Source organism: Pagrus major, chromosome 21 (assembly GCF_040436345.1).
Source record: "Pagrus major chromosome 21, Pma_NU_1.0".
In the NCBI taxonomy this organism is placed as follows: domain Eukaryota; kingdom Metazoa; phylum Chordata; class Actinopteri; order Spariformes; family Sparidae; genus Pagrus; species Pagrus major.
Genome location: NC_133235.1, coordinates 2612495 through 2670534, shown reverse-complemented (window position 1 = coordinate 2670534; position 58040 = coordinate 2612495). Strand labels below are relative to the sequence as shown.

At 41.5% G+C, this 58040-nt stretch overlaps 2 protein-coding genes across 5 annotated transcripts; both read right to left on the bottom strand.

Moving 5' to 3' along the window:
* Positions 1 to 1677: 1677 nt before the first annotated feature.
* On the bottom strand, positions 1678 to 21709 carry LOC141016358 (major facilitator superfamily domain-containing protein 12-like). Its single transcript, XM_073490661.1, has 11 exons — positions 20987 to 21709; positions 19881 to 20000; positions 15253 to 15463; positions 14992 to 15121; positions 6625 to 6816; positions 6436 to 6528; positions 6255 to 6347; positions 4881 to 5051; positions 4699 to 4793; positions 3688 to 3818; positions 1678 to 3575 (listed from the first exon to the last, which is right to left on the bottom strand). Exons 1-11 carry the CDS (start codon positions 21132 to 21134, stop codon positions 3532 to 3534), a joined length of 1428 nt encoding a protein of 475 aa, XP_073346762.1. The 5' UTR covers positions 21135 to 21709; the 3' UTR covers positions 1678 to 3531.
* Positions 21710 to 23079: 1370 nt separating this feature from the next.
* Positions 23080 to 52750, bottom strand: LOC141016359 (casein kinase I-like). Of its 4 annotated transcripts, XM_073490665.1 has the most exons (12): positions 52565 to 52750; positions 44954 to 46077; positions 44523 to 44592; positions 38789 to 38937; positions 38463 to 38697; positions 35545 to 35630; positions 35319 to 35403; positions 35006 to 35154; positions 34035 to 34115; positions 29628 to 29729; positions 28309 to 28415; positions 23080 to 24298 (listed from the first exon to the last, which is right to left on the bottom strand). In XM_073490665.1, the coding sequence occupies exons 2-12, from the start codon at positions 45227 to 45229 to the stop codon at positions 24244 to 24246; spliced, it is 1395 nt and encodes a 464-aa protein (XP_073346766.1). In that variant the 5' UTR covers positions 45230 to 46077; positions 52565 to 52750; the 3' UTR covers positions 23080 to 24243. The 4 variants fall into 4 exon arrangements, with proteins under 4 accessions (XP_073346766.1, XP_073346763.1, XP_073346764.1 ...); XM_073490662.1 differs by lacking the exon at positions 29628 to 29729 and having other exon boundaries at positions 52565 to 52746; XM_073490663.1 differs by lacking the exon at positions 29628 to 29729 and having other exon boundaries at positions 52569 to 52746.
* Between the last annotated feature and the right edge of the window lie 5290 nt (positions 52751 to 58040).

Genomic DNA, 58040 nt, shown 5'->3' with positions numbered 1-58040 from the left:
TTCATGGGGACATTAAATTAAGAAAGTGAGAAAAGGTCCTAAATCCACCTCTTTATCCAGATCCACACCAGATGTCAGTGGGGTCTCTTCTGGGCCAGAACAGACAGACATGGGTGAAAACATCACCTCCTTGGTGGAGATAATACATGTTATATTGGTTAAAAAAGGCCAATGAGGATGAGAAACTGATTATATTTGTACATCCATATTACCATAATTTCAAGATGGATTGCATCATTGCCTGACTGTTCCACAGTGGTGAATTATCCCAGACGAGAGTCAGAGTTCATCCAGAAATGAACAAAGAGAATAATAGTGGACAGTGGAAAACAGCGGTTGAACAACTGATGTGGGTTGAGTTAAAGGCCACAGGATCATCCTGTCTGTGTTTGGTTAACTTGTCACTTTTGCAGGTTGAAGTCTCACAGTTATCTTACAGTTAGATTAATGTTAACTTAGCATCTATGGTTGGACCTACTAACTGACCTATCCGGGTGTGTTTTCAGGTGCCTGATAAAGTTTCGTCGATCCAGCATGCTTTTTTTAAAAATTCCGCATACGTTGCATTTTGTGAGTCTGTTGTGTGAAGTCTTTATATGACCAACAGCACAGAAGCTGCCGGCGTGCTCTCCATGCTGTTCTGAGCTGCTGCAGCAAACATCATCTGTGGCCACACATGTGAGACAGGAGGGAGACACAGAGGGAATAACCAACTAAGATTGTTCATGACTCCCAGATCAGGGGTCCGAGTCAAGTCTCAAGTCTCTGTGTGGCGACTGAAGTGTGACTCGAGTCCATGTTGCAGACAGGAGTCCCCATCTCTGGTGTTGGATCATGGCAAGTTATTGCTGAGCTCATGACTCGGACACAAACAGACAAGATAATGTGTTAAAGTTGTGTTCACGTTCATTTTAGCTTCCTCCCTCACCCTCTGACCGTCTCCTGGATGTTATACCGACAGGTGACAAGTGAAACACATCTCACTGTGAGTAAACTTGTGGATTTTTCTGGTTTGAACATTGTTGGAAACAGATGTGACATATTATCTCTGAAGTTTTGAAGTGGTACCTCTTCTGTTTTTTATGAGAAGAAACAAAGAAAGACAAACAAACACAATTTTTCTTCATTTTGAAAGTGAAATCCTGACCTTGAAAACTGCACTGGACATACACAATCTCACCACAAGGTCCATTAGCAGCTGTTCTGGAGCTGTCATAATCACATCTGTGTCAACACTAGTTGGCGCTGCTCTTATGGAAATCTAACTTTGTATTGTTTTTCTGAACCCTTTGAAGACTTCTCACTCATGTTTGCATGAAATCATTTTTCAAAACTTTTTTTTTTTTCATGGTTCATTTAAATGTCATTCCACAGGGTTGTGCAACAAAAAGCAAAGCAAGCTGTAGTCCCTTCACGCTACACATAAAAAAGCTAATTAACGTCGGAGTGTTGAGGATGAGTTCAGGAGTCTCGCTGCTCTGTAGTCTGGTGGTACAGCAGCAGGTACTACTTTATCTGTTGTCAGATGGCAGCAGGGTGAACAGACTGTGGCTGGGTGGTGTTGTCTTTTATTCTGTGGGCTCTGTGAAGATGTGACAATATGATTATGATCATGTGTGTCACTGTTCCATACAGCTCAGTAAATGACTAACAGCTCTGAAGTCAAACACGGACACATTTGTAGTTGCACCTCATGAAACTGAGTTTAATGAGTGTCTCTTTATAAAACATCGCCAACACACACAGAATCATAGGAGTCACCATGGCAACAAGAACATAAAATGAAGTAAAAACATAAAGTGAGCAGAGAGAGCTGTACTGTCCCACAGCTCCCAGTGAAACGTCAGCACCTGCTCTGATAACCAGTATGATTCCCTTCTATCAGTATTCACACATTATAGCATTGATCCCTTTTAAGTTACTTTATATCAAATACAATGTTGCTATTCAAGTTTATATTGATTATAAAAATATTTGTTATATCATATTCCGTTTGGTCTGTGATTACAAAGAAGTGAAAAATGATTCAAATAGAAAAATCTCAATTATTGTTCCATGACTTACAAAACCCAAAGAAGAGTGCTTTATCTAAATGACCCACAATTATGAGGCACTAACAAAAGTTATCCCTTATGTCCACAGGTTGTAAATAATGTGATGTCCTCTGAAGGGCGTGATGTCAAATGACACAGCGATCAACAGTGAGTGCTGTGAAGAGCTCAGCTGAATGCCCCGAACATTCAAGTTAAGTTCACATGACTTGTTTAAGAGCGTCGCAGCAAGGCCTCCATTTGTTCACTTCCCTTTACTTCCTGTCCAGTCTGGACTCGAGTCAGTTTTTTAAACGTAGTGCTGTGTCAGTGACGGGTTCTATGGAGGAGTGTTAGGGAGTTATCTTTTCATGAAGCGTTCTGCTTCGATACTCAGGAGAGATTTCTGGAATTTAGTCGTCACATCAGCGGAACGAACAAGAAGATGTTGCTGAGTAAAAACACAACACGACCTGTCACCACATTCAAAATGGTCAGTGATTCTTCTTTGCTGTTTCTGAGCTTCATTCTTTGAACACACCTCATTCTGTATCTGCTGCCCTCCAGCATCCTTTTTATGTCTGGCTCTGATGTCCAAACATCCACATTTCCCTTTTAGAGCGATGACGTGTCTCTAACATGTCAGTCTGTTCCCAGTATTTCCTCTCACGCAGAGAGTTTAACTATTGTGACCTGGACCTGTCGTCTCATCATTTTCCAAAGTTCTGCACAATTGTCACTGACGTTCCTTTAGCTGCTTCATTACACTTGTGCAGTATGTAGTAAATGGCCACCTGTTGAATTCATACTCCAATTAGATAGGGGGCAGCAAATAATCAGTACTCAGGCTTGGATTTTATGTTTCTCTTGTTATGTGAAGGATGAAATGATCTAACTGTTCTTTTTCTTGTTGTTGTGGTTGTTTGTGATATTAATATTGTAAATTGTAATATTAAAGTGAAGAAAACTGAAGAAGCCTCTTGGATGAGAGGTGAAATGTCTTCAACAAACTGAAACAAGTCCAGTTGTCTACGATACAGCACTTAGAATAAAAAGTGTTCAAAATGAAAAGGTTTTGAGGTGGCCGGACTAATGGTTCAGTGAGTGAAGCAGCTGTAAATAGGAGACATTATACTCTCTGCTCCCATTATACTGTCTGAACATGTTGAATCACTCATCACTTCACTATGACATTAACAAACATAAACCTAATTTTATCATTTGTTTGGAAAATGATGTGAAAACAGGATCCAGGTCGATAAATGTCTGAACTGTCAGTTAAAAATGTCCCCTTTTGGTTCCTTTGGTTTCCCTGGAATCTGCTGAACTTTATCAGAAGTGCTAAACAGTGAGTCAGGAGATCCCCAGTGCTTTTCCCTGAAAGACTAAAAATTATTTTTAAAGAGAAGCGAAAGTGAAAGCTCTTCCTGTCCGGCTGAGATGCTCAACTCCCTCCTCTCCTCTCGTTGTTCTGGCTGTAGGGAAGGTGGGGGAGGGGCTGTTAGTTGATCCTGGCTTCATCCTCAGGGTTGACTTGCAGACCACCTGCACACACACACACACACACACACACACACACACACACATAGTAATGACATAAAGGAGCAGCTATAATGAGTGAGACAACAAGCTACATTAGTATAGTTGTCTGACTTACGTGGTCTGATCCTGATTGGCCAGATGAGGATGGAGCAGAGCGCCAATGTTGCGACGACTGCCACGCCTCCCGTTACTATGACCATGATGTAATGATAGAACCACACACAGGCCGGACAGCACAGCACCGTGCTGAGAGAGAGACAGAGAGACAACACAACATGTACACAGTACTGACCACTGAGCTGCTGAGTGCTGCTGTGCTCCACTCAGATTTCTGATCCTCTCACTGCAGACCTTGTTCAACACAGTGTGAGACAACAACAAATCCAGCTCTGACATTTAGTCCATGCTACGAGTCAAGTTCTCAAAATGCTGGATCCTACATTTTTCGTTAGACACATCATCAGCCACACAGAAGACATCATACCACTGATTTTATTGTATGTATTGAATGTGTTTTTGTTGTTTGAGTGGCATCAGCTGGTCCACACTGAAATATCTCAACAACTACTGAATGATGATATTGATATTTGGTTCATGTGAGGAAGGATTCTGATAACTTTAGTGATCCTGTGACTTGCCCTCCAGCACCATTAGTTACACTATAATCTAGTCCAAGAGACCTGAGTCAGTCAGAAGTGAAGAGGCCTCATGGACGGGAGGTGAAACATCTCCAACAAAGTCCACTCGCCTCTGTATAGCACTTAGATAAAGCTAGAGCCACAACGATTAGTCGATTAATCAATTAGTTGATTTGAGAGTATTAAGCATTTAGATAATTGATTACATGTTTCCCCCTGGTGGGATAGGTCTGCAGCATAAGTTACCATGGTGATGTAGCCAGGTTAACAGAGCCACGTTCTTGACACGGAAAGCTCTGATTTTAGACTCAACAAACCTTGCTGACCCACTAATCTCACTTCATAAGTACACCCCTCTGGACCAGTCCAATGTTCTGGACAAGTAAAATCAGTGGAATGTCCCTTTAAGTTAGGTAAACATGCATACACACTGTGTGTATATCAATAGACTGAGTAGTAAGTGTGTGTGTGTGTGTGTTTGTACTCACTGGCAGGGATGCAGAGCCTGAATGATCATCACAGCCACTCCGTTAGCCAGCTTATCAGTGAAGCTCATGGCTCCGTACACAAACGCTCCACTTTGCTGCAGAGACACAGATGAAGAAGAAGAAATGTGATATAGAAGAACACCATCACACACACACACACACACACACAGTGGCCGTCTTACTGTCTGGTCAGCGATGAGCTCGGCGGTCATGGAGAGTGATATGACCAGGATTGTGGCGGACCCCGCCCCCAGCAGCACAGCGGCCCCGTACACCCGCTGACCCATCATTTCATCCAGCAGCACCCAATAGGAGAAGGCCATGATCAGCAGCAGGCCCACAAAGTAGGTGAGCTGGACCAATCAGAGGAGAGACACAGTGTATGACAGGTGAGCTGCTGGTTCACACCAAACAAAGACAGATTGTAAAATCTGAAGTTATCTCTGTTTATGCTCAGTTTCCATGAGGGCTGTTATGATGAGTTAACGAGAGGATTACAGTTGTCTTGGTTCGGTAAAAGAGAGACACTTGAATTCACACAGTGTGCAGCTGCATTTTTCTGTTTAGTACGGAAAATAGATGTAAGAATATTTTCGTCTTGGCGTTTTGTGAGTTTATTTTATTAATGTATTACACTAAAAACTAAGCGCTTATGCCATATATCTGCCAGCTGAAACTACAGGAGCTGTCAGACCATCACCTCTTAAGCTACAATGTGGTAATAGGGGACAGGACAGGCCGGGGCTAGCTGCTTAGCATGCTAACTTCAGTAGACATCTCTGTAACACACAGAACATAAAAAGCAGGACAAGCTGTAAACTCAAGCTTAAAGATGGATCGTTACAAAGTTCAAACCTGGAACCTTTAAGTTTTGTCATTTTTATGGTTCTTTACAGTTAAATCTGCAGGTTAACCTGTTGAACTGTTGGTGTTAGCACATTTCGTGGCTAACGTGGCTGCTGTCTATTGCTGGAACAGTGTTGGAGTATTTAGTATGAAGGGACAGTCAAGAGAAATTGTGTGAACATTAAGCCTCGTTTGAAGTGGACAGATTCAAGCGGTAGCAGGTTAGATGTGGAAACATTTTCATGTTTCTCTTTGTGGAACTTCATATTACAACACAAGCTGAGCTGGCAGTGTTGTTAACATGACATCAAACCTCCTTCTGCTCTGTGATCCTCAGTATGTGTGTCTGTATGTCAGTATGTAAATGTTTTGATAGAAAAGCCCCTCAGAGAAGGAATCACATCACATTTACTAATAAACCCACATTATCAGGCAGGCTGTTCTCCAAAACACTCACAGGCCTGGACCTCATCTTTATTCATATTTGAAGCCAATAAACACGTTCATTTTCAAAATGTCTTTTCTTTCTTAACATATACCTACCTTACCTTTATTGCCAACAGAGTGAAAAGAGGTAGAATCATGTTTGACTGAGTGTCCCTGTTTTTTTGTCATACTGATGACCTAAAATATTTATCTTTATAACTTTTATTTATTTTTTGCAGTGATGGTATTATGTCAGTCCCTATGAGCTGTGAGGTTTTACTTACACATTTTCCAATAAGTTTAGTGAGAGGCTTCATGATGAAGGAGGACAGGAAGCCACTCAGGTACATCACTAATGGGATTGTTGCGATGAACTTCTGTTGGAGGGAGAACGACACTGAATGAAGAAACACTGCTGACAGAATATGACTGAGAACTGATATAAATATGAAACAGAACAGTTACCTTGGGCAGACCCAGAGTGTTGATGAGATACATTGAGATGTAGGTTTGAGACAGATTGACTATCAACCTGGTGGACATGTAGAGTAAGGCCACCTGCAGAGATCAACAGTAACACACACACCTGTCAGCCAGTAGCTTCAGGTGAGGTCAGAGTCAGATCTGGTGTTTGACGTGTTGCCGTCCTCCTACCTGGTAAAAAGACGGCTGCTGCAGCCAACATTTCCACTGCAACAGAGATGAGACCGTCCTTGGGCGAGGCAGCAGGGGCCTCCGCTCCCCCTCCTGCTCCTCCTCTCCTCCTTCAGGCCTGGACTCTGTGGTTCCCAGGTGGAAGAAGACGCAGAAGATAGCACCAATGCCGAGCACAATCAACGCCAGATTCTGTGATCAGACACAACAGGTCAGGGTTAATAAACTGCAAGATGGGAGTCACATGGGTGCGGCGAACAAGATGGCGGCTGGTTAGAGGCCCTCCACCTTCTGACATGTAAATTTGTAAATTATTATTAGTTAGTGGCTCACAGTCCTTTAAGTTTTGAAGCCGTTTGATTGAGTAAAGAGCCTAAGTCCTTTTGGGGGAGTAAATGACTGAATTACAGATGTCAGCGCCAAACTATTTCAAGAGCACGGGCCACGTGTCCACCCGGAGCACTCCTCCACATGACGCTAATGACAATGGCGACCCGCCACCCCGTCTCGAAAGTCTGTTCGCAGAAATTATTCAAAGGAATGCCACACTACAGTCTGTAGCAACAGACAGTTCTACTGTCAAGGAGACAACGACTGAGCTGAAAACATGAGAGACTCGGGGAGGCCGAAACACGTTCCAACTCGTCCGTCTGGACGAGACCTCGGAGCGGCTAGATGCGGCTGAAGGCAGGAGAGGTAAACAGATGGAAGTAATGTAGGAACGCATTCAAACCCTCGAAAACCATAGCAAACGAAACAACGTGAGAATCATTGGCCTGAAAGAGACTTTTGGCACCAATGGGACACTGTTAAACTGTGTTCAGAAGATTTTGACCGAGGGGCTCGGAGTCCGTGTTGATCCTGAGTTTGAGATTGAAAGAGTGCACCGGGCGCCCGCACCAATGCTGGACCCAGACCGGCCTCCAAGACCAGTGCTTATACGTTTCCTGAGACAGTCAGTGAGGGACAAGGTGATTACCGCGGCGAAAGAAAAGCGTGGGGTTGAGTGGGAAGGATGTCGACTTTCTGTGTTCCCTGACATGACCAAGGAGCTGGCAGAGAGGAGGGAGGCTTTCACCGTGGTGAAGTGCAAGCTCTGGGAGTTCAACGTGAAGTATACATTGGCCTATCCGGCCACACTGAGGTTGAAGTGGAAAGGGAAGTGGAAAGGGAAAAATGAGAGTTTTGCCAAAGCGAAGGATGCAGACAAACTCATCAGCGACAACGATCATGAGGATGGTGCGGATTGAATGTGAGATAAAAGATAAACGGACACTTATCTGGACCTGAATGAGCCACGGGAATGTTGTGCGGACTGTCGGGGGAGATGGGCCTGAAGGAGCTACCGTCGAGGGAGGAGAGCAGCGGTAACCCATAGACCAGATAAGGTTTTACTTTAAGTTTAGGTTTGATATGGCAGCAGAAGAGGGACTGTCAGGCAGCTTGCGGGCTGGTTTTTGGTTTGGTATAATTTGTTTTTTCCTCATGTGTTCAGTATGTTGGAAATGTTCTTTTTCCACACTTTGTATTTGTGTTTATGTTTATGTTTATGTTTTGATGGGGCGCATGGCATTAGCAAATCATAACTCAGGAAGGGGCAGACATCATAGGCAGATATATTTTATTGTTAATAGTATAACATGGATACAATGATACATGCAGGTAAATATGACAGGGAAGTGTATTAAATATGTGTCCTGGAATATTAATGGGAGTGGAAACCCAGTTAAATGGCGTAAGAAATTGGCATATTTGAAAACCAATCAGGCAGATATAATTTTCATACAGGAACCTCACCTAAATGAGGGAGAGGAGGTCAGATTTAAAACAGGATGGACAGGACATATTTTTCACAGTTCACTGTCGAGTGCACGTAATGGTGTAATGATTCTGGTTAAAAGGAATATACAGTTTGTGTTATTGAAAGAGGTTAAAGATGCAGAAGGGCGAATAGTATGTGTACAAGCATTAATAGAGGGAGTGAAGGTTATATTATGTAACATCTATGCGCCCAACAAAGGGGATCCACATTTTTTCCATGGTATAAATAAGGTCTTGGGAGACATGGATGGGCATATAATATTAGCAGGAGATTTTAATGAAGTGATGGAGCCCATCCTGGATAAAAGCAGGTCTAAGGGTCCATTGAGGACCAACGATAGAGAGGCAATTCATATGCTAAATGAAGATATGGGACTAACAGATATATGGAGGCTTACTAACCCCCATTGGAATATACCTTTTTTTCTCACTATCACAAATCTCATTCCAGAATTGACTTGTTCTTAATTGCAAATTCCCTGATAAAAAGTGTAGTTAGTTGTGACATAAGATCTATTGCCATATCTGATCATGCAGCAGTGGAGTTATGATTAAAGGTGGAGTTGGAAACAGGTGGGAGGCCTAGATGGAGAATGAACACCTCATTACTACAGGACAAACATTTCAAGACATCGTTGGGTGAGGATTTAAAATCGTTTTTCGAAATTAATATTGGAAGGCACAAAAGAAATTAAAACAGTTTGGGAAGTGTCTAAAGCCTATATAAAGGGAAAGTTGATAGCATATGCTTCTCAAAAGAAAAGAGACAGCCTTAACAAAATCAAAGATTTGGAGAAGGAAATTAAATTAAAGGAAAATCAATTATCTGAGCATTATTCAGAGTCACAATATCAGGAACTTTGTAAGCTGAAATTCCAGCTGCACAAAATTTATAATAAAAAAGTAGCATATGCTCTGTTTAGATTAAAAACTAACTTTTATGAGGGTGGGGAGAAAACTGGGAAAATATTAGTTAGACAAGTAAAACAGAGGGACTTTTCGAATACCATCCCAGCCATTAAACAGGGGGATACCCTAGTTACCTCAAAGATATAATTAAGGTATTTCAACAATTCTATGAGAAACTGTATACATCGACAGCGTTTAGCAGTATCGATCAAAAGGAGCGAGAAATGTTCTTCTCTAACATTGACATGTCTAAATTACTCTTTGACAATGCAGAGAAACTAGAGTCTCCGATAACTGAGTGTGAAATAAGGAAGGCAGTCTCATTAATGAAAACCGGGAAATCACCGGGTTATAATGGATTCCCTGCGAAATACCCTGCGAATCCTAAGAAGGATAGGGATATTACAGATCCATCTAATTTTAGACCTATCAGCTTGCTCGATCTGGATTGTAAAATTTTAACAAAAGGTGCTGGCCCTACGCTTACAACAAGTCCTGCCCAACATTATACATCCTAACCAGGCGGGTTTTATGAAAAATAGATCCTCTACAGATAGTATGAGAAAATTGTTACATTTAATGTGTTTGAGCCAGTCAAAAGATGCGCCGATAGCTGCAATTTCCTTAGATGCCGAAAAGGCCTTTGACAGGGTGGAGTGGGGATTCTTCCCCACCCTGACGCATCTCGGGTTTGGTCCATGCTTCTCCAGGTGGGTTAAGATATTATATAAGGAGCCAAAAGCTGCAGTGATAACTAATGGGATAATATCACCATTTTTTGGCCTCTCCAGAGGGACCCGTCAGGGCTGTTCTCCAAGTCCCTTACTGTTTATAATTTTCTTGGAATCGTTAGCGGTCAGTATTAGGATGAATAATAACATTAAGGGAGTTGAGGTTGGAGGACAGGAACACAAACTATTGCTTTATGCAGATGATATTTTGGCTGTGGTGAGTGAACCACTTACCTCATTACCACATTTGATGGACACCATTCAATTGTATTCTAAATTTTCAGGCTACACAATTCATTGGAATAAGTCTGAGGCTATGCCTCTATCCAAATCATGCTTTTCACACATGGTGGAAAAAATTATATTTAAATGGGTCCTTAAAGGTTTGAAGTATTTAGGAATTAGACTCAGCCAAGATCTGGATGAACTGCCCCTACTGAATTTTAACCCAGTTTTAGGAAAAATTAAAGCTAATGTAGAGAAATGGGAAATAAATCAGGCTTACTCTGTGGGGAAAGGTAAATGTTATGAAAATGAGTGTTGCCCCTCAATTTAACTATTTGGTTATGACGCTGCCAAGTGCTATTCCGCCTGACATTTTTAAGAGGTATGACAATATAATCAAACATTTTCTTTGGGAAGGGAAAAAAGCAAGAATTAAATTGAGTAGATTATGTGCCCCTAAGGAGAAAGGGGGAATGGGGTTACCAGATCCAAGATTGTACTATTTAGGCATTTGAAATGTCCAAAATTAGCCAAATATTGGGAAGAGACAGGGGACACAGTAGACTGGATGGATATTGAGAACAAATTGTGTTCACCATTTAATCCGACTGAGAGACTGTCTCAGTGAGTCAACACAACAAAACTAATTCTTGTTCACTCTGGGGAAGTATGGTCCAAAGTACATAAAGTAAATAAGTTATCACATTATGTACCAAAGTATGCATCCTTGTGGAACAATCCTGCCATCTGTATTGGAAAAACACCGGTCTGTTGTAATCAGTGGCATTCATGTGGCATACACACTATAGGAGACTTGTAAAAAGATGATGTGTTCAGCTGGCTCGTTTCAGCGATACCTCTGAACCCTGAATTATGTTTAGTAGGGGACAAATCCCGAATACCTAACATTTCAAAAGGACCTTTTCTGTTATTATGGTCGGTTTGATCACTGCATCGAGAATCATTTTGAGACATTGGAAAACAGTTAAACGTCCAAATATGAAAGAGTGGGTGGACGCAATGGTTGAGACTGCATCTTATGAGTCCATGATCAACAGATTAATAGGTAAACTGGAGGATGGGACCACCTCCTGGGACTGCTTTTGGACACACATAAAAACTGAGGAAGACCGTGGTTTGAACTCAGCAAGGACTAAGATCGCTCAGTGACAGACTATTTTATTTTTCATGCCATGAAACTGTGAACTAGATTCTGGCTTACATGTGGCCAGCATGTCTGTATTTTTATTTTTATTTGGGTGTTTTGTCATTTGATTTTCATATGCCATGTCTTGTGATGTCCGTGCCATGATCGGAGGGGGTTTGGGGGGTTTGTGGATGACATGTACTATCGATCTCTTTTTGTTTTTGTTTTGTTTTGTGTGTTGTATTTTGTCTTATAACTTGAAAATTCCAATAAAAATTTTAATTACAAAAAAAAATAAACTGCAAGATGGCAGCCTGTTTTTCTGTTCCTCCACTTCCCCCGAACTGTGTGAATGTGAGGTGGGTTTAAATTACAGTTGGGTAGATAACGCTCTGGATTTGAATATCTGTTATCTGTGTTGTCATGCTTCAGTAACATGATTAAAAGGGTTCAGGTTATAGTTACGTCATATTTGGGTACGTTACATGCACAATAATGCCTCCATTGCAAATATTGTGAGAAACAGTTGCATCATAATCCTGAACAATCCTAAATATTACTTTGACTATCCAGAGGAGGAGGAGTCTGGAGTTTTGCTTTAAAGCAGCCACAAGGAACTTGTGGCGACAAAAGTGGGACAAGCAGAAGAGTACAAAAGTTCACCAAAAAGTAAAATCCAGTCATCATCTCCTCCCTCCATGATGATATAAAGTCAGGTTAGGTCTCATAGTCCACAAAACATTTCTGGAGCTTCACAGTAAAACAGAGTTGCAGCATTCTGCTAAACAACTGAAGCAGCTGGAGACTTGATTTAAAACATCAGATGTCTCCATACAGCTCGTCTGCTGTGATCACAGTCTGCAGGAGAGAAGAGATCACTACCTGATCTGAGGAGATGTTATTTACACAGTCCAGGTTGGGCTGCATGCTAACACTCAGCAGCTACAGTGAAGACTTCAGCTTAAAAAATTGTGTTCATAGCGTCTTGAGTGAAACATGACTGAATTTTTATGTTTTGGTTGAACCCTCTTCCTTCAGACTGTGAGGCTCCTGAATGAATAAGGTTGGATGAGTCAGAATCCAACCCAGTGCCAGACATTAAGAATAACTATAATAACTATGTAGAGATACCCAGTCTTCTCACTGGTGGTCTTGTTTGCTTATGTAGGTCATATAGAGGCCTCAGTATTAAATTCAGTTTCATAAGAAGTTCACAGTTCTTTGTCATATGCTGAGAGTGGTTGAAACATGAATCTATTCCAACACCAACTCTGCTCTAATCACATGTACAGGTACATTCTCTCTTTCATTAAATGTGTACTAGCTAAATAAATGTAGACACAATTGTAAGGGCCAGGAATCAACACACAACAGGAGGGTGTGGTCTGTGGTTTTGAGGAAGTCTGTGAGCTCTTTGTCCCCGGTGATAGGAAACAGACACATTTAGTCTTGATTGTAAAACAAATTTCCAAGTCGACCAATAAGGTACAACTTAGTTCTGAGTGTGAAGGTAATGCCTCTTCAGTCTAAATCCAATGAGCGGTGCATTCAAGGCCATTTCAAGCATCCATGTTGTTCAACTAAATTACAGAGACAAAAGTGAAACAAGTGCACATGGGTGTGACTGTGAAGCTTGGCCAGTGTTCAATCAGGAAGACTGTCTGCATTCTTACTGTATTTATTCACAGGTTTTCCCCTCTAACTTTTCTTTTTCCTTCTTCCTTTTCATTCAGCTTACTGAGGGCGTTCACTCCATAACTTCAATCAGAACCAATCAGATTTCACCAGGACCTCTGTGATCAAGAAGTCTGCCGTACGACCAGACTACAGAGCAGCTTCTCTCCTGTTAATTTATTCATTCGTCTGTACAGTTTTTGTTTGTATGTATGTAACAGAATTGACATTATACAATCTTCAATCAATTCATCTTGAATCTTGAATCTTCAGTTCCTGTCTCTGCTGCAGTCAGTTCAGTGTGAGATCAATGCGACTCATTCACCTTCACTTTCATCTGAACCAGTGTCCGTGAGTCGTCTCAGCTCACTCCTGCTCCACGTCATATTCATCCACATGTTCATTTATCGCTCTTCAGCCCTTCACCAGCACCACGGTGTCTGGACTCCACTGACAGGATATTCCTGTAGGACTCGTGGAGTGACCGTCCAAGTAAAGTGATGATGTCTAGGAGACTCCTTGTGTCTTCAGCACAGAATTTAATTACTCTTTATTTTAGTTACAGAAATACTCATTTTTTGCAACAAGAAGTAGACTCAGGAGTCAGAAATGAGAGCTCAACTTCATTCTATTATGAGAACTAAAGTCACACAGCTGCACCTCTCCTCCCACCTCAGGACAAGCAGCTTGTTTTAGAGCCATTGAAATACAAAGCAGTGTCGTCAAAATTAGAGATTTTTTTGATATATATAATTCTGAATATTTGAAACTGCTTCAATACTCATTTTCCACAGTATTGATACACCAGAACCAGCTGTGATTTCTCAATCTGTCTTCTCTCCGTGTCCACACAGGCTCGCTTCCTAAATTAACTTAAGTAAATTCATGTAGATGCTGTTGTGCTTAACCTACAGTACACAAGCCTCGTTACATTTATCTTTTAATAAAAATCTAACATTGTATGCCCTGTGGTATCGAATATCAGTAGAGTATAAGTATTGTATCGAAGTTAGAAATTCCAGTATCGTGATAACACTACTAAATAACAGAGTGGTGTAGTCTGTAGTCCTAAAGCCTGAAATCAGTTAGCATGTTAGCACTTCCTGTTCCCTCGTCTCAAAGTCAGTGAGTCTGTTGAATGTGTTTTCAGTTTAATGTGTGAAATAAGGTGTGTGGTTACCACAGGCTAAACATATTTACACGTTTTGTTCTCCAACATAAAATCCATCATTAAATGTCTCAGTTTAATTATAAAGCTCTTCTGTGTGTTAAAAACGGTTAGCGGTTGCTAACAAGTGTCTACATGAGACTACAGAGGTTGTCGGGGACATTAAACGTCATCACAGCGAACACGGAGACTCATCTACTCACTAGTCCGTCCTTACAGGCCAACTTTAGTTACACACTATTCTAACTCTGACTTTACAACTTGTACATTGATCAGTTTATAGAAAACCTGTATAGTAATTGTGTAGTAAGACTCTTAGTGGTGCTGACGTTTAAGTCATGTGACCGTGATGTCGTCTGTTTATAGCCTAACATTAGCTTTTTACTGCTACACATTTAATTTACGCTTCAAACATCACAAAGTGGAGTTCATCTGTGAAGATTATCTTAATTCACAGATTATCATAAACTTGTGTTTGACACACACATTATTTTCTGTGATAATCCAAAATCCAATTCAATAATGCCACAGAGGGAACCAGAGCGATGCTAACTTCAGGGGTAGTTACAAAAATAAGTCATCATTACACCACTCTATAGACACAAACAGAACAAAGAGGCTTTGCACTGGTAGGAAATTAGGGCCTGTTCTGGTATGTTACCTAGTGTCATGTGATTAGAACGGCTCCTCACCCTGAAGATTTGGACATCTGCTGGTCCGAGTGCATCACTGAGCGGGTCGTCATCCCCCCCGGCCTGGACATGGAACAGCAGGTAAGCCACTGCATACACTGTGATGTTGGCTATCACTGTGAACGCATACCTACACGCACACATACACACAGAAACTGCGTATTCATGATCTGATGAAAACCTTGACGTATGGTGTGTGTGTGTGTGTGTGTGTGTGTGTGTGTGTGTGTGTGTGTGTGTGTGTGTGTTTGTAAAACGTACCGGTACGCAGTGAGTTCAACTTTAGCATGCTCACAGGTGACCAGCTCTGGGATGAGAGACAGGTGTGAGATCTGAGTGGCTGCCCAGCCGAACTGAAAGACGATGATGAACGGGACAAAGTAGGTCAAACTGGCCCACTGAGGGGTGTCAGTACTGCAGCCCAGACACTGGTTGAAGATGAAGGCAAAGGACAGCAGCACGCTCACTGTACCTGGAGAAGAGACACACGCACAATGACTTTCAGGGTATTCAGTTTGGTTCATTTGGGGGAAGACAGGACCTTCTCTGGTGTTCAGTAGTAGTGTCAAAGCTTTGAGGTATGTTCTGCTGTTTATGCAGGAGTATGGGAGCTTAGTGTTCAGTATGGGAGCCAAGTGTTCAGTATGGGAGCCAAGTGTTCAGTATGGGAGCATAGTGTTCAGTATGGGAGCTTAGTGTTCAGTTTGGGAGCCAAGTGTTCACTATGGGAGCCTACTGTTCAGTATGGGAGCATACTGTTCAGTATGGGAGCTTAGTGTTCAGTATGGGAGCCAAGTGTTCAATATGGGAGCTTAGTGTTCAGTATGGGAGCATAGTGTTCAGTATGGGAGCTTAGTGTTCAGTATGGGAGCATAGTGTTCCGTATGGGAGCTTAGTGTTCAGTATGGGAGCTTTGTGTTCAGTATGGGAGCTTTGTGTTCAGTATGGGAGCATAGTGTTCAGTATGGGAGCCAAGTGTTCAGTATGGGAGCATAGTGTTCAGTATGGGAGCCAAGTGTTCAGTATGGGAGCATAGTGTTCCGTATGGGAGCATAGTGTTCAGTATGGGAGCCAAGTGTTCAGTATGGGAGCTTAGTGTTCAGTATGGGAGCTTAGTGTTCAGTATGGGAGCCAAGTGTTCAGTATGGGAGCCAAGTGTTCAGTATGGGAGCATAGTGTTCCGTATGGGAGCATAGTGTTCAGTATGGGAGCATAGTGTTCCGTATGGGAGCATAGTGTTCAGTATGGGAGCCAAGTGTTCAGTATGGGAGCATAGTGTTCCGTATGGGAGCATAGTGTTCAGTATGGGAGCCAAGTGTTCAGTATGGGAGCATAGTGTTCAGTATGGGAGCCAAGTGTTCAGTATGGGAGCTTAGTGTTCAGTATGGGAGCTTAGTGTTCAGTTTGGGAGCCAAGTGTTCACTATGGGAGCCTACTGTTCAGTATGGGAGCATACTGTTCAGTATGGGAGCTTAGTGTTCAGTATGGGAGCCAAGTGTTCAATATGGGAGCTTAGTGTTCAGTATGGGAGCATAGTGTTCAGTATGGGAGCTTAGTGTTCAGTATGGGAGCATAGTGTTCCGTATGGGAGCTTAGTGTTCAGTATGGGAGCTTTGTGTTCAGTATGGGAGCTTTGTGTTCAGTATGGGAGCATAGTGTTCAGTATGGGAGCCAAGTGTTCAGTATGGGAGCATAGTGTTCAGTATGGGAGCCAAGTGTTCAGTATGGGAGCATAGTGTTCCGTATGGGAGCATAGTGTTCAGTATGGGAGCCAAGTGTTCAGTATGGGAGCTTAGTGTTCAGTATGGGAGCTTAGTGTTCAGTATGGGAGCCAAGTGTTCAGTATGGGAGCCAAGTGTTCAGTATGGGAGCATAGTGTTCCGTATGGGAGCATAGTGTTCAGTATGGGAGCATAGTGTTCCGTATGGGAGCATAGTGTTCAGTATGGGAGCCAAGTGTTCAGTATGGGAGCATAGTGTTCCGTATGGGAGCATAGTGTTCAGTATGGGAGCCAAGTGTTCAGTATGGGAGCATAGTGTTCAGTATGGGAGCCAAGTGTTCAGTATGGGAGCTTAGTGTTCAGTATGGGAGCTTAGTGTTCAGTTTGGGAGCCAAGTGTTCACTATGGGAGCCTACTGTTCAGTATGGGAGCATACTGTTCAGTATGGGAGCTTAGTGTTCAGTACGGGAGCCAAGTGTTCAATATTGGAGCTTAGTGTTCAGTATGGGAGCCAAGTGTTCAATATGGGAGCTTAGTGTTCAGTATGGGAGCATAGTGTTCAGTATGGGAGCTTAGTGTTCAGTATGGGAGCATAGTGTTCCGTATGGGAGCTTAGTGTTCAGTATGGGAGCTTTGTGTTCAGTATGGGAGCTTTGTGTTCAGTATGGGAGCATAGTGTTCAGTATGGGAGCCAAGTGTTCAGTATGGGAGCATAGTGTTCAGTATGGGAGCCAAGTGTTCAGTATGGGAGCATAGTGTTCCGTATGGGAGCATAGTGTTCAGTATGGGAGCCAAGTGTTCAGTATGGGAGCTTTGTGTTCAGTATGGGAGCTTAGTGTTCAGTATGGGAGCTAAGTGTTCAGTATGGGAGCTTAGTGTTCAGTATGGGAGCCAAATGTTCAGTATGGGAGCCAAGTGTTCAGTATGGGAGCATAGTGTTCCGTATGGGAGCATAGTGTTCAGTATGGGAGCATAGTGTTCCGTATGGGAGCATAGTGTTCAGTATGGGAGCCAAGTGTTCAGTATGGGAGCATAGTGTTCCGTATGGGAGCATAGTGTTCAGTATGGGAGCCAAGTGCTCAGTATGGGAGCTTGTGTTCAGTATGGGAGCTTAGTGTTCAGTATGGGAGCTTAGTGTTCAGTATGGGAGCCAAGTGTTCAGTATGGGAGCCAAGTGTTCAGTATGGGAGCATAGTGTTCAGTATGGGAGCTTTGTGTTCAGTATGGGAGCTTAGTGTTCAGTATGGGAGCCAAGTGTTCAGTATGGGAGCTTAGTGTTCAGTATGGGAGCCAAGTGCTCAGTATGGGAGCATAGTGTTCAGTATGGGAGCATAATGTTCAGTATGGGAGCCAAGTGTTCAGTATGGGAGCCAAGTGCTCAGTATGGGAGCCAAGTGTTCAGTATGGGAGCCAAGTGTTCAGTATGGGAGCCAAGTGCTCAGTATGGGAGCCAAGTGTTCAGTATGGCAGCATAATGTTCAGTATGGGAGCTTAGTGTTCAGTATGGGAGCATAGTGTTCAGTATGGGAGCCAAGTGTTCAGTATGGGAGCATAGTGTTCAGTATGGGAGCCAAGTGTTCAGTATGGGAGCATAGTGTTCCGTATGGGAGCATAGTGTTCAGTATGGGAGCCAAGTGTTCAGTATGGGAGCTTTGTGTTCAGTATGGGAGCTTAGTGTTCAGTATGGGAGCTTAGTGTTCAGTATGGGAGCCAAATGTTCAGTATGGGAGCCAAGTGTTCAGTATGGGAGCATAGTGTTCCGTATGGGAGCATAGTGTTCAGTATGGGAGCATAGTGTTCCGTATGGGAGCATAGTGTTCAGTATGGGAGCCAAGTGTTCAGTATGGGAGCATAGTGTTCCGTATGGGAGCATAGTGTTCAGTATGGGAGCCAAGTGCTCAGTATGGGAGCTTGTGTTCAGTATGGGAGCTTAGTGTTCAGTATGGGAGCTTAGTGTTCAGTATGGGAGCCAAGTGTTCAGTATGGGAGCCAAGTGTTCAGTATGGGAGCATAGTGTTCAGTATGGGAGCTTTGTGTTCAGTATGGGAGCTTAGTGTTCAGTATGGGAGCCAAGTGTTCAGTATGGGAGCTTAGTGTTCAGTATGGGAGCCAAGTGCTCAGTATGGGAGCATAGTGTTCAGTATGGGAGCATAATGTTCAGTATGGGAGCCAAGTGTTCAGTATGGGAGCCAAGTGCTCAGTATGGGAGCCAAGTGTTCAGTATGGGAGCCAAGTGTTCAGTATGGGAGCCAAGTGCTCAGTATGGGAGCCAAGTGTTCAGTATGGCAGCATAATGTTCAGTATGGGAGCTTAGTGTTCAGTATGGGAGCATAGTGTTCAGTATGGGAGCTTTGTGTCAGTATGGGAGCTTAGTGTTCAGTATGGGAGCCAAGTGTTCAGTATGGGAGCTTAGTGTTCAGTATGGGAGCCAAGTGCTCAGTATGGGAGCATAGTGTTCAGTATGGGAGCATAATGTTCAGTATGGGAGCCAAGTGTTCAGTATGGGAGCCAAGTGCTCAGTATGGGAGCCAAGTGTTCAGTATGGGAGCCAAGTGCTCAGTATGGGAGCCAAGTGTTCAGTATGGGAGCATAATGTTCAGTATGGGAGCTTAGTGTTCAGTATGGGAGCTTAGTGTTCAGCATGGGAGCATAGTGTTCAGTATGGGAGCATAGTGTTCACTATGGGAGCATAGTGTTCAGTATGGGAGCTTAGTGTTCAGCATGGGAGCATAGTGTTCAGTATGGGAGCCTAGTGTTCAGTATGGGAGCATAGTGTTCAGTATGGGAGCCAAGTGTTCAGTATGGGAGCAAAGTCCAAACAGCACCTTCATGAGAGTAGTTACATGAATCCCCTTTATGGGAACAGGGACATGACAGCTGACAGATCCAAGATCCCGAGCCTCTCACCACTCACTTCATTCACAGACCACTAATACTTTTCAAAGTTATATGAATATGAGCATGTGTCAGCATTAATATGTGTATACATAGGTTAGAGTCTTCGTTGTATTATTAAATAAAAACAAAAGCAGAGAATACATGAATACCACAGAAACATGCTGTCTGCCTGCCTGGCTGTTGGTTTGACATGTACCATGTGACAGGAAGCTCTAACACTATCTATCTGTCTGTCTACCTGTCTGTCTACCTGTCGCTCTGTTTTACTTACCTACTAAATGCCATGTTTTCCTCTTGCCATAGTTGCCACAGCCAGGAGTTCGGTCAGACTCATATCCAATGAGAGGCGTACAAATACCATCAGCTACCTGCCCAACCAGCAGCAACACACCTGCACCACAGGTAGACATTCAGTTACATACAGCGACGACAGATGGAGAAGAAATATGCATACAGATAGATTACCGTAGTGGGACTGTGACGATATCTGCCAACCTATCATGTGGTTATTTTGCTGCTAACATTCATGGATCTAACAAGAGACATCAGTATGAATGTATTCTACTCTCTCTCCTTGTCACTGTTTTGTTCTGCTTGAACAGCAGAGGGCGAGGTCATACTGCTCAAGAAGACAGGCTCGTTCTCATAAGAACCGCCCTACTCTGCCTCTGATTGGTTGGCTTCGTTGGTTTTGTTCTCAATACTTGACTCAGACTGTTATCACTCACACAACATTATTCTCTGTTTTCGGAGATGTTTCAGGTGTAGTAACACTTATTCTCTGGAGCTACTTTTAGTGTCTCTGCGCTCATTAGTTGGAGCAAGCAGGCAGGCTGTCCACAGGGTGGGCTGCTCCGCCACCTTTCCTGTCTGCTTCACCTCACGAGCCCAGAGACACTGCAGCTGTGGCAGCCAGTCGTGGTCAGCTCGTTTTAAACAACCGTGAGAAAAACACAACATCACCCATTAATACCAGATAACCACCTTACATACAGTTAGGAAATAATAACGTGTCAGTGATGATCTGAGATTCTGAGATTTTCGTGGCTCGTCATCCGCTGGACAACCAGAAGGAGGGAGGGACTGCTGCTGGCTGCTGTATAGTTTTATAATTGTAGTATCCAATGGCTACTGTTTACACATGCGTGGCCGCCAATTTTATTTTATGATAGAAGGAAAGCAGAAGGGTCTCAAGTAAAAACTAATAATAAATGCTGTACACATCACATTTATTATGAAAGGACATTGTTCAGGTCATCTCTTGTTGTTGTTGTTTTTTATGTCGTGACGTTATCGTACTGTGGGTTTCTGGTATGGTCGCATCACTAACAGACAAACAGACAGACAGACAGACAGACAGACAGACGGATGACTAACCTGCATAAGTGTTCTGGAAGCCCAGGACTGAATGGTAGAAGACCAGCAGGTAAGTGAACCACATGGAGGCGCACAGGTCGTTGAGAAAGTGTCCCACCGCATAGCTGAGCCTCCTGAGGGCGGGCAGAGAGCTCTGTGTGTCCGACATTATGGCTCGATGCAGACAAAACCCGTTTAAATAAAGATCTCAACACTTCATCAGCTACATTAACAGGGACAACTTATTCGGACTGATTTCGCTGAAGTTGTTATTTTTGACTTTTGCAGAAGTCGAGCCGGTTGAATGACGAGAGACCTGTTTTCGGTTCCGTTTTCCACATGGTACTGTCTTTACATATACTTCATATTATCGTGTCAGTCCGTTCAGCAGGCTGGTTGTTCCCAAATCTTTCCTTCCATTTCGGAGTCAGTTTCCTGTGGCAGTCAGGTGACAGTGTAGAGCCGTGTCACCACCAGGAGGAGCATCAGAGGAGAAACCGAAACAGAACCAGGCAGGCTGACATCACACTGACTCTGACTGAAGGAGACGGACATGTTTCATCTCAGCTGTCTGTCTGTTAAAACACTCCCATTCAGACCTGACCTCATGTTCACACAGGCCTCTCTTGAATGGTATCCTGCTCCGTACCGACCGGCTCCATCTTTAACAGTTAGCTAACGAGCTACAGACGAACATCTGGCCACGGACACACGAACAGACGTAAACAACAGCGCAGACCGGCGATGACGATGTCGGCAGAAACAGCCCAATAGCATCTCGTATTGCTCCTCTCGGCCAATAGTGGGCGCCTCGCGGGCTACACTTTCTCACGTGACGACAGACTGAAGGCCAAAGATCGCGTATGTAACAGATAGATATCCCCAACTCACTTCCGCTGTTGCGTAATAAACTATATAACACATATTAAAAGTTTAAAATCCCGATCAATAGAGTCACTTTAAAGGTAGAAAAGCAGGCGCCGTTTAATAACATCTACATGTTAACAGTTATCAAAGAAACTGTCAAGATACTGTTTTCAAACACAACAAAACTGAACTGAGAGCACTAGTGATGATACTTCAACTCTACATCTGACTCCACAGGTGATGTAAAACCTGCTGACTCATGTTATCCCAGCATGATCTGAGATGCCACAGAGTGGTGGGCTCTCTATCTTTCTCAGCCTCAGTCTTGAGGTCAGGTGACTGTGGAGGACAGTCAGGACTCCATGGTCTTCAGTAGTTGTGTCCTTGATGTGTGCTTGGGCTCATTGTCCTGCCGCACTGTTCAGCCAGACTAGCGGTGGTCTTGACAACCACTGGATGGATTTGATTCAGAGATTCATTTTCCTCAGGACAGATTATAATAACTTTGATCCTCTGGCGCCATCATCAGGTCAAAATTTCACTACAAATACTTTGGTGTATGATCAAATACCAGTAAAACCATTAGTGTTCCCATCAGCCTCAGCTGGACTTAGTGTTTAAACCTGCTCATGTGCAAGTTAGCACTAACCACAAACATGGTGAACTTTGTACGCATCATATCCTGCACTTCAGATCAACTACTGAACCTTAACATTCAGACTAAATGACTTAATTCATTAAATTGTTGCTGATAAATCAGAGGTCTGGATCCTGACTGCTGAGGATTAAATCAAAATTTCTATCTAAACTTTTATCCTTTCTTGCAATAACCACTGCAGCCTCACAGAGATACTGTTACTGGGCTGCAGATGCATCGTATTCAGTTTTGTTTGACGATCCCTGGTCTGTCAGCTCAAAACATTTATGTCTGCTCCATTTGGGTAAAGCCCTCACCAACAGCTGGTTAACTATGAAGCTTCATATTATTTAAGCTCGACAGACACTTAAGTCTGCTGGATCTGTACCTGATGTTATCCTGAACGAGGTTGTTTTTTCTAGTATGGCAATTTTCATTTGTATGTAACTGATCTACTTTGTGACTTAACCAGCATCAAAACATGAAATGACTGACAAGCATGTTCTCATCAAGCAAAATAATGACACTTCTGTTCATTCTCCAAAACTATGTACCTGCAAGATCAAACACTTGGTCAAATTGTTGCAGATTCAATTAAATAAAGATCAGATTTTATTTTGTTTGGTTGTTTTTAATGGAGTTATCCGCCTTTCCATCCTCCAACCCAGAGAGAAAGAAAAAAAACAAAACAACATAAATTTTAAAATACAAGTTATTAAAAAAAAAAAAAAAAAACATTTTGAGGAACACACTCAAAGCTACAAAACACAAAATATTTTGAACATTTCAAGACAGAAAAAAACACAGGTTCCAAATTGTCAACAGTCTGTTTAGTTACAAATTAAAACAGGAAAAAGCATAGTTTTCACATAAACATCTTTTTAACTTTTGATTCCGGTGGTTGTGAGGTTTTTCTCTGAGGGTGAATGATTCTGAGAAGTATACAGAGTCTGATCCATTGCAGGAAATAGACCAAGCCGCTCACAGTATACTTCCATCAACCATAGGGAATAAAAACTTTATAGACTATGTGCAAGAGCTGCATCTTTGTGTCCATGAAGTCTCTTCATGATGAGCTCGAGAAAGTGTGCAGTGTGTTTGTATGCGTGCATGTGTGTGTGTGTGTGCTGACAGTCTCATTGCCTCTCATCCTTTCGTTATGTCTCTCTTGTGTATCTCCTCAGAAATAGCCGTCTCTCTCCTCTGAACCCGTCAGTAAGGAAGAAAAAAAGAGAACAAAAAGACAGAAGTAGCCAGTCTGAATCCAGTCTGTCAGCCAATCAGATGCCTTTGACTGTCTCACTGGTCACTTGTCTCCCCACAGCAGTTTGTGTTGATCCAGTTTCAGTTCAGTTTGTAAATACATGAAGACTCCCCCACTGGTACAGCTGGTCCACATTTAAAGCCTCGAGGTGGAACAGCAAACACGTTACTCTGTCTGTCTGTGTGTGCTCAGTCCAGAGAGGTCGAAACCAGTAGATCAACTTAGCAAACATATTCTGCTGCATGGTGGTCCGGCCAGTCCAGCCGACCCAAGACAGACTACAGGACCTCCAACAGCAGAGGAGGAGGGTCAGAGGGGGACTGAGGGGGGAGAATTATATGCAGAGGGTGAGAGAGAGAGAGAGAGAGAGAGAGAGAGAGAGAGAGAGAGAGAGAGAGAGAGAGAGAGAGAGAGAGAGAGAGAGAGAGAGAGAGAGAGAGAGAGAGAGAGAGAGAAATGACAAAGAGAAGTTGAAAAAGGGACCGGGGGTTTCTCTCTCATCTCTCGTTTTCATTTGTGTCTCTGGAGAGCTTTCCTCTTCCTCCTCTTGAAGAAACAGCAGCACCTGCAACACACAAACCATTATTAACACACAGAAAACACAGCTTACCTCTTCAAATAGTCCTTAATGCAAACTTATTTTAAGTGACAATAAACTTCAACATGTGAGCCCTCCCCGGTAGTACTGTTCACACCTAATGGTACCTTGTCTCCATAAAATAAGTGACCAAATATGACCAGCAAGGCTTCAAAGCAGGAAGCTGTTTTAAGACCTGAGAGCAGCTGGAGAAACTGGTTTTACTCTGAGCACTTTACTCAACCAGGATACCTGGACTAAAGCAATGACACTGATGAATAATCAGCACAACATTTGTCTCTAAAAAAATATAAACTGTCAAAAGAAACATTACAAATATAACACTACTCTAACGCGTGTGTGTGTGTGTGTGTGTGTGTGTGTGTGTGTGTGTGTGTGTGTGTGTGTGTGTGCGCATGGATAAAAGCAAAAAAAAAATCTTTTGACTGAAATGTTTTTTCGAGCTGTAGCCAAGTCATATTCCCAATTTGTAATTTGTGAAACATGTTACAGGGCATTTTACTTGGCACGTGCTAAAAAAATAAGATTTACAGCCTCACCCCACACCATGTTCTCTAATGCAGACATCAAGTGTAAACATTTGACCAACAGTGTTTTACAGGAGGATGATCTGAACAGCTGTTCTATTCACACTTAAAATGTTTGTCTTTTCAATGTAATTTTCAATCTATGAAATCAATCTGTGCCAAGCTTCTCTCAAGTTTTACTCTTTCAAATAATCAACCATCTACAGAACTTTTCAGTGCGCTATTTTTCTCCTTCTTCTTCTCATCATCATTATCATTAATTATTATTATTAATAATATTGTTTAAAGTGAGCCTCTTATCGTTTAACAGAAAAATACATCATACAAAGAGCAACTTTTGCAGCCTTGTCAGTCTGATGGCGAGTTATCACCTTTCTGTCATCACTAACATACTGTTAATAATCAAAGAAGCTCTGAGGCTTTGTTCTATATGTTAAAATACAAGATTTAAGCATTGAGCTACAATCAGGCAACATTCATGATTCTGTACAGTCAAACTAACCAAAAACTTCTTATTGATCATCATTATAAAGTTTCAGGGCGTTCCTGTAACCATGGTAACTCACGGTACCAGAGGGGAGGGAGAGACGCTGAATGAAGCCGTTTACACAGATACACTGCACACTTCACACATGTAGCACACAACAGGAGACTCTCCGTGTCAGACGAGTTCTCACGTGCTGACTAAACTCAATTGATAACGTAGCAGCGCGACGAGTCCTTGCTAGCTGAGCAGCTAAACTTTAGCGCCGCCCTGTGTGGGACTGCAGTCAAGCCCGCCTCCACTCCGAAAACCCCGGTCAAACTAGCCCCCAGTAATTTTGTGGTGCCTGTTTATACTACATATTACGGTAATGCAGTCCAAGAACAGAATTCAAAATAAAAGACCTATGAACGCAATTTCACATTCATTCATTGTCATTCTGTTCATTAATTGTTGAATTGATTGAACGATTATTTGATTGATTGATTGATTGATTGATTGATTGATTGATTGATTGATTGATTGATTGATTGATTGTGCATTTAAGGAATTCATTCATTGATTATTCACGTAAATCATTTTACCAGCCTCATTCTGATCACATTGAAGCCTTAGCAGATGGAGGCCATGGCAATTAATCAGTGTGAATAATTATATTAGTCCAACGTAAAAATGAACACAATATCATGAGCTTCTGATGAGGAATTTCAAAATAAAAGCCAATTTAATGGTGAAATATTTTCAATATTTGCATGTGAATTCAGCTTGACATTAAAAAGAAACTACTGGACTTTCAAAATTAAAGCCCTCTGAAATTTGAAATATTTGAAATATTTTCCCCAAATTCAGATTGACATTAAAAGGAAACTCCCTGTTTCCACAGACTAATTTCACTTCAGACTGATAGCACTCCACCTCAGAGTTACACTCAGGTAATATCAGGAAGTTCTGATGTGGACTTTCAAAATTAAAGCCCTCTGAAATTTGAAATATTTGAAATATTTTCCCCAAATTCAGATTGACATTAAAAGGAAACTCCCTCTTTCCACAGACTAATTTCAGTTCAGACTGATAGTACTACACTTCAGAGACTCACTCATATAATATCAGGAAGTTCTGATATGGACTTTCAAAATTAAAGCCCTCTAAAATGTCAAATATTTATAATATTTCTCTCTTAATACAGATTGATACTGGGAGGAAACTCCCTGTTTCCACAGACTAATTTCATTCCATCTCAGTTGCACTCAGGCAATATCTTGAAGTTCTGATGTGGACTTTCAAAATTAAAGCCCTCTGAAATTTGAAATATTTGAAATATTTTCCCCAAATTCAGATTGACATTAAGAGGAAACTCCCTGTTTACACAGACTAACCTCAGAGACTCACATAATTAATAACTAATAATAATGATAATATTAATAACATAACTAATTCCTTTTAATATCCATCTGAATATACATGTAAATATTGACAATATCTGACATTTAAGAGGGCTTTAATTTTGAAATTCCACATCAGATTGACCTGATTTTTTATGGGTGTCATCCTGAGGTCGAGTACTATCAGTCTGAAGTGGAACAGTCCAGTAATAACGGGTAGTTTTTTAAAAAGAAAAACAATGAATCCTGCTGTACATAGAGTACAGTCAAATTTAAAACTTCAAAGGGCTTTTATTCTGAAATGCCACATCAGATTGACCTGATTTTTCCTTGGTGTCATCCTGAGGTCAAGTACTATCAGTCTGAAGTGGAACGGTCCAGTAATAAAAGGTAGTTTTTAAGAAATATGAATCCTAATGTACATAGAGTACAGTCAAATTTAAAACTTCAGAGGGCTTTTTTCTGAAATGCCACATCAGATTGACCTGATTGTTCCTGGGTGTCATCCTGAGGTCGAGTACCATCAGTCTGAAGTGGAATGGTCCAGTAATAACGGGTAGTTTTTTCAAAAACAATGAATCCTACTGTACATAGAATACAGTGAAATATGGAAGTTCAAAGGGCGTTTATTCTGAAATGCCACATCAGATTGATCTGATTTTTTCAGAGTGTCATCCTGAGGTCGAGTACTATCAGTCTGAAGTGGAACGGTCCAGTAATAACGGGTAGTTTTTAAGAAATATGAATCCTACTGTACATAGAATACAGTGAAATATGAAAGTTCAGAGGGCTTTTATTCTGAAATGCCACATCAGATTGACCTGATTTTTTCCGAGTGTCATCCTGAGGTCAAGTACTATCAGTCTGAAGTGGAACAGTCCAGTAATAACGGGTAGTTTTTTTTTTTTTAAAACTTTAACCTTAATGTAAAGGGAATATGAATGTGTAACAGGCTTTTATTTTGAAAGGCTACATCAGATTGACGTGAGTATTTGTTACGTCCTGGGGTTGTTGTGGAAGCCTTTGAAACGAGTCTTTTCTCGCTATTAGCGTAATGTGCAGTATATGCACGCACCGCAAAACAACGTGTGGGCTGGCTTGACCAAGTGTTTCTAGTTGTGGGCTGGCTTGACCAAGTGTTTCTAGTTGTGGGCTGGCTTGACCAAGTATTTCTAGTTGTGGGCTGGCTTGACCAAGTATTTCTAGTTGTGGGCTGGCTTGACCAAGTGTTTCTAGTTGTGGGCTGGCTTGACCAAGTATTTCTAGTTGTGGGCTGGCTTGACCAAGTATTTCTAGTTGTGGGCTGGCTTGACCAAGTGTTTCTAGTTGTGGGCTGGCTTGACCAAGTGTTTCTAGTTGTGGGCTGGCTTGACCGCAGTTGTGTGGGTCACTACACTGTCATTGGTCAGGCGCGCACACACTGTTAACGATACAATTGGCTGTAGAGTGTGACAATCTGTCAATAAAAATCAGCCAACAGTTCTCCTCCGATATACATTGATCTCACAAGTCGCCTCTGTTAAGTTTGAATGACGGAAATCCGTCGTAGCGACGGAGAACTTTAATCCATGTGTGTGTCCTTACTTGGTATCATCAGCCACTTCCACCTCTGCATTAGCTGTGATTGGTGCGTTGGAGTGTCCTGCGGTGGGGTCGTCTGTATTCAGCTCCCCATTGGTTGAACTCATCACCTGGAGGTAAAAAATGGAAGACAGAGGGATGAGTACAGATGTGCTGACACTGACATCCTATCCTTTTGGGATAAAATGATAAAGACTTGTATTATGTCCACATTAAGGCAGATAAATCTGAAAACACTGGTGCTTTCAGGTAATTTTTAAAGTTATTTTTCTACATAGAAGACACACCTAATCAAAGAAAAGACACAAATCATTTTCTTTTTCCTTTCAGTTGACAGCTGTCCACCTGTGTTCTGCTCTCCATCTACACAAAGTAAAAGACAGTTTTCAAATGTAGCCAGCTTAATGTGGACGTGCTCGAGCTGCGACTTCCAGGGAAGCTTCACACCTCCAGAGATACAGACACCATCAACAGTCATTGTGCTGCCATGCAAAGGAGCTGCACCTCTGCTTTAAGGCTGACAGTGTTTGTTGATTTCACCTTCAGAATCTCTCCTGCAGTTTTCATTGATTTATTCTTTTAAATAAACTTTGCCAAAATCTCTCAGGTTCACACACTTCATGCTGATACTGAAGAGGCCTAAGATGCAGTACAATAAATGGCCAGTGTGCTCTCCATTAGAAACGCCTTCAACACACATATAAACTTAGTGTCCCACTAAGAAGATGCAGCTTTGTTGCATTTAGAGTCCAAACGACACTCAATTTTTGGGGCCATTGTTTGCAAACAACTAGATTCACATTTACAGACCTGTGTCTGGGTCTTGTATTACGAGAATGAAAGGCCGAATGCAAGTTGAACTCTTCTTAACAAACCCAACTTCACACACAGTAATTTAAAAACAAGAAGAAAAAAAAAACACACCAACTCATATGATCTCAGCCAAAACTACCAACTGAACCTCTACCAATTTTCTATTGTTTTCTAGCTGTTGCTGTAAACACAGGTGAGACCCATCTTCTTCTACCTTGTCACAAGTCAGCTCACAAAAATCAGCCTACATCATGTGGTTTCTATAGTCAATAGAGAAGCAAGTCTGTCCCCTTGCAGGTAGACTCTATTCTTAGAGAAAGGTGCGAACCTGGATAAGTAAAGATTTTGGTTATGAATTTCTATTACAAATGTCACTTGTGAGGGAATTATTGAGGCTGTGAGGAAACAGACTTGAGGTCAGCCCTGCTGCAGAGACAGAGTTAGTCATGCAGGCAGACAGATAGACAGGTAGGCAGACAGACAGCAGAGCCAACCCTTCCTCTCAGTACCTGGACAGACCCGCCCAGCCTATCAGCAGTGAGATGGGAGCCCAGCAGCTCTCGATTGGTCACTGGAGTGGGCTGGGACTCACTGCCTTTCCCCTCTGGAGACTAGAGGAGACAGGAAGCCAATCGCAGGAGAGAGGAGGAGGGAGAAGAGGTGTTGGTGGTGGTGGAGAAGGGGGAACAAAAGAAGAGAACAGGTGAGATGGAGTGGAAGAGGAGGGTTGCCACGGAGATGGGAAGGAGTGAGGTGGAAAAGAGTGAAAGAAGAAGGAAAAGTAGTGAGGCCAGGGAGGGGTGGGAATATGAGCAGATGGAGAAGAGGAGCAGTACGGTGAGGACGGAACGAGGAAAGAGTGAAAAAGAAAAGAGAAAAGAAATAGTGAGTACAGACTCAGTATTTAGTGGATGAGCAACAGGAGGGTGAGCACTGTGTGCAGTACTATGAGGATGCACCTATGTGGAAGCCTCATGCAAGAGGAGGAGGTCGTCTATTTTCTGTTTTACCTCAACTTCACCTGCCTTACACCTGCTGTTAATACAGCTGCAGTGCAACCTAACTACTGGTGCCTGTAAACCTGGACTGAGGTTCATTTGTGCTTGTGAAAGTAAAAGAAGGGGTGAGCGGTAACCAAAGACATTACAGAGAGGAGACAAACCACTTGAAGCATTTTGAATAGAAAAGTCTGTAATGCCAAAATGGCGAATGTATGACACATATCCCGCCCCTTCCCCCCAAAAGCCAATCATCTGCTTTATCACAGCCGAACCAGGAAACATATCAGCCAATCATGTCATTGCACTGGTGTAGGTGCAGATGGAAGGAGGATATCACGCTGGCACACAGGATTACCAAGAAATGTGAGGTCATTCAAACATTAAGATATTGGACTCGCATTTGTTCAAAGGCTGTGCTGCGATGAGCTGCCAGCGTCACAGCGTTCAACGGCCCACTGGATTAAGCATTAAAGAAGCTGGTGTCGAGCTACATGCACACGTGCAGGAGAAGTTTAACCTGTGAAAAAAGCATTTTAAAGTCCCCACACTGTTTTTATTTTGGTAAGATTTGAATTATGATTCTATTCATACAGTATGTATGTCCCTGTGACCTTTGAAAATCAGGTTTTGGCGTTCTGTCCATTCATTTCTATAGCAGCGTGGGACCTCATTTATGAATCTCTGAGGAGGAATCAAAGTACATGCTTGTGTATGAATATAAGAGGAATTGAACGCAAGGAAAAAAATATTGTGATTCATAAAACCTTGCACATGCCTGCCAATGCAATATTTCCTTTGAAAAATCCCAAATGAACTTGGAAATGTGCACACATGAATACACCCCATATTCCACCCTCCACACGCCCATATTCAACCATAAATGGTCAATGCAAAGCTACTCATCAGTGTTAATGCATAGAAACGAGCCTGCTGATAAATTATTCTCGACAGTGAATCATGGCCTCGATCAACCGAGAGGAAGACGAGGAAAATGAATTTGTATGACAAAGAAATCTGTTTGTGGGTGAAGTTTATATAGAGCCCTTCTAGGGTCACATGGGAGGAAAAAAAAACACTGGATGTGGAAATCCGTGGAAACGGTTTTGTAAACCCTGCGAACGGTTTTGTAAACCCTGCGAACGGTTTTGTAAACCCTGCGAACGGTTTTGTAAACCCTGCGAACGGATTCACAATCCCTGCGCATGGATTTTGCCCTGTTCTTATTGATCAGCTGGAGGCACCATGGATAAAAGCAACCCAGAACAGCTACTGACAGTCCTGTCTTTCTACATGGAGTTTGCCTTTGATAGTGATCAATAATCAATAAAGATGACAACTCCATTTGACTGTATATGAGCAAAATGCTCTATTTAACTGGAGGAGGAGGAGCTGCAGCAGGTCTCTGTGTGTGTAATGTGAAGCGTAGATCTCAGTCCTCTGATCGGACTGGACAGGCCTTAAGAACTATCATTCTGATTAATAGGGGACGGGGTGTGGGTGGGTGAAATAATTCATCTTTGATGAGGAACATATTAAAACATGACCTTCAGAGATCCTCCAGCATCAGGGCCCATCTTTTTGCTGGCTGAAGTGGCGCACAGCGCAGCGCAAGTGTCATTGCTAGTATTAGACTGACAGTCTTAAAATGATGTGATCAGGAGCTTTGCTGGAGCATCCCGGAGCAGGAGAAAGTGATTGCAGTAATAAGATGGGCCCTTGATCTAAAGTCAATGTCGCAGTGTTTTACCTGCTATATAGAGGGCTCAGTATTCATATAGTAAGATGCACCTTCACAGGCAGGTTCACAACACATGTACACTGTGCTTTAATGATTACAGAGGCTGCTTTCAGTCATTTAAAAGTTTCCTTGCACGTAGTAATGTGACTGTAGCAAACATCATGGCTCATTAGAGCAGCAACACTAAAATCTGTAGTTACAAACAGCACAGTACAGAGGATACTATCCAGAGGAAACAGCAGGGATGAAGCTGAGGAGTCGGGAGATTTCAATAATCAATTAAATTAAACTCGTTGTCATCGTCTCTCTTAAAAGGGGAGATGCACTTAATGATTCTGCTGCTGGAGTCCACTGCAGGTTATGTTATTAATATGTTCCTCATCAAAGATGAATTATTTCCCTGAACCCACACCCCACCCCCTATTAATCAGAATGATAGTTCTTATGACCTGTCCTGTCCTGTTCACGTTGATACATGATACATTCCCGAGCTGGGAATATTATCAGAGACTCCTCCCACCCTCACCATGGACTGTTTTCCGTGCTGGCCTCTGGGAAGAGGTTCTGCAGCATTCGGTGCAGGACCACAAGGCTCTATAACAGCTTTTTTCCCCCCATGTCATCAGACTGCTGAACTCTAAGTGAAAATTGTCGTCTATTCTTAACTCAACTATGTCACTTTCAATTATTTGCACTTTTTAGTATGTTTCTGTTTTTGATTTTTTTTCTTTCTTATTTTGGTATTTTTTGATATACTTTCATTTTAATTCTTTGCTGAGCCTCTGAAACGAAATTTCGTTCTGTGTTCATTTGTTGCTCACAGATTGACAATAAAATCTGTCTAAGTCGTATGAACACTATTTATTGATTTGTTTGAGTTTTTATGGTGAACTCCCCCTGTGTTATGATTAGGACTCAAGGATTGTGTAACAGCTGTCACTGGCTTTATTTCCAGATGTTCTTCATTTATAAATCATACTTGGTGATACAGTATGTGCACAGTATTACTGAAAACTCTTAACACTCAGTTCTGCAATTCATGAATGGTATTTGATGTAATCTTAGATTTCTACAACTCATGAACATAATCATGATAATCTTATGATTGGTGCATCTCCACAGATTACATGAAAGATTGCAGTATTTTGCCACTGGATAGATGGCCCTTGCATAAAACTTGTCTATGCAGATGAAAGACAAATATTTTTGACTTTGGTGCAACATGAAAACAGAGAAAAAGGGCAGTGGTATTCTCTTTTGCTCAAAAGGTAGAGTTGGGCAGCGCTCGTTTTTTGGCTTCTGTTCTGTTTGGAGTCTGTTATGAAACTGGCTGCTTAATAAAGCAGCCAGCTGGTAACAAACAATATGGTATTACAACTGAACAGTCCACTAAAAGATGTTTCTGAAAACATTTTAGGAGAGAAACAGGCAGAGTAGGTAACAGAATCCTGGATCTGGTTTAGACAGTTTGATCAGAGTTCGGTGAGACGCCCCTTAATCGATACAAAAGAGAGAGAGAGAGAGAGAAAGAGCAAGAGAGTGGAGGCTCTTTCTCTCCATCCAATCAACACTTTGTGTCCTTGGATGCACGCTTACAAAATGCAGAACAACAATCTGTAGATGTCACGTTTCACGCCATCTGTCTGACTTTTGCAGGCAGAAAAGTGGGGGGCTCTGGGTGCAGCCAAAATGGAGAGAAGTTTAAGATATCTGTGGCTATGTTTTGGTCGATGTACAGTAAATCTCCGTGCCCAGAGGTGTGTACTACAGCTGCCATCCTCCCTGAAGAAGCAAACAAGAACGTTTCACAGCCAACACTGTTGAGCCAACAGGGGGTGAGAGCAATGGTATTGCTGTATTGAGGTCATCAACAAATGTTACACCTAACAATGAGAATCTACTGTAGTCTGTTAACATCCTTAGTTGGAACACTGCAGCACTGCCTTCATATCGACTGCTGTCTGAAGTGCTGACTGAAAAAGAAATCAAGTGAGTTTACCCTGCAACATGGCAGCAAACAGGAGAGTGACGAGAGGGAGCAGCACTGTGAGTGAGAGGCAGTCACTTGACCAGCTCAGTATTGAAACTGTTTCAAATACTCAGACGCCACCAAAAATTACATGAACGGCAACACTAATTTAGCCATGTTGTGTAGTTGTCAGAATGAGTGTGTGTACCTGATTTTTGGTCTGTGGTGCTTTCTCTCGGTTGCTCGTCTGAAGTGGAGTCTCACTGGCCACTGGACCAATAGGAGTGGGCTGAAAACAGGAAGTGGGGTCAATATGGGACCAGAGTAATAAAACATACAGTGATTACATGACATGTAGGCTTTGTGTGAGGGAGAAAGAGCAGATATAGTTTTAAGAATTTAACAATAGAACTGTTTATGGAAAAACGACTTTAGAAACGCATTATTAGTCAAAGTAATAAAAAGTATCTATACTTCTTAAAACATGTCTGAAGGGGATCTTTAAATTCTCTGTGATATTCTGGAGTCATCAGTCAGGCAGGTAGACAGAGTCCCAGAGCTCACCACTGATGAATCTTTCCAACTTAGATTTTTGTAATCTTCAAGGTGTCTAGTAAACAACTTTTCATGTTCCTAACTCATATTATTGTACAAAGGGTCTGTTTTGTGACCATCTTTACAGACATCTTGGATTTTTAACACAAATTGGAAAGTGACATAACTTTTGAACTAGATATCACTCAGAGATAAATTAATTAAATACAATTGACAGTGATAATGGTAAAATTAAAAAATATGAGTTAAAGAAGTCAAAAGCAAAATGTCTAGCTACAGAAGTCGACAGCAATGTTATTCTTTTTTCATCATACATGTGTTTGGTGGCCATCTTAAGATTTCCAATTAAAATAACTTGTAGTACTCTAGATCGATCTTGGTAGAGACTTATTTTTTTATTCGCCTTGTCTTGGTCTCAGACGAAGAAGATTTAGGATTTTATTTCAAGACCACAGCTGTGGAGACAACTTCATCACTTCCTGTTTACACAGCGGATGAGTCATGTAATTATGTGTCACTGTTGAACTGACCTCTCAGCAGTGACCCTGTCTTTGACCCTGCAGCGAGTTCAGCTCAGACAGTTTAATGTGTGTGTGCCAAACAAAACACCCACTCCACACTAACCAGTGGCTTTCCAGTCCAGTCATACTGGTAATCAAAGATGTATCCATTTCGGTCAAAGAGGTCTGTGAAGAGTTTCCTCAGATAGTCGTAGTCTGGCTTCTCGAAGAAGTCAAGCCGACGCACGTACCGCAGGTAGGTGGCCATCTCTTCTGTTGCATAATCACAGGCATCCAATTCATGCACACACATACACAGATTCATACACAGAGACACACACAGTTTGATCAACATATGCTAGCCTCAGCACACACACACACAACAGCTGCACAGCAGCACCGCTTCTCTGTAGAGGTGTGTGTGTGTGAAAACAAACCTGGGAAGCTTTCACAGAGGACCTCAATTGGTGTGTCTCTCTTTGTGTCTCCTATCTTCTGATAACGTTCTTTCAGAGTGTCAGCCTAATGGAGACAGAGACAGTAGGAATTGATTCATAACAGCCAGCTGAAGACAGAGGTCCATGCTTAAAAGGATGGAAAACAAATAAACAAAGATGACTGGAGAGATAAACACAATGGCTGGTTGGTCGGCTTTCTCCTCACCTTGAGTCCCTGCCAGGGTAGGCTGCCTCGCAGGAAGTACATGAACATGTGGCCGAGAGCTTCCAGGTCATCCCGCCTGCTTTGCTCTGAAATAACACAGAATAAAAACTGGAGGCTTACACTGCTGGACCACGTCACTGGTGTTAAATTCAACACCTCTAATGCTTCAACATCCAGTCTGGTTCTAACAACACAAACTATTTTCAACTTGTGATTTTCCAATAGTGTTATTATATTTAAAAAAAGGTCAACTTTTTAAAAATTATAGTGCAGACAACCTTAAGGTTACTGCTGTTCCCAGGTTTTAAACTCCCTCAATGTGTTCAGAACAGATTTTGTGTGTGTCAGTCACGACAGATGCAAGCTGTAACGAGTATGCGTTTGCAGCAATGAAAGCTGGCATGAAGAAGGTGACAGTACGGACACTCCCTGACATCATTTGGGGATTTAAAAAAAAACAACAACAATTTTGATGTTTCATTAATCTTTTTACGTGTTACTTATTCAGCAAATATGTAGACAATTTTCTCAATGACAGACTGACAGTACTGAATGCCTGCCCAAAACACAAATTATTGTAAATAATGCAGGCCATTTCTCATGACTGTCAGATCTTTTAGGCTCAACATTTAAACAAAAAAATATTGAAATATTATTGAAATATTACTGTTACTCAGCAATAACAGTAAAATAGCTGCAGCCCTCATTATTTCTGTCTTTTTTGTTTGTGTCATTCCTGTGAGCGAACACGATGAAATGGGTATTTTTTTAATGAGAGAGTTGTTGTGGTCACTCTGGTGGGCTTGAGAAGTCAATCACAATCAACGTTAGCTCAATGGACAAGCTATCATTACAGGAGCTTAAGGAAACAGCCATTTCAAACTAGAGCCCGACCGATATATCGGCTGGCCGATATCATCGGCCGATATTAGGCATTTTCCAAACTATCGGTATCGGCATCTATAATGGCCGATAAATGAATATTTAAAAAATAAAATAAAAACGGATGAAACACCCTTCAACCATGTTATGAGTGTTGGCGTTGCACAGTTTGTCCACCAGAGAACACAACGTCCCTGTTGGCAACACTCGTGTTTAGAACGCCACAAACCCGACAACCAGCTGATCCAGCCAGAGTCGGGCAGAGCGAACCAGTTACCCACGACTGAGATCATCAGTGAAGTGTGTTCATTGTAAGTTGGCAACTGTCACAAGAAATACATTGCTTGAATAACAATTAAAAGAACATCCCCATCAGTTCTCAGTCCATGTCCAGTTTTGCTGCTGTTAGCTGTAAGCCGAGAGTGAAACGGACTTAGCTAGTAATTTTGATGTTCCTCTGTTCTGTTGTGACAATAAAACAAACAAGTGTATTTTTAAACTGCATTGTCATATTATTTCAGTGAGGACTCATAAATAACTACAAATAACTAATGTTGTGGAAATCTGTTGTATGTTTTGTTACGAGTTTCTGGATTTTTAAAAAAATTTTTTATATATAATCGGCCGATATCGGAATATCGGATTTTTAAATCACCAAATATTTGTATCGGTAGCGGCTTAAAAATCCTTTATCGGTCGGGCTCTATTTCAAACTGCCCATTCAAACAGGACGAGCTGTCTTGTGTGTCAGAATTAAATTAGTTGCCGCTGTGACTAAATTTTCCCATTGGTTAATAAACTCGTAAGACTGGTGTTACCCAGTACGCCAGGCTTTTTACAAGAAAAGACTTACTATCTGCAGAGTACCTTGTTAATTTCCTGCTAATGCAAGCTGAACATTTCCTACTGCTGCAGCTTCACATTAAAAGCATTTTACTAATTTAAGATTACGCTAAATTTTATTATGAAGTAGGGTAGTCACAGGAAATGCAATGTGTTCAGTGTTTTTAGCACTTACTGTCAAAAATGCATCCACAGAACAAAACAGTCATTTTGGGCATTTGTCATGTCAGGAAATTTTTTATATAGTCTGTGGGAGCAACGGCACGAGCTGAAGGCGACAGGCTGCACATTTCCAACCTCACAGTGAGGTAACCAACTACTTTTCTACTCATCAACATTACCAGGTTCCCTGTTAGCATTGGGTTTAAATTTGAAATAGGTGCTTTTGCTCTTCGCTTTGACAACAAATCCTCAACACTGTCTTCTGGTCAACTCTCCTTAGTCTCAACACCTGATAAGTGAAATGTGACTCCTGCTACTGCTGCCACTCTGCTGCTGCCACACAGGGAAGACAGCTGCAGTTTGTAATTGTAGCATCCGTCCGCCGACTTAGTATTGATAACATAAAAAAGCAAAACAGCAGGGCGTAGGCAAGTAATGTTATTTGTGTACATTCAAACACAGCATAACACTGGTAACACAGACATACGCGACAAGCGTAAATTCAATGAAGTAGAAACCATGCGAAGCTGCCTCAAAACAGCATTGTGCCTGTCGGCTTTAGGAGAGCATCTAAAGTTTTTCAGTAATTTATAATCCCCAGGGAAACAGCCTTAGTGAGGACGGCACCAGAACTATCTAGATCCTTAAAAATATTGGATAGCAATTCATAGGTCTGGGTTGCAACCCTCCAACAGTACTTATCATATTATAGGTGATACTTCTATTTTCCTCTCTGTCTTCACATTATTGTTTCTCTTTACATGAAACTCTCTCCACACATTCATTCAATCATTTTAACCAAACTCATCAGAATCTTTTTACTCTCCTCAGAACTGTCTGACTTAAAGGGGACTTGTCTAACGGGAAGATTATCATAAAGAACATTTACTAATGTATATTCAAAGATCAATAAAGCAAAAAATTAAACCAATAAACCTGTCATCTGTGTGTGCTCACATACACGAAGATGTTACGAGGCTGTATGGTTGATACGGTTAGAGAGGTACATGCATGCATATGTAGCAGCTCACCTTTCCCCAGGTGTGTGTTAATGCTCATATATCTAGCAGTTCCAGTCAGACTCTTGTGTTCTCTGTATGGGATGTGTTTCTTGGTCTCTGGGTCTATGTATTCTTTCGCCAGGCCAAAGTCTATGATGTGGATGGTATGCTGCCGTTTGGAGCCGGGTCGGCCCACCAGGAAGTTCTCTGGCTTCACGTCTCGATATATCAGGCTTCTGGTGTGGACGAACTCCATACGGGTTATCTAAGGAGCAAAAAAGGCAAAGCTAAAAAATACAGCAATAAACTGCTCGCGTTTAAAGTGCAAATAAATGTTTTCTATGCTTTTGTCTTACCAGTTGTATGGCTATCATGAGTACAGTCTTTAGAGAGAAGGTCCGGTCACAGAGGTCAAACAGATCTTCTAAGCTGGGGCCCAGCAGCTCCAGAACCATTGCATTGTATTTACCACATGGTCCAAAGTAAAACACCTGGGGTACACCCTCTAGATGAACACATGAGGAACATGCACATTAATATAGAAACACCGTCCATTGATCAAACATCAGCAGCTACAGGCCACCACGCTGCCTTTTATCCTGGGGTGACAGAATACAATATATGGCACAGCCAAGTCCCAAGTCCAGACCGACAAGTTCTACATTTTGTGTTTTGAGTCCAAAAGAAGTCATTATGCTGGCTACAACCAATTTAATTTGCTTTATACATTTCTTAAATGATGAACATTTATGTAGCAAATTTACAGAGATAAAGCTGTTTAAAATCTGCATTTATTACTTTAAAATAGGGCTGGGCGATTATTTTTTTTCATATCAGTCAATATCAATATATATCATGATATAAATCAAATTACTATTTTTGTCAAGCTTAAATGTTCCGTTACTCATAAGTGAGTTGTGAAGACATCAGAAGGTTATTTTTGATTAGATATTATTTATTTTCTGTCAGAAGTTGAACATGACAGATATACTGAAGAACATTTATTTATCTGAAACCGTTGTATAAACAGGTACATATATTTTAAAATAAAAACAAAGGCAAAAGCTTTCAAGTTTTAAAAGGGAACACAAACAAAACAGACCATTAAATTTGTTGGTCAACTCCAAATAAATAAACTAGGTATTATAATATAAAATACATTCTTGAAATCTCTCCTTTGTATAGATTCAGTTTTAAATAGTTAATAGTTTTGGATAAAAAATAGAATAAACAATAAAATAGAACAATAAAAAGACAAAAAAACCCCAACTGTTTAAATCCTCGGTGCAAATTCAAACAGCTTTCAAAGACAACATAAACAAAATAGACATATTGACTCAAAAAGCAAGAAGACATTTGCTTTTCAAGTTCCAATCTTGGTCGATGAAGTGGGCAGTGAGGCTCAGGTAAGGTTCAGACGTGCGACTTGACCACATGTCCGATGTGATAGCGAAGTATGACACACTTTGCAGCTCCTTCTCAACCGTCACTCTGCACTCCGTATAAAGCTTTGGAAATGCTGTCTGAGAGAAGTGTTTACGCCCAGGGAGTTGGTAACGAGGGTCGATTACTTTAATCAGCTGCTTGAATCCCTCATTTTCGACCGTGCTTACTGGTAGCAAGTCTTTTGCAATACAGTAGGCTATTGCATTTGTGATGTCGCTCTGTCTTCGTTTTTTTGTCATAAGGCATGACGCTGGAGAGAACGTACTCCATGGTCTGCTGCTGTTACTTCTCAGGCTTTCCCCAGGTTGTTTTTGGGGGGGCATTAGCTCTTGCTTCGGTCTGGGACTGTGTGTGATCTAGTGGGTGGCACTGCTTCAGATGGTAAAAAAGATTGGTGGTATTCCCCGTCTTTGTGGGAACATGCTTTCGACACAATTTGCAGTGCACGCTACTCTGTTTCCTGTCCGACTTTAAATATCCAAAGTACCTCCACACCACTGAACTTCTCGGGCCCTTCCTTTCGACTATGTCTTCAGCATTTGAACCTTGATCCGTCGTTGGGTTGTCATTTTCAGTCACCTGGTCGCTCGAGTTCTCGCTCATGATCTCCGTTCACAGTCTCCCACTGCTAACTCACTAAGGCTGCTGCAGACAAACAATAGCACGTGTGCTGTGTGCATCAACCTAACTTGATGTGGCTCTATTCCAGCATGATTGGTTCGGTGCGGCGCTACTTAATTATGATTGGCTATTCTTATGTCTGTCAAAACATGGACAAATGAATTTTATCGAAATTGTATCGACCATGTCTCATATTTCTATTGAGGAAAAGTTATTTCGCGATATGTATCGTTATCGTTTTATCGCCCAGTGCTACTTTCAAACAAACTGTTACATGGTGACCGGTTCATAACTGACCACAGAGTTATTGACACCATTGACGGTATCCGGTATGTTTTGTCCATCTACTGGTCTTCAATGTCAATGTCACTTTTTTCTACTGCTCCCTCAATGTGACTGGCTGTGAGGACTCAAGCCAGTCCAAGTCAATTTCGAGTAGTGACCTGAGTTGGTGGACTACTTTTAAGTCCTCACTGATGTCAGGTTGTCTGAGATCATCAGATTTATGATGAGTCTAACTCAGGACCTTTGCTTATGATGTGTCTACACAGGAGGAGTTTCAGTTGTCTGTCACACGTGTGTCTGATGAGACATATACATTTCTATTTTAAACAATCCAGTTGTCTACATAGGACATGCAATGACTGGTGAAGCACATTTTTTACATTTCAAGTCTTATTTTTCTGTTTTACTCACGTAACTAACAGTGATTGTGTGTGGGCTCTGTGCGCTGCCAATGCGTGTGTGTGTGTGTACACAGCAGGGCTGCTCGATTATGGAAAAAATCATAATCACGATTATTTTGGTCAATATTGAAATCACGATGATTTAAACGATTATTTTTGAGTTTGGAAACACGATGCATTTATTCAGCATTTCTCTCAAAAAAATACACAAAATGTTCAAATCAAAAAATACAAAATGTTCAAATCAAAAATAATGTACAAATATGTATCCAACTGTTCTGCAATTTCTATAAAACATTTAATGAATAAAATAAATATACTTAGAAAATCAAATAAGACAAACGATAGGGTGCATATCTTTAGCTAAAAAGTATCCAATGGCAGCTGTTATTTTCTTGTGCCTATCCGAATTTGACGGATAAGGAGTCGCATTATACAGTGTGTCTGAGATCGATGTCTGACTCTGCTTTGATGTCCTCGGGGTTGTGGCCTTGTCTTTGCAAGGGGTGAAATTTCGCTACGCCTCCGGAGGTAGTATTAGAGGCATAGTATTGGCGAACCGAACCAGTGTGAACGGATAAGCCGGCGGTGCGGAGAGGGTGTGTCGGTCTGATGGTGTTCACTGTCTGATAACTAAACAGATCCATCACTCAACAAAATAAAGAGAAATGTCCCACAAAGCAACGTTACAGGACCAAACAACAGTAACGTAGTAACTGGTCGTGTCTTTGGCAACTTACAGTCCTTCCCAGCAGTATTGGCACCCATGAAGTTTAAGTACATAATGTTAAATATCTCCTGAACAAAAGTGATCTAGTGATACAGAATTTCACTACAGATAGTTTGTGTTTAATACAAAAGAGCAAAGTATCAACAACATGAGGAACTAAACAATGAGAGTGAAATAAATAAAAAAGATAAAGCTTGCTGCATCACTATTATTGCCCCCCTTTACTGTTAGTCAGTATGGAAACCCAATTTGACTCACCTTTGGTAAATTACAAATGGAAGTCACCTGTGACTAATTGTCTGTGCCCATGTGACATGAAATGGCCAATGAATGATGAGATTTGTGTTTTAAAAAGCTAACTGTTTCACGCTGGCCCTTTTTCATAATGGTGAAGACAAAAGAGCTGTCTGAAGAGACAAGAAATGCAATTATTGCCAAACGCAAGAGCTCCAAAGGATATAAAACCATATCCAAAGAGCTTGGTATCCCTGTGTCAACAGTGCGTAATGTGATTAAGAAATATCTCAAGCACGGAACTGTCAAGAACCTCCCTGGGCGTGGGGGTAAGAGAAAAATCAACAAGAGATGTGTTCGAAGGTTGGTGCGATTGGTGGAAAAATCACCTCATTCAACATCTACAGACCTGCAGGCCAACCTGGAACAGTCTGGGGTGACCGTTTCGAAAAGCACCATACGGCGCACACTCAACACAGTAGGACTATTTGGGCGGAGGCCAAGGAAGACCCCATTGTTGAAGAAAAAACACAAAAAGGACCGTCTGGATTTTGCAAAAGAGAACCTGGACCAGCCACAGTCCTTCTGGCAAAATGTGTTGTGGACAGACGAAACAAAAGTAGAGCTTTTTGGTAATTCTCGCAAGCAGTATGTTTACAGACGCTGCAATGAAGCACTCAAGGAAAAGAACACCCTACCAACAGTTAAGCATGGTGGAGGATCCATAATGCTGTGGGGCTGCTTTGCTGCATCTGGGACTGGAGGCCTTACCCGTGTCACAGGTATCATGAAATCTGAAGATTACCAGCAGATTTTGGAGCAAAATGTCCTGCCCAGTGTCAGAAAGCTCGGTTTGAGGCGAAAGTCATGGGTACTCCAGCAAGACAGAGACCCCAAACACACATCCAAAAGCACACAGGCATGGTTAGAGAAGAAAAAATGGACTGTTTTAAAATGGCCAGCAATGAGTCCTGATCTCAATCCAATTGAGAATCTTTGGGGGGAGTTGAAATCTGCCATTGGGAGAAGAAATCCTCCAAATGTCCAAGAGCTGGAACGTATAGCAAAGGAAGAGTGGGAGAAAATACCACCTGAGAAATGTAAGAGGCTTATTGATGGCTATAGGAAACGTTTGGAGGCTGTAATTGCTGCCAAAGGGTGTGCAACGAAATACTAAGGAGGGGTGCCAATATTCCTGCACATGCTGTTTTCTTGTTTATTGTTTTCTTTGAAATTGCAATGCCTATTTTGGGGGAAAACAACTTTTCAGTTACTTTGGTCTTGCAATAAAAAATGTTGGTGATGTAAATTGTGTCCATTTCCATTTATTTTTGGAGATACTACAAAGGTTGTGAATAAAATTAAGGGGTGCCAATACTGCTGAGCAGGCCTGTATATGAGGAAAAAAATACTGCAGTTATAAGTGGAGAAGTGTCTGCCAGCCTGTCGTCACAATTCTGCCCGAAAAACAGCGTCTGTCCCCGGCAAAAACTTTAACTCACCAACTGTTTGTTGCGGTAAAAAAAAATCACCGCGAAGGTCAGCCCTCCACCGAGACTTCAGTGAACTTTCCCCCATAAAACAGCATCCCTCCCCGCGAGTGACAGAGTCAGACAGCGTCCAGTTTACTGATGGCGATTATGTAATTTAGAGAAAAACGTAACTTGAGTGAGTGCCAGACAGCAGGGCCGCGTTGAATACTTTAGGGGAGGGACTTAATTGCGCATGTGCGTCTATTTCAGAAAATGTTTAGGCCTACTGTACAACGAAAAATGCCAAATAAATCGTTTCAATTCGATTATATTAGTTTATATCGTTTGATCCAAAAATCAAAATCACAATCAAAATTTGATTAATTGCACAGTCCTAGTACACAGACTGCAGCCACAGCTGCTAACATGCTGCATTTGCTAGCTGGGCTGTGTGGACACAGTGTTAGAATAGTTAACTTTATGTTGAAAAAAGTTGTTGAGTTTGTACTGCAGAGGCCCGGGATTAATTAACCAGCAGCAGTTCTCCTGGCTTGGCTGTGCGTTTCAATTAACAATTTGTGAGTTAGAAAACCCATCAAGTGGTTTTGTGCTTCTGCAGCACTATCAACTGATACTGGTTGGTCTGGGTGGGGCGATAGCATGGAGCTCCCACAAGTTAGTGAAAATAAAGTGTGAAGATAAGTCCAAAGGACAGCAGTGCAAGGGGAGTGGACATTCCAAAAGGGGCAAACATAGGGGAAATAAGGAGAGTAATGTGGCAATTTAGAAGTCTTATTTGCTAGTTGGCATTAGTGTATATGCTTCTTTATGCATGTCGGTTATTAAAATGTGACTTGATTCTCAGAGTAGAACACCTGAAAAAACAGACAGTGGTTCTCACCTGAACTTCCCAGTTGTTTGTAGAAGCGATATTCCAGGTGGAGCTGTGGCGCCCGTGACTTGATAGGCTCCTACAGAGGATTATTTTTGAATTAGAATCATTGTTTGTGATACAGCAGAGGTATGTTTAAAAATGTTATATTATTAGATTTTGCCGCCCAGTAAAGTATCTATCTATATACTGTATATATACACACACATATATATATTGTGTATTGCAATATGGCCTGAATATATCATAATATTATTTTAAGGCCATATCGCCCACCACTAGCTATAACAGTTTAACTGTGTTCAATGTGAAACTGTTTTCTGTCCTTTTCAAGTGCATTCTGAGTCTGAAAATATGGATTAATAATTGTTCTTCTCACTCTCAAACTATGTGTGCTGCCCTACAATACTATAAACTATAGAAAAAAATATTATTTTTACCAGTTTGATAGCCACATATTCATTGGTGTACAGGTTCTTTCCAAGTCGCAGCTCTCCAAAGTTCCCACAGCCGATCTTCTTTCCGACCCGGAAGTTTGGGCCGACCATTAGAACCCCAGAGTTGGAGCCAGCACCCCGGCCACTGTGTCCTGATCGACTCCCCGTCTTCCCAGACATCCTCTTCCCCTCCTCTGTCTCTCCCTTTCCTCCACCACCACCACCACCACCGCCGCCTCCTCCTCCTCCTCCTCCTACTCCTCGCTTGTCAAAGTCCATCAGTTTGTGGTAGCCTGGCCTCTCCACGGTTAAGCCTATTCCATGCAACCAAAGAAACTACCAAAACAACTGCCTAGCGGCTTGACTGTCAGATGTTAGGGTGGTCTACACTGCGCCAAAATAAGCGCTAAACTGGGGCTGGGATTTGACTTCTAAAAAGGGCAGGACTGAGCTGGGACAGGTGTGAGAAGAATTCAAAGGAAAGGTCCGACCACACCAGAATTTAGTTATGCTGACCTTAAGAGGGCTTAGTACTGGAAGAATGTGATTAGGGCTGATGAGAGCAAAGATGGAGCTTAAACTGATGACTGTGACTGATGGATAGATGACTAAATGACAGAGGAATGAAAAGATGACAGGGTAAGGGGGAATCACTACCAACTAGTATATACCCCCTTGTAGGGGCCAGAAATGGTGATGGAGGGGTGGATAATGGCCTGATCCGTCACCATGGCTAGCCATATGCTAACATGCTATATGACACTGAGAAGCTACGCTAGCTTCAGGCTCAGACATACCAGTCCACCATGACAAGAGCCTGTTGTCAGCACAACACCCATAAACCCCAGTGCAGACTTTGACAGTAAGAATGAGTTGAGTTTCTCAAAACGTGAAGGAGATCAGTGGTTCCTCTTCTTTACAACTGACATTTGGGTCTGACAGTTTACTTTAGGCATCTGATTCACTGCCATGTGTCAGTTGGTTGGCTGGTTTTTAGAGGTGCTCCTCAAATGCTGGACCTCTGTACTTGCCCACTGTCACACAGCGTCTCACTTCTACAGAACACCAGATGAAGCTTCGCCCCCTGGCTGGGAGAAATGCTGTGTGCTGAGGTTTCAATGCACCACCTGAATGACACAGAAAAACATGACATTAGACTCCTGACTAACAGACTATAATGATGATAGAAAAGAAGACTCTCATAGCTAGACCTATCTCCACAGCACTGTGTCAGTGCTAGCTGCTATCGCTGGCTGGATATTAAGCGCAAGACCTATGGTAAATATGCAGTAAACTCACGATCATCGGGGGACGCACAGGTTACTATAGATCTAGGGCTGGTGCGATGTGTCGACGTAATCAATTACGTAAATACCTCAATGTATGTTAACGTGTGTCGGTGCGGAGGATGTTAGCAGTACTACCGCCATGCTAGAGCACTCGAAGCGGAAGCATCTCAGGGCAGCTGGATTCACAATGGATGCCGCGGTGCGGTCAAACACCACAGGTTGGTGCGGCGGTGTGGGAGTGTCACTCTATGGTCCGTGTGTGTGACGTGTTGGGAACCTAACAGCTAATCAGTTTGCCGAAAGACAAAGCTGCTATGTTGTTATGCTACTAGCATGCTGGTCCTACTAGTGATTGTTTGTCTTCATGGACAGATTAAAAATAACAGTATACAACGAGGATAAGGCAGATCATTACTGTTTTAAACTGGAGGACACACTGAACCGAAGTGAAAGTGAAACTTAATGTTACACAAAGAAATGTCCGTTGTGTTCCCTCTGTAGTATTTATCCATGCTAAATAACATGTCCTTCAACTGACCCGTTCTACTCTGTTTATGATCAGCAGTCATGCCTCTGCCACAGTGGGTTAAGCATGCTGGTTACTAGTTACTACTACTACTAGTTACTTTTTGTCCCCACCCAAATGTGATATATATTAGGATTACACAAATTATGTTGTGTTGTTGTGATGTCTGGCAGCGCTGTCTGCCAATCTATGGCGAGCCCATGGGTGAGAAAAAACACTCTGAGGGCTGTTCAGCTAAGCAAATCAGTGCATAGAAGAGAAACGGAAAAAAGACAGAGAAAGCCCTTTGAGCCTGTTGCTGTAGTTACCACGATTTCACCCATTTAGCATGGTTTCTGTTATTCTTCACTTCCGACCAGTCTCTTGGCCAGTGCCATTTGCAACTTTTTAATCATTTTCTTGATTAGAAGTAGCTGTTTTAGCAATGATGAGTTCAGACTACTGCTACCTGGTAGCATGGAGTGTTATTTCCTCTCTTGCGGGTGCTGAACATACGGCGGACGGCTGTCATCTTTGCTGCGTGTTGAAGACACAGGCATTATGAGATGATGTGAGGCAACACAATAATCCACCTTCGTTGCCACCAGTGCTTTGATGTTGGTTTGGCGTGTTTGGTATGCATTATAATAATATTATAAATAGTGATTTATACAGCACCTTTTAAATTTTAAAAACTAATTTAAAAGATGCTAGTGTTTCTACAAGCCTCAGATACTAGCCTCACAGTTGACTTATCTGACTTTTTCCTCTAACTGCTTCTCTGAGGTTATGTACAGATCAGATGATGTGTAGCAATCACAAAAATCTGAAAATAAAACAGCAGAAATGTGACTGAAAGAAAAAAACACCTTCATCAGAGAGCAGGCCAACAGGTTGCTGGAAACCAGGTCCCATTTTAGAAAATCTAACAAAATATTTTTTGCATCCTGTAATTGATAACAGTAGTAACTGACAGCATTTGACCTATCAAATAGAAAACCAGGCCAGAGCTTCCTCCAGGAGGACAGGACATGTTCTCTAGCGTTTCTGATTTCCTTTTCTAATAATAACACTCATCCTAGCTACTCCAGTTCCTTCTCCCTCTCCTTAACATCCAATCTATCTTCACCTCCCTTTCCTCCCACCTTTCATGCCATTACAAGCTTGTAAATGGCAATGCATGAGCTTTTGATGAGGATCTAACTCTGCAGAGGAAGATGCACCATGCATCAGTTAAACACAACTGCCCCCTCCTAAAAAGTCAAAACCTCATCAAGTCGACCTCGAGGTAACCTCCCATTGGTTTCTACAAACATAGCTCATTTGTGTAAACTCGTCAAATTCTGAGTCAGCTATATAATTTCAGTTATATGCTTGCTTCTAATCTGCGTTGCAGAACCAAAAGAGGTGTGACGGTACACTTCATAATGTTGAGATCTTTGCTTGTTTGCAATCTGTTTCTGTAAAACTAAAAAAATGTCTCAGCAAACTTTTTATAATCATATGGATGCTGTTATAATGTGTTGTAATTGAGATCCTGACCCACCATGCATAATGGAAAGTGATAAAGAGAAAGTTTTTGCTTTAAATGACATCTCATAGTCAGGAAAATAGCGGACCCTGTCTGGCTCTCACTCCCAGAGAGGGATGCTGTTTTCCAGCGAGAGGTTCACTGAAGACACAGCAGGGAGGGCTGACCGTTGCAGTGACTTTTCCTTATTAAATTTGGTGATTTTATTTTCTATACAAGTTGCCAGAGACAGCAACTACAACAACACAATAGCGGGGGGTGACAAAGACGTGTGAGTTAAAGATTTTTGCTGTGACCACATCACTGTTGTTTGGTCTTGTAACTTTGCCTCGTGGGTTGAAGTGTGGGACATTTCTCTTTTATTTTGAGTGATATCCAATGAACGATCTGTTTAGTTGTCAGACTGCAAGCCATCGGACCGTCACACCCCTGTCCTGCGCTGCTAACATGTTGATTAACCTCTGCTGCGGCTGTTACTACCTCTGCTGGCAGATCGGAGACGGAACGAAACTGTCCCCTCATTCTGCCTCTGTGACTTTCATACAGACAGCAAGACGCAATATGTGCACAATACTCCCACCTTGATAGTCAACACACGGGTCGATATACAATCTAGTCAGATACTGACGTTCTGATTTCATCCACTATCACTAGAGACACCCCACACAGGACATGCAGAGCCAATAAGAGTTGCTGAATGCATGTAAAAAACAAAAGGCTGACGCTGATACCAATCTATGAACACAGTGGGATTCAAAAGGACTTCGGAGCTATGAGCAGCAACAAGTTTAACTACAGTGCAGCTGCGTCAACTCTTTGCCTGAGAACTTGACTTGTTGTTTGTGTGAGCACTGTGCTCAGCTGAGTTTGTCAAATGAAGGAATTAGGTTGTGCCAAACTTAACAAACAGGGTTGCAAAAGACTTTCTAAAATCAGATTCCATAATAAAATTAAACAGCATTTGGCCCTGACTGAAGTTACGTCTATGCTTTTAATTACATCCACTGTAGCAGGTCAAACACTTTGTTTTCCCTCCCACAGAGGCCTCTGTCATATTGAGCAACTCACAGCAAAAATCAATGCTGCTGTATAGGCCATATGTGAAAAATGGTTAGGCCTGTGCAAAGCGAGAGGCAACATCACTCCCACACACTATCTTTCAGCTAAAACAAGAGTTTGCAACTATTGCATGAATATGAAAGACTGAGGCCTTCGCTCAAACATATATTTGAGCAAGCTGTCTTCAGTAAAAAAAATACTTGCTGCACCAAAACTTTCCTTAAGCAATTTTAATATACTTTCACCCATACCTGTTATTTGTGTCTTTGAACAGACTCTAGGATGACAAATTATTGCCCAAGTTTGACTCTCTCTACTATAACCTCCTCGTTTACAATCATGCAGTGAAAACAGCTCTGAAATACTTGGTGGAGGTTAAACATTCTCAGATATTGATATATCGGCACACATTCATACACAGTTTTTGTAATGAGCCCTCAAATGTGGTTATCAGGCATTTGTAATAAAGATATGTACTTAAGGGAGGCATGATATTTTACAGTTTAACCATTAACTTCACTGTCTATGACATCAGAGCCATGAAACAGTAAATTCCACAGGGAATTTATTAATTATAAACTACCCCCGAGCATCTTTCTCTCCATTACAGTCACTAAAAAAACCTTTTCATATCTGATACGAATATATCAGTGATTTAGGCCGAATATCAGCCAACCAATATATATCAACTGGGCTCTAATGTCAACTTTTCCTCATGAGATCAAACTTAGGGCCTTTAAGACTTTTCAGGGTATCTGTGTATACAACATGGAAACAATGTATGTGTTGAAAAAAGTATTTGTTAGGCACTGAAATCAAGACACCAATCTTTGTAAGTAGGGCTGTGCAATTAATCGAATTTTGATCGTGATTTCGTTTTTTGGATCAAACGATCTCCAAACTAATATAATCGAATTGAAATGATTTATTTGGCATTTTTCATTGTACAGTAGGCCTAGAGATTTTCTGAAAGAGACGCGCATGTGCAATTCAGTCCCTCCCCTAAAGTATTCAACGCGGCCCTGCTGTCTGGCACTCACTCAAGTTATGTTTTTCTCTAAATTACATAATCGCCATCAGTAAACTGGACGCTGTCTGACTCTGTCACTCGCGGGGAGGGATGCTGTTTTATGGGGGAAACTTCACTGAAGTCTCGGTGGAGGGCTGACCTTCGCGGTGATTTTTTTTCACTTGGTGAGTTAAAGTTTTTTGCCGGGAACAGACGCTGTTTTTTGGGCAGAATTGTGACGAAGAGTCGGTAGGACCGACAGGCTGGCAGACACTTCTCCACTTATAACTGCAGTATTTTTTTCCTCATATAAGTTGCCAAAGACACGACCAGTTACTACGTTACTGTTGTTTGGTCCTGTAACGTTGCTTTGTGGGACATTTCTCTTTATTTTGTTGAGTGATGGATCTGTTTAGTTATCAGACAGTGAACACCATCAGACCGACACACCCTCGCTCCGCACCGCCGGCTTATCCGTTCACACTGGTTCGGTTCGCCAATACTATGCCTCTGATACTACCTCCGGAGGTGCAGCGAAATTTCACCCCTCGCAAAGACAAGGCCTGAGCAGTCAAAGATTAGAAGTTGACCACATCCACTGAGCTCCATGCAGCCTCACATCCAACATTATCCACCACACAGCATGCCACCGGCTACACACCTGACCTCCATTACTACATACTTGGGACGACAGATCCAACCATTTCTCCACAAGACAAATAATCGGACCCAGTTTGCATCTTAGATGCCAGTTGAGATGTCACTTATTCAAAATTATAAACAAACTCTCACACCATGAAAATTGTGTCTGTGTTCTGTTTTTATAGCTAACAAAGTGAGTTTCATACAAAAGTAATCTACTGACTTTACAATGCACCAATCAATGAACACTCACTTTTTTATCTATGAAAAGTTCATGAAATCAAATGTTGAAACTCAGTGAATCAGTGTACTAACAGAAAACTCCCTCTGTACAATTTGTAAGAGATTAACTGAAAACAGGAGGCTCCATATCTGTTGCACCAGCTGTAAAATGAATTGCCCCTGGGGATAATAAAGTTTACCTTGACCTTGAGGTCAACTGTTTGACAGCTTTTCAATTAATATTAATGTATGACCTTTCACTCTCTATCTTTCCTGACTGTAGTTAATGGTGATGTTATACTCCATCTAAATACCAAATTGCTACCTTTAGTGTGGTCTCTACATTGATGGTTCAGCGTGTCCACCACTAAGTGGTGGTGTTAGGTATGGTATACAACATTTTAAATGTACATCCCTATTGAGGTTTTTCCATTCGTGCATCAATGGGACCTTACAGTGTATCTGCTAATGAGTGTGTGCAGTGCTGAAGAAAGTCTTCGTCCAAATAATCATTCTATTCATTATAAGCTACTCTCAGCAGCTCTTGATGAGATCTTTAGGGGAAACAGAGTGTATGGCTGGACTAACATGGCCTTGTCTCACCACCCACACTCCACTGATTAACTTAGCTGCACCACCTCTTACTCATCCCTAAATATGACTTTGAGTCCTGGTGAATACTTCAGAGACAACCTGTAACAAAACAGGCTTGTTCAAGATCGCCATGAACTGTCACCTTTTCACATTTTGGATCAGGAAGGTGTTCAGGTGAACAGCTTTCAGACCAGAAGAGCTCGAGTTTGTTACTGGAGCTAACGTTAGCTGATACGACTGCAGCAGATTCCCTCATCTCACTGTTCAATCTGATCACTACGCGCCTTCAGTCGCTGTCCGACGTTAGCTGGTCGCCTGTTCTGGAAAAGAAAACAATGTGGTGTTTTTACACGTCAAACTATCAGTCGAGCTGGGTAACGCAGGAAGTTAGGTTTAGGCCAGAGTAGTTTGTGTGTGTTTGGCCTCAGTGAAGCTTGACAACGTTCGTTTCATTGAAACAAAAGTGAAAAGGCCAAGTAGAGAGAATGCATGAGCAAAGGACGTGAAGTAATGTTAGAGATTACACCAGCAATGTTAACGTACAGCAGTGAATCAGGGAGATACTGAACCACATCAACAACTAGCTACCCAGCTAGCGTTTACTAGCCAAGACGTAGCCTGATAGCAGCTAACGCTGGCTAACATGCTAACTAGCCAGCTAACGCTGAATTTCTGCCCATACATACATACATACAGTCATTCATGAACATAGTTAGCGTGTTTAACAAACACATTTGTGCAATTGTCAGTAAAGTTGACGTACCCACACAGGTTTTCTTTCGTCGCTATTTGTGTAGCATGTCATAAATTGTTCTCATTTTCTTCGTCTCGTTTTCCTGCTCATCTCTTTTTTCTGTGGATGTTTGCTAACCAGCTGAAGCCTCGCCACAGACCAGGACGCACTTTACGTAGCTGGAGCTGAGCGCGGCGCGCTGGACGCACGAGCCGAGCGTAACCTGCTTTGAAAAATACCCGAGGAAATCTGTGCGCGTGTGTGTGTGAGTGTGCGCGAGAGAGGGTCACGCACACTTTGATTTGTAGAGAACATGTTACTTTAGCAACCATGAGAGCGCGTGCGTCACACACACATATGTGCATCCAGTCAGGACGGAGGGACTGCATTCAGTTTTATAATGAGAAGGCTCCAGTCAGGTCTGTAGGCTGCGATTACTAAGCACTGAGGTCCACATTCTTATTATTATTATTATTTTTCTATTTTTTTAAATGGAGTTTTTTTTTTATGGCGCTGTTTTTTTTTTGTTTTTTTTTATGGAGCTGTTATCTGTCAATACCTGTTAAAACTCTGTTGTCTTATACTTTAGTGAAGAAAAAAAAAATCCACAATCAAGTTTTCCTCATCTGTGTTGTACATTCAGTCTGTCCTACAGTTAGCTGTCAGTTTAATATGCAGACACAGTGGAGCAGAGGAGACCAAAGCTGTACTCAAGTATTACGACTGTTACTAAAACAAGTAGGCCTGCTCAAGTAGAAATAAAGGTAGTGATCAAAATAGCTACTTCAAGTAAAGTATGAAAGTACTAAAAATGACTTGAGTCGTGAGTAATTTCAAAAATACTGTCTTTTATTTGATGTGAATCTGACTGATCTGATTATTTCAACCACAGATGGTCTTCTTTGGGTAAAGGTAAAGAGGTAAACAGACGTCTATATTTATTTGTGAAGAAATGACAACTTATCATCTCCTGATTAGACACAATGCCACAAATACATCAGGACAATATTCAGTTTGTATCTCTCGAGGGCGAACAAAATATTACATAATTTTTAAACTCTATTAAGTTACAATGATAGTTTGCTTGTTATCTCCTATATTATATTATGATTGGAAAATAAATAGGAAAATTGTGTGTATGTGCATAATAGATCGTGTCTGTTATGCCGAAAAGTAAATATAAAGAAATTCAAAATGTTACAGTGTCCTTAAACTTTGATGAATCTAGTCCAGATGTCCCAGTGTCTGGTCTATCCAATCACATGTAGACATAAGATTTGAGATGTGTCCACATCAGACTGTTATCTCTCTGAAAATGTCTCAGACGACTCATCTGACTTCATGAATTCACTTTTACCTGTGGTTAAAACATGACATCAGTAGTTTGTCTTTGTTTCGTGTGTTTGGTCTCTGCTTTTCTCTTCATCACTACACCACTGAGCTGACTAATTAAATGCATGTTAGCTTGAATATTTCAGTACATTACGGCAGAAAGCAGGAGCAATAGTAGTTTTGAAGTATGTATGTTGTGTATACATTAAAACTTATAAGTTTTAACACAATAGACACACGTACTGCTCTGTGTCAGCCCAGTGCTGTGATGACGCCACAGCTGCAGCCTGCTGCACTGTGCACTGGTAACTCATCTGTAAATATTAGCTGTCAGCAGGTTTTGAAAACCATCCTCCTGCTGCAGCTTCTGCTGTTATGCTGCTTTGAACAGTCATGTGGAGGAGTGGTCGTGGTAGAATAACAGAGCTCCAGCAGACCTGGGACCAGCTGACCAACTCTTAATGTACTGTGCATGAATTTATAAAATAATAGATAAATAAAAGTACAGCTGCCATACAGACACTGACCAGACATTTCAACTCTTGATTATACAGCTATATAGCACCGATTTTTAAATTTTAACATTTAAATAATTACCTCATTACCTCAGTGACCTCATAGCTGGTTATGGCCAGGCAGGGTTTCTGACACACACACACACACGTATATATATATATATATATATATATATATATATATATATATATATATAATCTAACTGTTACGGCTGTCAAGCAATTAAAAAAATAATCAATTAAAAAAATTATCTAATTAATTCCAAGCTTTGTGATTAATTCATCGAAATTAATTGCATATGCCAAGCATTGTCGTAAGCATTTAGAAATATTTCAATGCAAATGAATTGAAGTGATTCATCAGTGAATCAATGAATAAATGGACTTTCTAAACTTTAAAGGTTCTCTTTGTAAGAAAAGCTGATTTTTGAGTCTCATTCCCAATAGTCAAATAATGACGCTTTGGGATGATCCTAAAGCATCATTATCAAAGGTGTCAAAAGTATTCACATTCATTACTCAGGTAGAAGTATAGATACTAGGGTTTAAAAATACTTCTGTAGAAGTTGAAGTATCAACTCAAGCTTTTTACTCAAGTAAAAGTGTAAAAGTACTGGTTTCAAAACTACTTAAAGTATAAAAGTAAAAGTAATGTAAGGGAAAAAAATCTCATTAAGGACAAAAGCTTAGGCCGTGCCACAGGGGCCTATAGTGCACTACCCCACCTCCCCAAAAAAACATTTTTCTAAAGGCCATAATTACGGAAGCCCTAAAGGGCCATGCATGCATACATTTTATTTCCTCCGTTTTCCCGTGATAACGAGTTAATTTCATTTGTTTTCTCGAGATCTCAAGTTATTATCTCGAAATAACAACTGCCGTTTTCCCGAGATAACGGGATAATTTTCTCGAGATCTCGAGATAACGAAACTTTGTTTTCCCGAGATAACGATATAATTAATTTGAGATCTTGAGAAAACAAGACGATAGACTACATAGCTGCCCAGCTACGAGGTCCAAGGCGTCTCCATAATCTCAGGCCTATCATATCACAGTCATTATCTCGAGATCTCGAATTAATTATATCGTTATCTCGGGAAAACAAAGTTTCGTTATCTCGAGATCTCGAGTTATTATCTCGAAATAACAACTGCCGTTTTCCCAAGATAACAGGATAATTTTCTCGAGATCTTGAGATAACGAAACGATAGTGTAGTATATTAAATCATTGCAGGAAACATCATTCAGTGTAGCAATGTCAGAGGAGCAGGAGCATATCGATCACCACGTCACATATGTTTTCAATCAAGGCCTGACACAGGCTGAAATAGCATTATGCCTTGCTATTACAGATAAGACACACATTAGTGTGCGTAATCTAAAAGACAGTTAGCAAGGCTTCAGCTATATCGGCGGCGCAATCTAAGTGAGCCTGATGTCGTCATTAACTACATAGCTGGTCAGCTATGTAGTTAATGATGAGATCTCAAATTAATTATATCGTTATCTCGGGAAAACAAAGTTTTGTTATCTCGAGATCTCGAGAAAATTATCTCGTTATCTCGGGAAAACGGCAGTTGTTATTTCGAGATAAAAACTCGAGATCTCGAGAAAACAAATGAAATTAACTCGTTATCACGGGAAAACGGAGGAAATAAAATGTATGAATGCATGGCCCTTTAGGGCTTCCGTACATAATGACTATACCTGTTTCAGCCTCATATATGCCCATTGTAAATGAACACATTTTAGTACAATGCCAATACATTAAAGAACCATATATGCGTACTACTGAGCATTAACATCTGTGACATTTTGCTCGAGTTCTCTTGAGTCTCTGCCACGGACATCTTCGTACTAGGCTACATACATAAAGTCTGCTATGTCCTTGCTGGAGTGTGACGTGATTTGTGTCATGTGCAGGGGCGATGGATCGCGTACAAACGCATTTGTCTTCACTTTTTTTTTTTTTTTAGGGGCACCAAGGCCACATGACAGGGCACAAAGGCCATTGAGTAAAATTCGATGGTTTTACCTTTCAGATTGATACCATAACATCCTAATTTATAATAAGACATGTATTATGTATTAAAACATTTTTAATACCAATATCAAGTTAATGTTACATTAGAAAACAGTTTTTTTTAAAGTACATCCAAAAAAGAGTGTAATTCACACAGAAAGCCGGCGCCGCGGCTCCAAAAGAGGCGTGAGGTTACACGTCATGATGGTGACGTGTGTTTCCCCGGTGTCCTCCTGTTGATCTAAACATCTGAACACTGTTTATAATCATATGGATGCTGTTATAATGTGTTGTGATTGGGATCCTGACCCACCAAACATCCTGGAAAGTGTCAAAGTTACGTTTTTCTCTTAATTACATAATTACATAATCACCATCAGTAAACAGGACACTGTCTGACTCTATCACTTGCGGGGAGGGAGGCTGTTTATGGGGGAAAGTTCACTGAAGTCTTCACTGCGACAAACAGTTGGCGAGTTAAAGTGTTTTGCCGGGGACAGACGCTGTTTTTCGGGCAGAAATGTGACGAAGAGTCGGTCGGACAGACACTTCTCCACGAATAACTGCAGTATTCTTTTCCTCATATAAGTTGCCAAAGACACGACCAGTTACTGTTGTTTAGTCCTGTAACGTTGCTTTGTATCTATATTTTGTTGAGTGAGTCGGCTGAAAAATAATTACTCCAGTAAAGTATAGATACCCAAAATTTCTACTTAAGTAAGGTAATGAAGTATTTGTACTTCGTTACTTGACACCTCTGGTTTTACAGACTGGTGAGATGCCTCCCTCCTGGAGTGAAGCTATCATTTCAGTTATTCCAAAAGAAAATAAAGACAAACAGGAATGTGGAAATTATAGACCTATAAGTGTCCTTAATGTGGACTATAAACTGGATTTATAAAACAGAGACAGACAATGGACAATATAAGAAGGACTCTACATATTGTTGACCATGTAATACGGGAGAAAACTGGTGCCTTAATAGTTGGTCTCGATGCAGAAAAGGCCTTTGATTCTGTAAGATGGCTTTTTCTCTACAAAGTAATGGATAAATTGGCATTTCATAGTAATTTTATAAAGGTGATTCAATCTCTGTATTCAAAACCAAAGGCACGGATAAAGGTTAATGGTGATCTCACAGACTCGTTCATGTTGGAAAGAGGAGGCAGGCAGGCCTGCCCAATTTCTCCGCTTTTATTTGTAATATTTATCGAGCCTCTTGGACAACTGTTAAAGCAAAGTACCCAAATTAAAGGAATTACAGTCGCAGGAATTGAACACAACGTGGCGATGTTTGCAGATGATGTGTTAGTTTACCTGGAGGAACCAGAGAAATCATTCAATGGCCTAATGACTCTGCTAAAAGAATTTGGAGATTTATCAGGTTACAAGCTAAACATTTCAAAAACACAAGTTATGACACTAAACTTCACAGCTTCAACAAACTTACAAAATGGTTATAATTTAAATTGGGAAGCTCAAGGGATAAAATATCTTGGTGTGACAGTGACCAAAGATTTAACAATGCTTTTACAAACAAATTATGAGCCATTGTCATTGAGGATTAAGGAAGACTTACATAGGTGGAGCCTTATCCCCTTTTTGAGTCTAACCTCCAGAGTAAATGCTATTAAAA

Coding starts and splice junctions, on each gene's coding strand:
- LOC141016358 (XM_073490661.1), bottom strand. CDS start 21,134: ATGTCGGACACACAGAGCTCTCTGCCCGCCCTCAGGAGGCTCAGCTAT. Junction 6,817..14,991: donor CAGATGTCCAAATCTTCAGG/GTGAGGAGCCGT, acceptor GTCTGATCACAG/AATCTGGCGTTGATTGTGCT. Junction 6,348..6,435: donor ACACTCTGGGTCTGCCCAAG/GTAACTGTTCTG, acceptor TCCCTCCAACAG/AAGTTCATCGCAACAATCCC.
- LOC141016359 (XM_073490665.1), bottom strand. CDS start 45,229: ATGGACTTTGACAAGCGAGGAGTAGGAGGAGGAGGAGGAGGAGGCGGC. Junction 35,404..35,544: donor TACCCTGGCAGGGACTCAAG/GTGAGGAGAAAG, acceptor TGTCTCCATTAG/GCTGACACTCTGAAAGAACG. Junction 24,299..28,308: donor GAAGTGGCTGATGATACCAA/GTAAGGACACAC, acceptor TGTGTGTTGCAG/GTGCTGCTGTTTCTTCAAGA.